This window comes from Hylaeus volcanicus, chromosome 2 (assembly GCF_026283585.1).
Source record: "Hylaeus volcanicus isolate JK05 chromosome 2, UHH_iyHylVolc1.0_haploid, whole genome shotgun sequence".
NCBI lineage: Eukaryota > Metazoa > Arthropoda > Insecta > Hymenoptera > Colletidae > Hylaeus > Hylaeus volcanicus.
Genome location: NC_071977.1, coordinates 20,584,363 through 20,656,451, shown reverse-complemented (window position 1 = coordinate 20,656,451; position 72,089 = coordinate 20,584,363). Strand labels below are relative to the sequence as shown.

The following is a 72,089-nucleotide window of genomic DNA, read 5'->3' as shown; positions in this document are numbered from 1 at the left end:
TAATTTGTTGCGATTCGTGAGTTTCGATGGTGGAGTGAAAATCCTGTTTACAGTTTCTTGTCTTCATGAGGTATTAACAGGGTCTTTTACTATAGTGATAAATTTAGTTGTTATTTCATGCTTAATTCCTTGAGGAATATGTCATCAATCCGTGAGAGAGTGCCGTCAAAGACATTTTTAACATTCACTTATATTAATGAAACTAAACTGCTTATTGATGAATCAACCGATCCTATCACTGAGTTTCAAGTACATACGCTAAAACCTAACTCTTTTAAATATTAATAATTACATTTATGAAATAAATTAAAAGTGCCTATGACTCAGCGTCATGGCTAATGACTCTTACGTAAATATGTAAATATTAAATACTTGATTAGTATTTTCTACAGTATTTAATACAAATTAATGTTAAAATGTCTTCGTCGGTATATTTCTATGTATTGGTACACCGATGTCGTTGTTCAAATTATCGAATGCATTAAGCTAAAAATAGATCTCTTAAAACTTACTAAATATACTGAATAATTATTTGGTACGAAGTATCGGCAATTATAAAACGCTAATTAGAGACAGCATTGCTATTGATCCCCTAAAACAGAAAAATCTGTTTCCTTCAGAGACTTCAATAATATAATCGACGACTACAGAAAAAAGAATCCAAGAAATTTATTAGCTCAAATAATCTCTCCAAAAATCTGTCTCATATTTCTAAACTCTTACATCTCGCCATAATTATTGTCCAGATTTTTATTCATAACACGGTGTAGTCACGGAAGGATCCAATTTCCTCAAAAATTCTAAAAAACTACTACCACCCACGCGATTCAAAGAAAGTACAAAACATACATAATATCCGGCAATCGAATTCTGTGTTCGTTGACTAACCGTGTTGACTCATCTTCAACGAGCACCATATGCTTCCAGCCACTTAAACCCCTTTTTCGCGCAATATCCAGCACAGTCTCCTCCTCCGTCAGTTATTCCACGGTAAATAATATCAATTCCATTGTTTGCCCGGCAATTCAAAATCCCGATACGAGACCATAAAAACCGAGAGAGAAGAGAGAAAAAAGGGAGGACCATCCCGTTCTCCAGGCAGGATGAAAAAGTGTATTTACACAGCCGTGGCTTCGAATACCCCGTAGCCTTTCGTACGCTGTTTAACGCTATCGGGTTCCCTCTTCCCTGTACCCCCCTACCCAGGCCGTCTTCTCTATCTGTCGGTCTAGGATCCACCGGCATTAGATTATACGTCGGGGAAGTCGACTTCGAGGATCTTTGGCCACGCAGGACGAGTTTCCAAGGGCCAGTTTCGTTGTTGCCCGATCACGCCAGGCCGAAAGAAGGGCATTCGTGTCTCTACCGCGTGTAGGCATGCCCCGTGGAATCAGTGGAGAAAAAAGGATCGGGCGCCTCGTGGCCACAGGGTGCAGGTCAGTTTCGTGTCAGCTGCGTTACGCTCTCGGTGACGGTGCACGTGTGATCCTCTTGATGCAACGTGGCCTGAATCTTCATCCACAGTGAGTCTCAGTAACCTTGAAGACTTAACTTTCTGTTTGTTCTAACAGAACCGGTTCTAATAGACCGGTTAACTATTGTTTTTGAAGTTAATTCTGGTTGGACGTAAAGGGTTTTCCAAAAAAGGCGTTAGGATTTTGGGTTTTAATTGAACAAGTGCGACATGGAATGTGTTCGATGCTTGTCATTGATATATTATGTTATAATATTCATATACAGTGGGTGTAGAATGTATTCGTGCACCGATCAATTTCCCAAAAAAGTTTTGTGTGAAATTGTAGCTTCTTAGCTTCCTTTTTTATAATCAATAATATTTTACATATTCTCGGAAGTCTCTAAGATAGATATAGTCCAAACAACATTTACTAGTTAATGTAATTTGTGAAATTAACAAAAAAATGCGAAAAGAAGGCAAAAGTATAGAAACAATAAGTATTTGTACGATTCTTATGACGAACCATTTACAGCAGAATTTGTAACGTAAACATATTAGTTTATTGCCCGTGCGAATTAGAAAACATGAAATTTCCAGGAAAGTACTTTTAAACAATTGTGTGTATACTTATTGCTTCTATCGATTAATTGTTTTTTTCTTGTTAATTTCGCAACTTACATAACTAGCTATTTTTGTTGTAATCTATCTATTCTAGAGATTTCCTAGAACATGTAGAATGTCATTGTTTATAAAAATGAGTTAATAAATTACAATTTTACACAGTTTTTTTAGAAATTGATCGGTGTACGAATACTTTCTACACCCACTGTATACTATAAGTATTCGTACCTTTTATGTTCATTGAAAAAGTCTGTCTATATTAAATGATAGATGTGATGTTTTCAAATAAATGTTTCATTGGAAATATATACATGTGTAGGATTTATTCATGTACATATTTATAATGAAACATTAATTGGAAAACATCAAGTCTATTAAGTTAGACAAATTTCTTGAATAAGTATAGAGGGTACGAATATTTATGGGACTGACTGTACGTATATTACAGTATTAATATATGTCACTTTTATACGTACATATTTATATTTACATGCACACCTACGATAATAAGTATATTTTGATGTTACAAAGCATAATTTTAAAGTTCCTTTTGGAGAACCCTTTATTTCCATTGAGATAATATCTGTTCTTGTGGTACTTTTATGTAGAAAATAACTTTCGTCTTAAGAATCTCTTAAAAATTGTTCTCGTATAGCAGATGATTTAGAACTCTTGTAGTAAAAGTCCCATAGCAACAGTTATTTCAGAACTTTTATTGGAAGTTTCATACAATAAATGAAACTCGATATACATATACATATAGTTGAGTATATTACTGTATAGTAACTGAAGGAGAGTCGTAATGACAGGCAGATACATAATTAAGAAATTTGTTGAATATATTAGAACGGTGAAATGGTACAGGAAGATTTGGACATAGTCTGGTAATTCAACGTATAGATATAATACTTTCAAAGTAAATGTATCTTGATCACATTAGGACTACAGGAGTAACTGTTTCTTAATTAAAACAAAAAACTGTTTCGCTTCCATCATTTTTCAATATTTTTCTTTAAACTACCATCAAACATTGTGAACAGTTTTTCTTCGTTGTAATTACAATCTATGCTTACATATAGAACATATACAATATTATGTTCTCAGGAATCGATAGAATTAAAAAATTCCAGACATTAAACGCAAGACTTTCTCCTTCATCAAAGAAAAATCTTTCACGTTCGCCGCCATAGGAGTTACGTCATAATAAATAGTGTAACATTAAAACCGCGTAAATTATCGCAATGATACCTAGTTTGAATGAATTTTTAAACATGCAGGGGCATATTTTTGACAAGAACAGTTCCTCATCTCACGTTTGAATAATTAATTAAGATCTAACGTATCGATCCAGTCGCGAGTACGGTACCCTCTGCGCGGTAAACCCGAACTGGGTGTTACGGCGTGACGGCAATGGTAGTAACGATACTAGGCGACTGATTAACATTTCAAAACAACGCAGAACCCAACGAGTAACGCGTTCACCAACAGAAACCGAAGATGGTATCGTCAGCGACAAACGACTGTTACCGCTAACGAATCCAAAGTTTATGCACAAGAGCCGCGATACTACGCTAGCTGAAAACAATTTACAGGCGTTTCGCGTGCGGTGTACGATAGGTGCACCGATAAGGATCTCGCGACGGCGTTATTATTCAACGCTTTTAATGGTATTATCCCCGTAAAAGTAGCTGGGAAACGCTAATGATTAATCCACCGTCGAGTCTCGGGCTCGGCATCGGGAGATGAACAGATACAACGTGTATTCTCACAGTGGATACAATTAAAGCCTCTGTTAGAGCGTAACTGCACACGTTCCACGGTCTGATGTAATTCGTGTGGTAATCATCGCTATTATTAACCAATAACGTGTAATTAGGTAGATGCCTGGTTGCGCGCTGGCAGGAGACAAATGGACGCCCGTTACGCGCTTTATGGCCGGTGTTCGTGTGTCCCGGGCGGGCATGACGGATGGAATACGTATTAATTATCGGCGTTCCTCGTCAAATGCCGCCGCGGGTAGCCTGTTTACGGGACAAAACAGGATTTCGATGGTAAACAAATTCTTTCCCCGACGCTCAACGCGGCTGCATCGACCCGGCTCGTAACCGATGAGAATTTTAACTCGATATGGCGAGTCGGTCGCTCAACCAAGCCATTCTCTCTCCTTTTACCGGCGTTCCCTTTTGTCCAACCGATCGATGCTGTATCGTGGTTGAGAAAAATCAACGGCCATTTTCGCATCAAATATAAATATAATAATGTAGGTAGTCGTAATGGATATTCCAAAATTTTAGTCAGGGTTTCAATATTCTTGACTGAGTTTTCTCAGGCTTATTTTTTATACATATATTGATGATATCAGACTGATTTCTTGTTTATATTTTACTATTTCCTTTTGTTAAGGTTAATGCAATTGTGTTATTAACGTTTTATGTAAGCATGCTTTAGGTAGGACGTGTTTTACACGAAGATATTCTATGCGAAGGTGGAAATTGAATGGATGCTTGAATTAGCATGAAAAGAAACCATATTTTAATTTTTCTCTCAAGTAATTGAGTATTATTAAGAATGTATGCGGGGGATTTGCATGTGGATGTACTTGCACTTTATAGACTCTATCCGGAAGAGGAGTGAGTATCATAGTTCAAACGTAATATTGAAAATATTAAATGGTGTCATATTCAATTGTCCAAGGAGTTCTGAACGTGAATGAATTGATCGAAACGATGGACTACTCATAGTTATTAATAATTCCAAAGGTTTCAATATTTTAGGTATTGGAGATCATACTTGTTTCCCTGAAACTTTACTTTATTAGCCAGTAGTTATTGAGAAAAGAAAATCGATATTTTGTTATATATTTTCCATACAAACCTAATACTGGTTAACAAGTTTCATATGTCATCGAATATTATATTATATTTTTCAAACTCAAATTACATAGAAGTATTGTTGAAGAAGCTTAAATTAGATATCGAAACATTGGAGAAACATTAAAATTTGTAAAGGAGATCTTACTAAATAGAAATATGTATACTGCTAGGAAAATACAGAAATTTCTTCTGAGAAATTTAATTAAATACGTCCACAGAGCAACAATCAAATCTCGTATTCCATTAATCATATGTTAGCCTAACTCTTGTAGCACATAATACCTAAACATAGATCAGAAACTGCATAGTGAGCCACACCTCTCCAGCTCAAAGCCAAAAGAAGTCCACGCTTCGAAATTCCAATTTTTCAACTAATTATTTAACTTCTATCGTTGAGTGTGCAAGCACCAAACATTAATTGCTCTGAAAACAATAATTTTAGCGAATACACAGTCCTTTCTCCCAACGATTCTGGATTTTGAGCGTTTCCATTATTCGGGGTATTAAGGGATCTCGATTTTCAACCCCTTCAGCCTAATTTCGATCAGAGCGATTTTCGGAACTGCCGCGAGATGATGTTCCGACTACTTCTCGAAATCACCCCCATAAACGGGATCGTTAGATGCACAATAGACCACGAAGAAACTACTGGTTCGCAGGCTCGACTTCTCGATGAACACTCACCGAGACGCAGGTTGCAGGTAGAGCCACGAGGGTCCAGGTATTTGGAAAACGGTCCTGAACACACACACACAAATACACACACTGGTAATCGAGCCGTGGAAACTTCACGGAGACCACGCGACGTGGGGATACAGGTGGACGGCTCGAGACGAGGAAAAAACCACTCGAAATCCCATAATCCCAGAAAGAGGTGATCTCACGTGCCACAAAAAATGCCACGAGACGTGGCTGATCCGTTCAGCAGGTTGATTTTTCGAATTAGGGGTTGGTTAGGGATACGTCTGTAAAAACAAACAATTGCTTCCATAGCTGTTCAAAGCTTAATGCACCTGTTTCACGATCGTTCTAAGGGAAGATGTTCGTTTTTTATTTTTAGTTTTTCTTGGATTATACTTTGTGTTGCAGGACGTATTTAATTATTGTATCGGGAATGTACTATTTACATAATTTATTAATATACATGTTTCCTTCCTTTTACTGTATCATTTGTATGAATACGTATCTTGAATTGAATATTATAGAAATATTTGTAGAGTTTCTAAAACAGTCTTTCTTGAAGTTTTCTTAAAAATTACTATAATATTTCTACTAATTTTTGTCTACAAATGATTTGTTCAATCGAAAAGAGTAATTAAGCCTAATTTAAACAGTACTAAAGAGTTACTCTTTTATTTTTATAATGTTTACGTTGGCTTAGTGTATATTGATGTGTTGTCCAATTAATCAAATATATAAATTTCGTAATCAACGTAATCAACGTTTTTATGTACCTGTACACATTCTTCCACCATGTATTCAATCGTTTCATACTCGTTAAAAGCATTCTTTCCCACAAAACGTCAACAAGCGATTAATTGACCTTTAACCACCTTCCAAGCTGAAAAAAAGCGTGTAATTTCACGCTTATCTCGAAGCAGCTCTATAAATTCAAAAGCAATCGATAGAATCGATTGAGTCTCTTCAACGGATATTTTCTTGAAACTGTAGGCGATGAAAGTATGTTTCTAAATCATTAGATTAAAATTGTAAAAATTATAAATTGATAAATTACTTAAGCAATAACATTGGATAAATGTCGTTCGTCCTGCGGTATCAGTGATAGAGTGCAAGGAATGTTACACTGAGGAAACTCGTAGCACTTGCTTAAAGAGCAAACATAAAGGTGACTCGGTTCAATCTTTGGTATTCTTGTCGCAATATCATTGAACTGAGCACAAAATATCAGTAACAAGCTTATTTAGGGTTACTTGGGTATAGGGTTACTTGCATATAAATGCAAGAATTTTCCAAATAACGGTTCACCGAAATAATTCCTAATTTAGAAAGATATCTTACGAGACCTCATCGGATAAACGTGTCATATTTCACTTTAGGTAATTTTTCCTAAGAAGCACGGGTATCATAAAATCATTCCCTTTCTTTCGCAATATCGGTCCAGGCTCCAAGGAGAAGTACCGTTGGAAAGTTCATAGATACCCGGCGTGAACTGCGACACGTTGGTCATAAACAACGCAGAACGCGTACAACGTTCGTTAAACAAAGAGACAGAAAATCTATGGTCACGCAACGCGGATTAAACACGGTAGGAGTGACGTAATCAAAGGGTAGCGGAATTGTTCGTACGCGACTCTTACGAGTTCGTAACTAATTCCCCCGTTAAAAGAAGTTAGCCGAGAACTGCGTGCACGCGTTGCATTGCGTGCATGCATATCACGTGGGCGGTCCCGTACCTAAGAGCTATCGTGTGTTGTATATCAGCCATAAAGACGGGGTCTTCTAGTTCAGATCGCTAAAAAGAAACCTTTACATAATACTATAAATAACCAAGAAATAATTTCTCCTTCGCGCAATAAGTTCTCAACACAACCATTCGATCATAAAAATTATATATTTCGATCCTTCACGTTCCCTACGATCTTCTACTAAATGCAATCATCGTGATCGCAGGTATTAAAGCCAACTCAAAGCCAACAAAAGCCAAAGAATTCCAATAAATTCTGTTCGAATAGTACTACAAATAGTACTACAAATTGTCTTCCTACGGTTTTCCTTTCAAGAAATATATTTCCAAATAGTTGTTCCGCAATGCCACGGTCGATGTCACCGTGAAAATCGAGCCAGAGTGTATCGAGTTCGATTTTTTGTTAGCAAACGATGACTCCGCTGGCTCATAGCGTCTAGGTGCACCGTTTAAACGAAATCAATTACGAGCGGCGACAGGACTCCCAGCGTAATCCGTCGGCTGCTACACGGCTGATTCCGTGTGACGTCGCCACAGCGGGGTGCCAGCATCCAATGGGCTTCCAGGTATTGCGAAACGCCGTTGGCATCCAATCAGGCCGTCGGATCGTACCTCTAAGCCCTCGTCATTACGCCGAATTAGTCTTCCGGGCTTCCGTGGGCCGTGGTCCGTCCGACGGCTATCCATAATCCGTCGTGCGCGGCGTCGAATGGCAGCGTCATCGCTCGATATTACGATAGTGTTCTCCAGGGGAAACGTTTAGAGCCATTAACCAGCAAAACGCTAAGCTTCGATGCTTTGACTGCGACTGGCGACGAATGGAATCCGCTCTCGAACGAGTAAGTTGCTAGGTTTCATTTTTACTCGTATACCGAGCAAAGGAGAAGTGACATGTCTTTGGAATTTCTTAACGCAATTACTGGACGAGATATTGTTTTGAAACTTTTTATTGTTGTTTCGAGATAACTTGAGATCCTATGTGAATTTTTTTAGGATTGTGTGAGCACATGGAGTGGATTTGTTTTAGAGGGCACGAAGAAGTATTTTAATTAAATTAATTTTTAGTTATTTCAACCCATAGATATCAAAATATAGACAAATTTCCCACAATTAATGTATATCAATGAATACTTATTCTAAATCGTGATTGTTATTAATGTTTAATTGAATACTGAATGTTACTGTATGTATCATAAATGTTTAATTAGGTCGGAGATATTAAGTTTTAATTATCCCAATCAATAGGTATGAAAATACAGAAAAATAATGTTCGAAAATATCACTTTCTCGATAAACATTGGTATAATAATCTGAAGCTTTAAAATGCATTAAGTATGTACATCTCCAAATTAATTAAATATTATAATCCATATAGCGACATTCAGTCTTCGATTAAATATTAATAACAATAATGTTCCAGAATAAGTATTCATTGAACACAGTCTGTAACAGTTTAGCTGCCTCACCCTCTATATAAAAATTAGATGAAATTCCTATTTTCTGAGGTAGCCTTGTAGAGCATCCGTAGACGTTTCTTTGACAATCGGTGGAGATTTCACGGGTTTAATTACAGTTCAAGAACAAGAAACGTTAAACAGAGTAGGTGCAAACAGCGAGGAATTCCACGAAAGGCTAAATTGCTACTAATTTCACGCTCAGAAGCGAGGAGTGTTGCAAAAAAGGGGCTCGTTACATGGTAACCGTGCTGTCGACAGTAAACACACTAGCGATCAATGATCAAGATATAAAAGGTAGCAGTGTTCGTGTTTCTTTGACAAATTTGCGTTGTCATTTCGACGCGCTAAATAATTTCAATACTTTTCTCGAGAATTTTCGAGTTGAATGTTAGAGTGGTTTATTATTGTTATTCTGGTTATAATCACCAGGATTGTATGCAATTAAAAACTAGATGAAGGTTGGCATATATGCACATTTTTGAAAATATTAAATTATTTAAGAATGACAAGATCTTTAGAAAATAAAATATAATAACCAGTACCGCATGAAATCGACAATTAGCAAAGTTTTCTATACAAAATAATAGCAATACAACGATTCATAGCTACAACAATAGCAACATTCATTTGGCTTCTCTAGCTTTACTTATTTCTGATTATAACACCATGAAGACTCTCTATATTTTCTAACTTCACTAATATAATTTTCTGAATTTTGCCATAAATATGACCAAAAGTATGTACTTTTAATACAAACAGAGAACATTTATATCAAGCACTCTGTACCACTAGAAAAAAATTCCACTGCGACAATATGACTTCTTGCCCAAAAGAAGACATCTCCTCATAAAGAAAATAATATGAACTGGACACGTAATTTAGAAGTGCGTAAGGTCAGCAGAGACCCTAATTGTCTTCCTGGGGTTAACATCGATTCCCACGAGACCGCGAGTGCCGTTTTATGCATGTACAAAGCCGCATCGAAGCGTTCACCGTCACTCAAGCGATTCTTTTGTCGGCGCGCGCGCGTTGTTGCATTCTTCGTTACCGGAAACGCCACCGTCGTGGCCCCCTTTTCCTTTTTCTTCCGAGTGGTAATGGCCGCGGCGGTCCCACCACGCATAATTATCCTGGACAAACCAGAAGATCCTTATCGGTAGCAGCGTCATAATTATCACCGTGCCGATGGTCATTTACGCGTTACACGGCCACGCGCATACCACGCATTGCGTCCTCTCGAATTCCGACAGATGCGCGTAAGGCCACTCTCTCACCAAAACAGGCTATTCAATAAGACACGGTTGTATAAAAAATTCTGCAATTATCGTAGAACATGATTTTGGAAGTAAAGAATTGAAGGATATTGTCTATCTTGAATAAATCGATATAAAACTCATAATGATCCGAGATAGGAAAGAGTTCCAATACAGAGTTTATAAGTTTTACACTTTTATATGAAACAAATATTATTTCAAAACGATTATTTAAAACGTGACATTTAAAACATGTTATGCATTATGAATTTTCGAATTCCGCACAATTCAGCACAACTCAAACGCTGTGTTTTAATTATATTCGGGTAATCCGTATCTAAGATACGTTATCGTGCATTCAGATTTCTCAAATAGTGATAGAATTTTAGTGCAATAACACTAGACAGATTGCGAAAGTAGCGCATGTCGAGGAAAAAGAAAAGGCGCGGCCAGTAATGCGTTGAGTAGTGAGCGCGTCAAGTAGATTCAGACGGTTATGGTCAGACAACGCGGACGACTCCCTACGAATGCTCACTGGTTTGATTAGTAATCGGAAATGGAGTAACTTTTGTTGGATATTGATAATAAATAAAACGCAATATATAACAAACTTGTAATAAATAGTAGCTGGAAGATTTGCTAACATATAAAATTATATTTTAAATAAATCTAGTATCTACAAGCAAAATCTTACAGGAATCGTAATAATAACATGATACCATTGCAATTATATTTATCAAGTGGTTTCGACCAACTGTACTTTTTGGTCCACTTGCATGCAAAGTATAAATGGACTAAACTCCCTTATTGAAAATGCTTCAAAAGATGTTTTACACCGAGAACCATTGAATTTTAAATCATACTAACGTTTTCGTACTTCATAATTCAAATTTAATTAATTTTCTACAAGTAATGAACAAACACTCGTTTATCTTGTTTCCTTTGTTTTTTGAAAGAATAACTTTTAAACTCAAAAGCTGTTACGTTTAATGCATAATTTTGTTTGCAATCTAAACTCCCATCAAAAGAAGAAAATTAGTTCTCGAAGTTTGATTTCTAATTCGTTTTTTGTTCTTTCGCGCATTTTCCAGGTCGAATTCGTACAAACTGTAGCTACAAACGCCATCGGGGGTTGCATCAAATTACGAGTTTATCGGTAGAAGACCTCGGTAGGCAGTTGCCTGTTTTACCGAAACACCGAGAAAGTACAGAACACTGTACCGACGGGGAATACCACCCCTACGTAAGGTGGTTGTCAACTTGAAAGCTTACTTTCTTAAGTTGCAACTTCCCTTGTGTTACTAGCAAGTGAAAATTTGAAACTGCAACCGAAATTGTAATATCAACATATTCAAGCAGTTTCTAAACATATAAACTAAATCGACACGCAAGAGTAAATTATTAAATTCTGAATTTTTTCATTTTCCTTAAATTAATCCCTTAAAAACCCCACTTACAGAAGTATTAATAAGTTAAATATATGTACAGTTTGTACGATGTTTAATCGAAGCACAATTTATTAAATTAGAAGGAGGGGAACATCTCTAAGGGTAGTTTTCATATCGATCATCCTGCCGAGAGATGCCGCCAACGTTCAGTCTAGTAACTTTTTAAAACACGATCGATACGTAGATTCAAGGCAGCCCTTCCCTACCGGCCGCAGTCACAGTAGGAACCATCGAAGATATACCTAACTTTCAATTATTTCCATTCCTTCTACAATCGCCAATATACATGGAACCTCCATTAACCGAACATCCCAAGTCGAAAACAATATTCAACTTTAACAATGTTTCCAACAATAATATTTCAAGCTTTCGAGTCATTCTATTATATATAGACTTACGCTTTCCCCATTCATATATCCACCTACATACAACCAACTCCTCAAAAGCGAAAAGAAAAATAGCAACAAAGTATTGCTGAAAATCCCATGCAACCCATACGCCGACAGATGTCAGCAGAATGTCCCGAGGCAGCGCTAACTGGCGGTATCCGACGTCACCATCTCCCGCCTCTCGCGAAACCGAGTCGAGGGCCATGGTTCCCTAGGAAAATCTCTCCGGAAAAGCACCGTTGGGGAATCCGTCGCGAGAGGGGGCGGGGCCACGGCGTGCAGCGTGTTTGCATCGCCCCGAAGAAGTGGGAAAAAGGCCGAGTGGCTCGCGCCTGCTCAGCTTTTTTCCTCTCTGTTGCTCCCCGACGGCGAGACGCGCCGCTAGGCGGGGTTTAAAAAAAGATTTTGCGCCCGTCGAGGGGAAAGGTGGAGCCACGAACGCGCGGAATTCCGGAATTCCGCGGAGACATAACGGGGGAGGAAGACGTGGGAGAGGACGGTGTATCGCGACTGCTTAGGAAGGGATGAAGGGGAAAATACGGTGTATCGTCGCTGGCAAGTTTCGGCAAGACGGGGCGGGCGCGGAACAGGGGGTGGGGGTTTTTGGGGTGCGGGGAGGGTCTTCCGCGCAGGGAAAGTGGCGAAGGGGAAACTTGGCTGCTTCGGGCGGACCGATCGAGCTCGACAACAGTCAGTTCAACGCGTGCCAACCCTCTCTCGAGATACCGTCTTCTCGCGTCGGGTGAGAGCTCGAGGTGTCCGTTTTTCGTCGTCCATTGACGCTTCCAAACGGTGATCGCTGGCGAAGACGTCCCTGACGGTAGCAAAAGTGTGTAACGTGACGTTCCGAAGTGGTCAGTGCAGGGGGTGGGTTAGTCTGTTTGCGATCGTGACGATGATTATCGTTTCGCGATCGGACGATCTGGAAAACTATGTCGAAGGAGGAGTTAGCGCTTAGGAGACGTTTGGAACGGCTCGTTGCGCTCAGGATCTCGTTCGATGTTCCCTGGTTCGTATAATTATATCTGTCATGCACCCATCAGAGTGCTGTGAGAGAGGATACGTAGGGACAAACGGCTCTGAACGGGTTTGCTCCGATTAACTTTCGCCGCGTACGTCGAATCACGTGGGCCGAGTGACGGGAATACAGGTCAATTAACGACTCGACGTTCGTCGACGATTGGACCCTTCCCGCGGTTTCGACGTAATAAACGGTTGCGATAACTCCAACGCGATGGTTTAGATTGAAATTGTTCACCAAAGTTTACGACGCAAGACGAAGTAGACACCGGCTTTAAAGGGAATGGAACGAGGCTTCGGATCGTCAGCAAATCCGCGAAACGGTCATGGGTGCGAATAGCTTCGCTCCCTCGAAACCAGTTTACTTTCATCAAGACGACCGCGTTATCGTCACCGCGGCGTAGAGTGGCCGTGTGTACTCTCCGAGAGCCAGAAGTGATAACCGCGTTGTTAGCTATAAATAGATCGCGCGACAAACATCCAGCGCGAAGCATGATCCGATGACGTTTCCTTCGAGTTTACCTCTATGAGTAGGACATTTGGAGTGTAGAGGTATTCATCGTACGCGATAGCTCTGGTCAAACTCCAACGATTCCGCAACATTGAAACCTAAGCTATTCTCACTTTCTCCAAAATTCCAGCACTCGTTCCAAAATTCAAAAAAGCCTTCCAAAGCAAATTAGGATCGATTTCTCTCCAAGCGGTTAAGATACCGATCTCGAATCGGTGACAATACGTTTTCAACAAAATCGGCAGGCTTTTCACCGCGGAACTGCCATAGCCGCAGCGTGGAGAGCGCGTGACGCGTGCTGGCAACATTACGCTCTTCTGCTCCCCACCATTCGACTCACACCCCCGCCACGACTCCGTCACCCCTACCACGATCCCTGGCACGCAGCAAACGGAGACAAAGACGAAGCGAGTGGCGTTCACGCAGGCTCGAGCGGAACGGAACACGTGCCGCGCCGGTGGGGGTGGAGGTGGAGCGATAAAGATGGAGGGGAATGCGGCGGCACGACGAGAGGGGAAATCGACGACTCACACCCGTAGTTACCACTCCTCTTCCACCAACCAGTGGAGCGCGTTCTCTCCCACATAACGCCGCTAACCGACGGGATCTTTGTTGCCCGCCACGCTCGAACGGCGTCCCGCTCGAGAGTTTGGACGCTGGTGCCGCCCAACGGCGAGCACAGGAACTTTTCATGCGTCGCGGTGGGGGGGTCCGCGACTGGAGTGGGGGAAGCAAACGCAAGGGTGGGGAGCGAGCGAAAAGGATTCGGTGGGGGTGAATGCAGAGAACGGAACGGAGCACCAGGACGGGGGCACGCTGCTCTCAGGACGCGCAGAACGTCAGAGTGGGTCGAAAAGGACGGGTGTTTCTCGATCTCTTTCGCTCCTACGGCCGACCCTCTCTCGTTTCTTTCGATCGTTCGTCTCTCTCGCTCACACCCTCGCGGAGAGGTAGAGAAAGAGAGGCCGATGGCGGGGCGAGAGTCGGCTTACTACGCGGTGAAACGCTACCACGGCGTTCAGTCGTCAGCGATCAGACCGCCGGGCAGTGTGAACCTTCCTGGGCAGTCTCTTCATCTAGTCTACCATCGGCCGTCCCTTCTCGGACACGGCGCAATAATCGGCATCTGGGAAAGCCGGAGAATCGCTTTCGAGATGGATTTGCCTAATCGTCCCCGATGATCCTGGACCACCGCGGTCCGAGGAAACCGTCCATCGTCGAGACTTTATCACAAGATATCGCGGGACGACTCGAGTTCAGGGGCAGCGATCGAAACGATTATCACCGATTTTCGGGGAAAATACTTCGAGCCTCCGCCGCTATCGAATTTCATCATCTGCCACGAGACCTGCCGCGATCGACGATGAACGCGGGCTTGCGGGAACACGGAACCCGCTCCAACCGATCCCCGGTTCTGGCTAACAGATGTTCGGGGAGATCTCGGGGAGCGAACGGTGCTCGAGGTTGGAATATCCGCGGGCCAATCGCTGCGATAGCACTTTCAATCGCACAGAATTCGAGAGGAAATTGGATACGGAGAAGTTGCCTCGACACCCGAAGATGATCTCGAGGATCGTTCGAGGCGGACTTGGCCGATCAGAATTCACTGACTTTGGGTGAATCCGTCTCGCTGATCGAATTTCACCAGTGAATTATCACGTCACAGTGAGACCAATGGACGTCGACGATCGTTCGAACGGTTTGTGCGACGTCGTGTCGAGTCACGTGGTGCTCCGAAACGCGTGAACCGATCTTCCTCAGTCCTAGCACGTACGGTTTCTCTTGCGCGAGATCGCGAGCAGATCGGTGAAAAAAATGGAGCGTGGTCCCGCCACGCGTCGCCGAAGAGCCAGCTCGATGCTTGTTTGACCGTTTCTCTTCGAGTACGCGTTGCTGTTCGATCGTTACGTAACGAAAACCAACCGATCACACCTCTCGTGGAAACGAACGAATTCTTATAGTCGTTGCGAGTGCGGGCAAGTGTAAAGCGATGTACGAAAGAGAAACAGATGAAATGAAAACGAAAAATGTGTGCTAAATAGTGGGGGAAAAAAGCTGCGAGATATTTTGTACGATGATCGCCGAGAGACACGATGAACCGAAGAATATGTTACGTTTGGACATGTTAGCAGCCGACGGGCACTTTCGCCACCAGATCTCAACCAATCGCCAACGAGCAAACGAGGTAAGGGATTGCTTTAATAAACTCGACGAGAGAACAAACCGTACTCTGTTTTACACGAAAATGCTGAAATTTCAACTTGTTATCCGTGTTTAGAAAGTCTCCTCTGAATCTCCTTTACTTGCTCCGATTCTGAGGTGCGTTCGTAGGATAATTAGAAAGAAGCGTGTACTATGGGAAATTGGAGCCGTGTGATTTTTCCTGTGTTTCTTGTTTCTCTGGGAGTCTGGACTTCTCAGGATCTCACTTAGGAATTTTAAACAATTTTTATTTTATTTGAATTTGTTACTTTATTTCAAGTTCCTTTGAATCTTGACGAATCTTTCATCGAACCATTTGGGTTTGCTACAGTATCTCTTCGACCCACTATGCATTTCTATGGCTATAACGATTTTTGGTACGATAATCTGTATAATTATCTAAACGGTAATTGTAAAATCTTAGACAGCTGTACCTACCATTCGATGTAGTCGTAGTGAAATTTGTTTTCACTCCAAAATAATTCGTTACCTCTATCGGTGCTACCAGTCTCTAGACTACACGAATCTTGATTACGGAGTAGCGAAGTTCCCGAGTTCTTCGATATACTATGTATTTTCACAGATATAACAATTTTTTACACGATAATCTGTGTAATAATTAATCGTAAAGTGTGGAGGGCTGTTGTACCCGTCATTCAATATAGTCCTAGAGGAATATTTTTTCACTCAGAAAGAGTTCGTTACCTCCATCGCTAACTATCACTCTCTAGATTACAATTCTCAACAATTCTTCAAAAAAATATACTCCGAAATTACGCGATGACTTCTCGCTCAGCGGACATAACTCGAGCAGCTCCTTCTCAGTTCTCAACTACCCAGTCGCTCGAAGTGTAAACCATCGTTCCCAGAACCAAGGTTCATGCAAATTCGTCGAGATGAACGCGGATCGGTTTGAAGTCTCGGGAGGACTTTGGCGTCTCTTCGAGGACGGACACTGCAAACAGTTTACCGTGTAATCGTCGCCAGTGGAATAGATCCACCTGTTAGGCAAACAGGCTGACCGCAAATCTCTGTCCCAAAGCGCTGGCTGAGAAGAGAGTCCACCTGTAGAGCGGTTGAGGTGTCTCGCGTGTCGAGCTCGAAAAATTTCCTCGTATCGAACAAAAAGGGAAGCACGTGCTGGTGGCGTTCAGGTAAAGGCGCCCTCGGGGTCGCATTGTATCGTGGAAATGGCGACAGACAGGCGTGGACGCACTCTTCTCGGCCTCTTAATCCTGTTTGGGAGAAATCGGGAAGTCAAGTGCTCCATTCAGCTTCCGACTGGGGAAAATCGTGCTGGGCGTTTCGCTTTGCACGCGTGCCTCTTACCTGTTCAGGGATTCGGCAAACCGCGATCTCAAGATTCGATTAGATGGAGTAAGAGAAATATCTGTTTCATGAAATGCTAGATTGAGGAAAGAATTTCAGAAGGAGAAGCATCCGTTGACGAAGCAACAAGGAGTAGAAGTTGGAAGTTTATCAAAAAACAGTAAAGGGATATTTCTTGTAGGGATATCTATTAGCTCTTCAAGTTACTCACAATTTCCTTGGTTTCCTTTTGATAGCCGTGTCAATCACTCCTGGTGCTTAATTTGTTCGAATATTAACTTGTTCCTGAATTCCTATAGCACCTACAGTTCATTTAGAGTATTAATCGGTGGAGTTGTAAATAACCAAGAAATAATTTCTCTTTTAATCGTGTCGCCACGTAGAATCACTCGATGGAACAAATGATTCTATCACCCTTTCCCGGAGGGGTACAATAAACCAAGAACTTAGTTGGATAATATAAGATGCCTTTTTTTTATATAAATCTTTTTCCAAAACATAAAATAGAATTACCCAAGACACTTACCGTGTCCGCAAGCCCAGTTTTCGTTTTAGTAGTGACTCCGAAATCGGTTACTCCAAAAGAAGTCTTATCAAAGCGAAGAAGTTGACGACCGCGTGGATCGCGTCGATGAGAACTATCTGTAAGGGTATTAATCACAGGCGATAAAGTCGTTGGAGACGGATATCGGTGTAATATTTTACGCGGTCGAGGTTCCCCGTCAGCGTCGCGCAACGTAGCTCCTATTTTTTATCACCTGGACGAGACGCCATCTTCCATAATTAATCGCCAGACCGTTTCGAAATCGGACGCAACGCGATTCGTGCGTAAATCATGCTCGATCAGACCGAGGAAGAAATCTAAAGGAATTTCGAATGGTCAACGTTTGAATAAATCAGGTTACAGATGCTCTCTCGGAGGACGTTGGTCGTTCGTTGTCCGACGGACGCTCGACGCGTTGGAAGTTTGGCTGCGCCGCTCGACGTCCAATTTACGATCTCTGGATAGGAATGTGAATCAAACCGTGAATATACGAGCAAAGTAAAAGCAAACGACATCTGTGCACTAAAAAATAACGTAGTGGATGGTGGTGATTCCGATCCGGCGGACTTCGGTGCTGCAACTTGGCAGGTCTAGCTTTCAACTCTGGAGTGCTCTATGTTGAAGTATGACGTTTATTTGTATTGTTGGCAAGTTTTTATCGCGGGAATTTGGAAAAAGTGAACGTGTCGTATTTTTACGAGAATAGTTGGGTAATAGATGCTTTCGAACGTGTCTTCACCGATATTAGACGCGAAATAATGAGGATGATGAAGTTGAAAATGTTAGAGTACATACGAACACGTATTTCTGGAAGAAGGGAATTGTAATGGTTGAGAATATGGAGGAATAATAGTTTTGAATTTAATTGTTTGATGATTGGCAGGTAAGATGAAGAAGCTCCTTTTTCTGTTTATTTTTCTTTTCATTAAATAATTGGAATTTGTACGATATCTTTCCAAAAAATTAATCACTGCAGTGGACTTTGTAGTGTGACGATTGATATAAACCTAAGTCTGACTTTTACGGTACTTTGTCATTAAGAGTCATTCGCTTCCGACTTAATAAAATATTTTATACAACTCTTCCCGTCACTTCACGTCGTAGCTCAATCGTTACCCTTGAAATTTTCATTGTAAATCAGGCATTATTTAGAAATTACTATTGAAATGTATTATATCACCCATCCATCATTAATTTAGGAATTTCTTGCCTCGAACAAAATTTTGGGGACCTGGCAGAGAGACAGAGAGTAGAATATATGTGAACTATTCACAATTATTAGACAACTTACTCACTTTTCTCACAGAAAACCTTAATTTTCAAAATTCTTCTATATTAAAAAAAATCCAGTTGAAAGCTATGTTTAACCATAGGTGAGAGAATTACGAAAAATCAAACCAAGTCCTGTATTAGAGATCTGATGACTTCTTTGAAGAAATAAAAACAATTTGCAACAATTCTTAAATATGTTAGGAAAAAAGAGTGAATGACAAAATAACATGAGCTTCCAACGTATGACCTGTTCATTGGACAAATCCATTAACTTCATAAAACAAAAAGTTGAGAAATGCGATCAAAATGCCTCTGAAATAAACTAATTATCATCCAATGACCAACAAAATTTTGTCGATTAATGGTGTTAACCTTTATTATTTAAGAAAGTTATTATGAATATAAAAAGTTATGACTATACCAAGTGCTTTGACACATAAATTTGAGACGTTTCAAGAAGTGAAGTTATTCGATTTGTGCAGTGAACGGCTCATATCTACCTCAACCGATTTCATCCAGGCAACCAGTGAACACCTACCACCCTTCCCGATTTAAAAGTCCCCAGGTTTAAGCACTCAATCCGACGTCACCGTTGGTATCGGATAGCGCTACGAATGAAATCGACGCGATCGATTCGTTATTCAGCCCTTGAGTAATGCGTTCGTGGAATTGGAACAATGTGTCTTGACCAAAATAAAGGCCAAGCCGAGAAGACAATCGCGGGCCAGGCGGGGTTCGAAGCGCGCACGACGATTCCACCGCTACGAAAGCTGCGGTTCGGTAGATACCCTCGAAGTTCTGGCTCCTCGGGGCCTCATAGGGGCCATTATCCGGTCGTGGAATTCGAGATCTGGCCCTTTCAGCCGCGCGTCAAATTATCCCTGAGCACAATGCGCCCGTTGATTGATATCTTCAGTCGTTGCTGCTGTAACGTAGCCTGGGCCTGGTTCGTTCGCCTCCTTTTGCCATCTCTCCTCTCCGTCCTGCTCCGTTTGGGTCTCGTCCCGTCCTCCTTCGGGGCCTGGGCCCCTCTCCGTTGCTCGTTTTTCCTCTTCCTTTGGGGCCGTCCCATGCAGCGGCCTCGTTCAAAGCGAGCGCCGAATATTTCTAGCCGTGGTTCTCTCGGGGCCTTTCTACTTGATTTATTCTAAACCCCGTGGCTTTCTTTGGCCTCGGCCACGGGGACTCGCCTTCTCCATCGCCCCAGCGCTCGGTGAAAAAAATCGTCTTACGAAACTTTTCGATTACGACTCGGTTGCCTCGTTCCTCGCGGGCTCCTTCCCGTTTCGGAGCCGGTACCGACTCTGATTTCTGCGTTCGACGACCGACCAAGGTCGGGGCTCCGGATTTTTAGCGGTAGTTCGAACGACGGGGGATTAATATTTTGCCACTGGTCAGCCTTGGGACACTTGTCGTTGAAGAGGAAATCTTTTCTGGCGGATGATTACTCAGGTAGGAATTGAGAACTGAAATTTAACCAGGAGTTATCCAGGAGTTAATGGCTGGAAGTAGCAGTGCAAGTTAGAATCGTTTAGAAATAGTTGATAAAATCATTGATTTACTGCTAGGGCGCCTGGGACATCAAAATCAGTATCTGTGTCTAAAGAAGTCAGAGTTGGATGTTAGTAATCGTTTTTGTTGAACATTTGGTCGATAGTTTTACCAGATTGTTGTTACGCTCATGGTAGAACAAGATAGATGAGCCTTATTTTAGATGAGTTGGAGCAGCAGATAACTAAAATGAGTCGATTTAGAAGAGATAATACTCTTCTGTAATACTGTGAGATAATTCTGTGGGAAATAACCCTCGCGATAGATCTAGTTAAAAAACACTTCCAAAAATTAGTTAATATTTTAATTTCCATACTAGTCGCATCGAGATACCTCGTAAGGAGCAGCAACCGAACAATTGGTCTTGATTGTTGGCTTTCCAGCGGTTGGTCAGCGATGATGTTCGCGTTATCCTCTTTAACTCCAGAAATCCAAGTTCCGTTTCAAACGCTCGGACAAGTCGAATTGAAACTCCGTCAAACAGTAAAGGCGCTTCAAGTGTTTCCCCGTGTGCATCGAGAGTTGAATAGCCTGTGTCTCAAATGTTGAGCGTGTTCGAGTATGAGAGGTTAGTCATTTGGACCTCGGGCAGGCAGAAGGATTTCGCTCGAAATGGACACTCGGTTCGTGAGACGGGCATTAGCAACGGTACGAAGGTGCCCGTATCACCTGCTTCAGAAATGTCCCGAAACCGACACTCTAATCGCTAATAATTACGCGTGGCCGAATCAGGTAATTACCTCGGGCGCAGGGGCAATCCGTTTGGATCTTCGCTTAGCGCGTTTTAGCTTGAAGTGGTACGATTAGGTGGAGTCGACTCGTTTCGTTGCAGGTTACAATGGGAAATTATCTTTCCGCTGAATGAGGTCCACTTTACGCCATTTTTGCCTTATGTATCTTTCCTTCTAATCTATCTCTCTGGGTATTCAATTTGATCTTTTTTGGAATGTGATATTGTGTTAGTTGTGTATAATACATGATACTTTTAAATGAATAATTTTGTGATGGATATTGCATATTTATGGCACGTTGTTTCATACGACAGCGATATTTTCTGGTATATTGTACAATTTAAATAAAGTTCAAGAAAAATTGTCTGCTGAAATAGATATCAACGAAGAGTGGAATAGAAATTGAACATTCACGAAACTGACAAGTAGAAATATGGTTGTAAAACAGGAATAGGATAGGAAAATAAAAAACACTATTAGTAGCATTGGAATAGCCATGTTAAGTCGTTGCAGAAAAATTCAATTACTCCTAGAACGATGGTCCAGAACCATGGATCATCAATAATATTATGGTGTAGGTAATAGCATTAATAAATTAAGGACTTGAAATATATCACACATCAATAGATCAAACAATAGTTCGCAATAAAGAGAATAACCTGTCAGCAAAATTTGATGGAAACCGACTTAGGATCTAGGTCAGAAGGAATTGAGCGGTCTTCGATTCGAGAGATTGGTTTCCTCCTTGACTCTATAACTCTTCGCAAAGTGCAGAGTCGCATTTGCAGCGATTCAAACACTTTATCAGAACGCGAGTTCATCGTCGTTTCAGATGGGAACGATCGAAAACGTCGGAGTTAGGAAATGACGCTCATACTGAGGAAGCCATCGAAAATTCTGCGAAATTCCTTCTTTTAAGCTTCAATCCCACAGATTCTCTCACAATTGACTTCTATTTTTGATTTGTATCTCAAGATTGATTTATCAAAAAGTCAGGAAAATTGGTATGGCGAGTTTCCTATGTGGAGCACTGGAAAAATTAAATATCTGAAAACATTTTTGGTGTACACTATATCAGGTTCTGTTTTGCTTTATATTTTAGTAGTGGTTTAAAGAAGTTATGAAGTTTAATATGGTGACAGTCGTTTATAAAAAAAGGAATAAATGCACAGAAAGTATTACTATTAAATAAAAGCTGTTTTGAAACACTTCTTCTCTATATCATTCTACATAGATGTATTTTTTAAATACCAGTCACTCAGAGATGTTCCTAATTCATCACATTTCTGTAGTCAAACATGAATTTCACGTAGCCAAACTTTGCAAGCACTCGTCCGTTTTCCTCTGTATTCTTCAAATTGTTCGTCGTTAAAATCACGCAGCATTTTGACGTAATACAATTTTTTTGTAACATCGCCAAATTTTCCAACATTTTTCTCAGCGGAGCGCGGGCGCGATTCGCGTGTTTTTTTGCACAGGAGGGGCGCGCATCAACGGCTCCAGTCGTATTTCAAACGGTCGAAGGGACGTCGAACGACCGGAAGCGAGTTTTCCGCGCCGTCGCCGCCGCCAGCGTCGTCGCTGCAGGCTGGCTTCGAGTGGATTTTTCTCGCTTTTCCACTGGCTGGCGGCGTAACGAGGTTACGCCTTAAGTATTTGCTCGTCGATTTCGCGACGATGGGGATTCCTTCTTCCTCTGTGCCGGGGTCCTCTCACCCTCTTCGCGGAGCTTCGAGGGCTTCGAAAAATTCACCACCCGGAAAAAGTTCTACGTGACTTTTCCTCTGAGATCAGTCCGCTCTGCCTCTCCACGTCTTCGCAGTTCTTTTCATCACGACGGATTTCGAGGCTAACTTTCAGTAAACCCGCCTTCTTTCATCCCAATCCAACGATAGGCGAAATTCTTACCTAGATAGAGATCTCGAGTAACGAGTAATAGATGAACAATTTTCTGTTAGTTTCAGTGTTGAGAACGGATTGAAATTTGAATTATCATAGTGTTAATAGCGTGCTCTTATTGTAGGAAGATTGTACACATTAAAAACTGAGTACTCGTTGCAGGGAAAATTAACCCTTTGCGTAGAAAGTGTCGTATTAGTTAAATGAAGAAAAATCTTTTATGAAAATGTCCAAGAATCTCTTAGCATTCAAGTCAGTTTCTCAAGACTTTTATATTCAATTCAACAATGTCCTTTACCTACTAGCTACATACACTCACTTAATATATACACTTAGACTCTCCAAAAGAACCCTTGATATCATAAATTCTCTAAACTATCAATTTAAAAGAAAATCCTTCTACACTATTAAAAAGTACACTTTTTCAAGCTAAGTAAAGGTTATCAAAAGTCCTGAAAAGTAAAGAAACTGCAGTCTAGGTTTACAAGGTTTTTCTCGCTTTCGCTAATGATCAAACGTGACCAGAACGTCAATTCATTAGACAAACATATATCATTCTGTCGCTCATATATTTTTAAAAAAGTGGCACATACCCAGCCGTATCTTGTACACCCACTGAAGCGAAACAACTGCGCGATTTATACAATTTTTGGACGGTATGTTTCGTTTCGTGTCACGAACGAAAGAGCGAACGCTGTCGTGCATGACCAGTGACGGGTATTGGTCGAGAGTAACGGCGCTGCACTTTATTGGATAATTTAGTGGCGATCCAGAGAACGATTTGAGGAGCTAATGGGATCGTTATTGCGTGGGTAGACCGACGGAAAAGTGATTTTTGCGTTGCGAAGTGGATAAAGAGCGGGACGGTAGGCGTGAGCGAGATGCGTTCGGTTAGGCCCACTGCCATAGCTTGTTGTCGTCGATTTTTAACACAGTGGTTCTTCATATTTTTAAACTTAGGGCATCGTTTCATTTCTACCAGAGACAGTTCTTGATCTTTGATAATTGTAGGAAGAACAATTAAATAATATGTTGCTCGTAGAGTATAAATCCAGGAAGGGAACAAATTTAGTTTGAAGTGAGCAGCAGTTTAAATGTAAATATAAAGTCCTCTGTGATAAGAAATAATCAAACAAAAAAATAGAGTTGAAGATTTAGTTAGTAAAAAGACATATATTAAATAACTTAATTTAAACGAAACATTTCCTATGAATATGTCATAGGTGGAGAAAGTACAATAACACATTTTCTTAGGCTCAATTGCCAGTCTGTTAATACTGAATTTAACACTCACCGTGTGTTACACTAAGGTACACTGTAATAATACATTTAAAATACTTAATTCTATAACAGAAACCGTAGTTATAAAGTTCATTCATCTTGAGTATTTTCCTCGCTACATAGTATGTTCCTTGGATCGGTTAGTCACACCTTAATGGCCAAAGATTAACGACAATTTTACTGCCATGTGCAAAGTGTCAACGTTTGCACAGTCACATTTTGAAATAGGAACCGATATCGTGATACTTGAGACTGTATGCTCGTCAAACTGAACTATCGATGGTCGAAGGATTGGATCGTTTACAGGTGTGTCGTAGTAGCATCATCTATTCTCCCTTTTCACCCCTTTCGACCTGAGATAGGTCGATATACCTATGCCTGAATTTCACGAGGGACACCGTTTCAGGTCATGCGTGGCGTATAAATATTGTATATAAATAAGGACGGCCCGAACGCGTATATTTATGGGAATTTTATGAAAATTCGATGCCGGAGGGGTTGGAAATCGGGACAGTGCGAGCATCGAAACCGTTAGCTATCGTTCACCATGCAAAATTTCCAATGGAAACTTTCACGTATACTCATATAAAGTACAAGATACATAATACATTTATTGGTAGTTTCTTAAAAAGTACCGAACAGTCAAATGTACATCTCGCGAAAAATTGTCCAATAATCACGTTTATCAAAAATGATGGAATAACATAAATATCAGTCCCTCTTTGCTCATAATTATTCTTCAAGATAATTTACAAATTACCCACGCAGCATCCTCCATGCATCACAGAGCAATGCTTGAATTCAATTATTACAGAATGTAAAGCATTCGAGTGGGACAGAAAACGGAAAACAAAGTTCACGACTCCTCGAGGATTCGTATATCGGGTAGCGTAAACGTCGCAGGTAGCGTGAGAAACGAAAGGATCATCGCCTTATGCTAATGAGCGAAGGAAAAACACCCTTAGGGAGTTTTCTCACGGGATCTCGCTGTCTAAGGAATATTAATAGGCTCCCCCCTTCCCGTCGTTCTTCGACACGAGGCCGAGCAAATTTCTCCGTCGAAGGGGTAAGGGGCTATGCTGGACCATCTGTGTACCTTCGAACTCCTGTTCTCGCCGCTGACGAACCTTCGTGTTCTCGGATTCCATTAGTATGCCCTCGCCATTATAATATAATACGCGGTGGATCCGTCCTGGGTAATATTTATTCTAAGGGGAACAGGTAAAGGGTTGATGCTGCTGGAATTTATGAAAACTGCCGACGGTTTGTCGCGAATGCTCGACCGACTTATAATCCTGGCCTGGATTATTTTATGTTTGCCCTACAGAAAGTCGGACCGATGGAAATACGTGTTTGCGTATTCATGAGACTTCAGCTCGAGAATTAAATTTTTATTAAAGCGTTTCGCGTCACGGGAAGGGTTCTGGTACTCGAGGATTACGATATTTGAGATTTTGATTTCAGAGAAATGGTTTTATTTGTTTCCTTTTAATAGGAGTTGCGATATTCTTGTTCCAAATGCAAAGTACACGGCTCGGGGTGAATATTGTTGCTGGGAGGATTAAAGAGAACGCAATATACATATATAAGAACATTTTATCGCACAATTTTATTTCTTTATAACGTCGCAATCATTTCGTGTCATATTTCAAGGAATAATTATAAAGTACACGGTATCCTGACGTGAGTTAGACAGCCATGGGCGATTCTAGGCAACAAAATAAATTGAAGATGTGTGAAGATATTCTCTCGTATTTAATTAAATCGATTGCAAAACTATTTGTCTTTCTCTAAAATTGTCTGTCTGTTGCAGCAATACTATTATTAAGACTGCTACAATTTTATATAAAATGAAAATAGTAATTAAGACGCCTTAGTAATTCAAAACGAGGAGCAAACTAACTCATAAAACAAATGGCGGGGGTGCAAAACAAATACTGAAAATCAAAATCTCGTGGAGGATCGGCGTAAACGTGACTTTGGTTGAAACTAAGCATGTCGTTGCGCATCGCGGGATGAAATTCCATCGAGGAATCCGCGGCCAGTGCCCTTTTACTTTGGCCGGGCCATGGCTGCCCTCCCTCACGACATCATCCTTCTCGTCTTGATGCGATTATAATGAACGCTCGGTTTACCGATAAACTAACTCCGGAGGAAGAAACTGGGATCGGGCCTGGGACGAAAATAAAATGAAAAATAAAGCAAAAAACGGATACGAAACAAAAAAATAAAAAGTAAAAATAAAAAAGCACAGAGTCGAGCAATAATACCAGGGGGTCGGGGCGAGGCTGGAATACGTAATGCGCTAAGAGCGAAGCCCGAGCGCGTCTTGAACGGAGCATAAAATTGGATTTTCGGTCGGAATCGATTTGCAACAACGAGGAAAAAAAAACACGAATAAAAGAACGTGGAAAATAAAGATCTCGTTGGTGGTTGGTACCGCGATGGGGGAGAGATAGAATTATGCCTGCCGGACTCCACCGTGAACGGTTTAACTCTGTTGCTAATTTGAATTCATTTCGTGCGCAGTATCATGCGCATCGCGTTGAGGACCGAGAAAATTGCTACCCTCAGTCCGTTGCTTCGGTCGTGCTTTCACGCACGAGACGAAAGTCCTTTTGCTCTTGGTGGTCGTAAACGGGATCCTCAAAAGTGTCGTGTATCGTGTTCCAGGTCTTTGGAGAAAAAGAATCGCGAAATGTTAATTCATGACGTCATCTAGGGGTCGAGAAGGTGTCAATTTTTATTTGGGTATTTTCGTGAAGATTTTAGAAATGGCAAAATCTATAAATAGAGTTAGAATTCCAGTAGATTTATTTATTATATTTTATATTGCTTCTATTTCCTGAATCTAAATTTGCATTGATACGCTCTTCTAACGTAATACCTTCTATATGAACCGTTCATTGCACAAATCGATTAACTCCACGAAACAAAAACTTGAAAAATGCGATGAAATAATGAACATTGTTTTTTTAAAATTCCCTCTATAACATAAATTCAAATGAATATTGTAGAATTCATAAATATAGATTTAGCTTTCATCTAACGGTATCAAAAATTAATGATGAAGAATAGGCAAAAAATAATCGTCAGTAATGTTACAATTTTTATGTGACTGGTGGCGTTAATCGATTTGTGCAATGAACGTGTGCATAAATTGTGAAATTGCGTAGACAGGAATTTATTTATTTTCAACGTTTCAGTTCTCTTCCTTGTATTTAAATACAATTCAAACATAAAGTAAGGCACTATTTCGCTAAAAGTAAGTAAAAGTTACCATGAAAGAATAGCACTCGTTACTTATACCATCGTTTTAACTACCGATTTACTTTACACGAATAGAGGCCATAGACCCGACGATTTATTCTTCACTTACTCGCAACGATACCGATAGCACTATCACTGTCAAACCGCCATGCATCACTTACGCGACAGGTTGCACTCCATATTTTACACTAATCGTTCGACCAGTATCGACAGCAGTCGGCATAATTACTGCACAAAAGGTCATTACGAAATGCGGCCCCTGTCATGATCCTAACTCGCCTCGAAATATGAATCCGGTATTCGCGAATATTACACGTCCTGTCTAATTTGCCTCGATATCGATTACGTTCAGTAACGAGACTCGAAGGGGCCCAAGGCGTGTAATTTTTGCAGGCGTCGTTAGCGATCGAATTGCGCGCACGTCCATAAACGACATCCGCGGGTTTTTTAAATCGTTCCCCGTCGGAGGCGAGTTTTCACTTCAAGTACACGTTGTCTCTGTGATTCGCTAAAGTTGAGTCAGGAAATCGTCATGATTGATACCCGGGCTCGGAATAACAATAATTATTATTATTAAGCGGGAGCGCACGGCGAAACCGCACGCTCATTTCCTGCGCCTCGGGAACGAGGGGACCGAATTATTGCTTCGGCTGACACAGAACGACAAGCAACGGGAAAAAGTTTCACGAGCCTTCGACAAAAAGTACCGAAAATTCATCCCACGATTTCACTGGTCAGTTGGTCCACTTTTCGTTCGTTTGCAAAACGATTCATGGTTCATTTGTAGCAGATTGTCCTAAGGTTTATCGTATGTACTTGGATGAGAGAGGATTTGTAGGTGTAGAGCTGGACACAATTAATGTGGTTTCATTATTTAGTAGATTATTGTAATGTTTACTGTACGTTCTTGGATGAGAAAGGGCTGGTAGAACCACAAATGGGTAAAATTGAAATAGTTTAATTATTTAGTGGAACACGTGAAATTATAGAGTGTAATACTATAATTTTCTGAGAGATCGCTAATATGTGTAATCAATACGAATACATTATACCAAGAAAAATAAAATTGCATGACAATCATTGTAATAAACCAATCGTTCTATTGTTTTAAAGACATCAGGTTTAGTATTTAATACATATAACGCAGTTGGTTCATTATGTTGCAAAAATTGATCTTAATGTAGAAGAAGCTCTCTGTTTGTTTAATAAAATATTCATAGGAATCCGGGCGAAAAAATCGTCGAAAATTCGTGATACAATTTCACTGGTCGGTTGGCCAACTTGACGCGTGTTTGCCAGCCGCTCGTTGTTTTTTTTATTTTTCATCCTAATTATTTTTTTGCCAGCTCGGTATCGAGTGCGCTCGTAATACGAGAAATTCGCTGACTGAGCGTTTGAATGCCGTTTCGCGGTGAAAATGGGGGAGAACGCGTAACGAATTCCTCCCCGTTTTATTTTTTCGTTTCGTGCAAAAATATTTACTCGATGAAATAAAACGGACACTCATACTGATCCAAGTTTTTTTCTTTGTTTGTTACAGGTGCGAAGCTCGATAGGAAGTGTGCGTGTTTCTTAGTGGCGATCCGGTAAGAAATTCCGCGAGACGGACCGAAAATCACATTTCCAGGTGGAGTAAAGTGATTGGGTAAATTAAAAACTATTTTCCTTAAACGTATAGATAGATGGAAACGGAAGTATGACTTCGTTAGAAGGTGACTCGAGTAATAATTGGATAAATAAGCGAAGCTAGGTAACTGAAACAATAGTGATTAGCATAGTAGCGGGATTATAATTGTTCGAGTTAGGTATTCCTTTAGAATCGTTTGAATCGCAAGAGTAAACTAGTATTTGAATTGGAGAGTTAAGAAATGGTTGAAACAAATCAGTTTACTCGTGACTGATCGACAATGTGTTAAACAATGAATTATAAAATACCATAGAACTACTTCGGCCTTATCTAAATAAAAGAAATCTAAAATCGTAAACTGTTTTCTTCGAAGCATAAACCGAATGCTCGGAGTCTTCGTCACGACACTCGCCTCCTGCATCATCTTCGGAGTCCCCGGCGATCCTCTCGAATTCGGTTGTTCGCCGCGAAGGTATTAGCACGGGTCGTAAAAAGAAAGGCTAAAAGAAAGTTCGAGGGAAGACAAGAACCCAGCGAAGAGAAGAGATTTTCGCGTCGAACGGCCACGGGGGTGATGGGGTGGGTTACGTCATCGAGTAGATTCGAGGCGCCGAAGAATTCAGCAAGACGATACGGCCCTGCCCTCGGTGGGCAGATAGGGTATAATCATGGCGAGTTTCGTATCTCGAAAGGGGCACACGGGAAGATGGTCCAACATCTGCCGCTGCAGGGAATCTCTGCCCACATGCTGGCCGATCCGTACACGCACGTACGCACGCACACGCGCAAAAAGTGACATAGCTACACGCTGGGACGTCATGTAAATTCATTCGAAACACATGGCAGGGACGAGCGGCGTTCCTCTCTTTCTCTCTCTCATGCTCGAAAAAGGGTTCTTCGATGGAGGAATCCGAGGAACTGCGGGCACGCGGGGCGGGCCGGGGGGTCGGGGTAAAAAAGGCAGATGATAACTTTGACTTACAAGCTAGACTTCGACTTCTCTTCGTACGGGTTCGAGGGACGTAGGACCGGACCACCGGCTCGAATAGCACTCTTGGTTACTCTACCGATTCTTTCTTTCTTCCAGATAACGCTGAGGCTTCTTTTCTGGGCTTTAAAATCATTTCTCAGATGGGAAAGATTCGATGACGATAGGGAATGCCTAAAATTGCCCTTCTGGGAAGGCAGGAGGTTGGAATACCTGATATAGTGACGACTTCGTTAATTGGTTGATTGTTTCTAAAATGATACTTTTTCTATAGCAACTGCTGGTAATTGTTTCATATCCATTGCAGTCGAGTGATACAAACTGCTTTTTTGTAATGATATATAATTTTTGTAGATACAATTACGGTGTACAGTTAGCTGAATGATATTTATACTCTTTGCAAATACCTGATTTCTATTGTAATTTGCACTTTGGCTAATATTAGTATTTAATATTGAATTTGGGTCTGATATTCAAGGAACTATAATATATATTGAACATATTAATATATTATATAAAAGTATATGAATGTAGTTTCAAAGTACTATCAAGATACATGTACCAACAAAGAACTTGAAGAATGTTATTTAAAAATAGTTTGATTAAAAATTCAAGCTTTTAGTCTATGTCAAATATCTCTGTTATCGTTGATAATGTAAAAAAGTTTGTACAAGAAACGTTATTGCTAATTATGTTTCGAAACGTTTTTGTTGGGTTTACATTTTCGATAGAATCGATATTATTTGAGATACCAATCAAATTACACCTACGTTAATAATCTATAAGGTTCGGTAGCAACACGAAAAAAAAGCGAACACAGTGAAACAACTTAGGTACATGAGGTAGTATAACATAAAACCAGCACATTTGATTACCGTTTTGGTATATTGCTCTATGCTGACGTCAAGGATTATATCAGTGCTAGATTTCATAAGATAATCACCGTGTACAGTGCCCACGGTTTTTCCCTTTGCGTGTACACTTTGATGTGTCTGTCATTTTCGAACAATCGTTTCTGTACTTTTATGTTACGTGTCATATTAACAGTATTCTTTAAGGTTGTTTGAATGTCTAAATTATTGACCACTCAAATTATCTATAATAAAAGGAAGAACCACTCAAGTATAACTCGACGTTGTAAGGTAATGGCTTAAACAAAGATATAAGGAATGATCATCATCATCGTTCCACTTTTTGCATTTTTTTCACCACTGATTAGTTTCGATGCACTCTCCACCGATTGTTAGAGACGTTCGACTGAAAATTCTCTACTAGGCAAACCCAAGAATGCGTTACACGTTAATCAGAACCAAGTTCAGTCGGATTCAGCTCATTAACGAATTACAGTTATAAAACTAGCGGCACTCGATGCTATTTTCTTCGTTAGGGGCGATCGTTAGATTGTGGAGGACTACAGTTACTCTCCAATCTGACGAAAGAGAAATTTATTATCGTTGCCTTGCGGAATTTCTGAAATTATCGGCACGGATCACGAGAACAATCTTCTACGAGAATCTGTGGGTTCGTTCCGATTTCGTTAATTGGTTGATTATTTCTAAAATGATACTTTTTCTCTAGCAGCTGCTTGTAATTGTTTCATATCCTTTGCAGTCGAATGATACAAATTGCCATTCGTAATGATATGATATGATGAATTTTTTAGATACAATTACGTTGTACAGTTAACCGAATGATATTTATACTCTTTGCAAATACCTGATTTTTATCGTAGCTTGCACTTTGGCTAATATTAGTATTTAATATTGAATTTGGGTCTGATATTCAAGGAACTATAATATTAGGTTGTCCCAAAAGTTCCTTTCGTAATTTGCACTCCATTATTTTGTTGTAGCAGTGTTTATATAAATAGACAATCTAACTTCTTAGATGTTGATGTTGTAACAGTAATGGAGCAAAATGAATCGTACACAATTCAATAATGTAACATTAGACATAAAATATTGTGTATGTATTACTTATTAATAAAACGAAAGAAACTTTTCGGACAACCTAATATATATTGAACATATTAACATATTATATAAAAGTATATGAATGTACTTTTAAAGTGCTATCAAGATACATGCACCAACAAAGAACTTGAAGAACGTTATTCAAAAGTAATTTGGTTAGAAATTCAAGCTTTTAGTCTATGCCAAATGTCTAGCATCCTTCTGATAGGTAGAATAATGTGCTCAGAAATAAAATTTGTTTATAACTTCGATACATTGTTTATCGTTCTTCAGCACATTTGAAGTTCAAATTAAACTTTCATTAATGTGTCCTCGACAAATTATAATTCAAACGATAAACATGTTTTAACCAGCTTCGCTCTTCCTGTCAAAAGATTGATTCACATTCGAAATTATTATTATTCGTCCCTTCTCAGAATAAGTTTGGCGACCCCTCGTAGACGAGGAATGCTAAGTAGTGGTAAGATTAGGCGTCCGTAAATAGCAGTGGGCTCGGGTAACGAGACGTTCCTGCGTAACGAGGGTTTCCGAAGAAATCATTAACAGTGCAATTCCCGCGCTTCGCGAGTAATTACACACCCAACCATAGAATTCCAACTATCCCTGATTCATTATGCTGACATCGCGGCAATAGATCGCTTTTTGTCTTCAATTCGTCAAATCCACGCGACTGTGTCCGATCCTCCGATTTGATAAGCAGAAATGTTTAATGCAGTTTCAGATACTGGATGAGATAGACAAAGTTTTTATCGAGGTAAAAGGTTTCGTATAACAAGTGAAAGATAAATAAAAGAAAGTTCTACGTGGGAACTTTTGGAGCACTCTGTATATTTATAATTATAGAGGCGTAGTTTACAATTTTTATTTTCGTATTATTGGGAGTTAACTCGGAAAACTAATAATATTATATTTTCAACAATTTAAACAATTGCGTGCATAGAATAAGCCAAAATTACATTCAATAGAAAGCACAACATTACGTTAATTTAAATTAAAATCACAATCTGAATAAATCACAATCTTCATTTGACTAAACATTGCGAATATATAGGTTCGCGTACAGCACTCGGTTACATAGATTTATTCGCAAAGTCCACGAATTTAAATTGTTCATACTTCCAACCCGTCTAATTACTCCAGAAAGAACAAACAATATTATTCTCCTCAATTGATTGAAAGATATCGTCTTGAATTATGTCGTTTAATTGTTCGTGACTGTCGTGCGGAGACCATGTTAGGCATCCGTTATTCGAATCAAATTCTACCCATCTCTGTTCCGAACCGAGAGAAAATATGTGCGAGAGGGCCTCGCGTACGCGAGGATAAAACCAGAAAAAGGAATGGGAAAAAAAGTCAGAAAAATAGTAGCGCTCGCTGGCAGCGCGGAATTGCAGAACTGCCTTTAATTAAAGCCATCAAGCTAGTTGAACAATTATCATTAATTACGGACGTTGGTTGGTCGCTCACACGAGCCATCGTCAGCGCAGAGCTGCCCTAGAACGTTTGGTTTCTCTCGCGTGCACGAAGACGGTTTAAAAAGACGCGGACCGCAATAAAAAGAAGGAATCCGACGCATAGGAAGGGAGAACGAAACACGATGGTGTATTTTCATCGACGTCCGCCTTCCTCACGGTCGGGACATCCAATTTGAATTCTTAAGCGAAACGATTTTCACCGCTGTTTGAAGAAGTGCTAATTAAAAAAGCGAGCACCTGGTATCATGTTCAAATCCTCTCTCGATCGTCTGTAAATCGTTGGATCGTTAACCGTCCGGTTATTAGCGGACGGGAACAGTCTAACAGGAACTATTCTGAAACGATAGAGATTTCTCTGATCTCGAGGAACGTCGACGATCTTAGTTTTCTATTCTTCGCGATTTCTTAATAGTTTTTTTTCAGAGCAATACAAAATTCTTTGCCCTGAAACTGTGACCTTTCGATTCAGAGTTTTCTGGGGTCTCTTTAGGAAACTTCAAAATTAATATTAATTCAGATTGCGTGTTATTAATTCAGAAACGTGTAAACGAATGATTGTTTGCAGTGAAAGGGTTTTCACAGAACTTCAAGCACAAGTTTTTTACTTTATATGTTATTTTGTATTTGTTTGGCAACTTATGTTTTCAAGACACAAGACAAATATTCAGTAAAAAGGAATACAAGGAAAATGTGAAGAACGCAAGTCTAATTACAGAAATCTACCCTCGATCGCTGAAAGTTTCAACCTGAAAACTAACCAACACTTAAAATAGAAAAGAAATAGAGCACAAAGCAGAAAGATACCAAGCTCGCGTATTTTCTTTCGGAAGAATGTTGGATAAAGGATCTGGATAGACAGAGCCTCGAAGAGTCTGAAACGTTGAAGTTTGAACGCACTTGGCGTACGTTTTCCTAATGTACGCCGATCCAAATTTTACGTTTCGGGGAGTGCCACGAAGCGTTTGAAGCGGTAACAGTGCTCTCGGAGATTAGGGTCAAGGAACTCCCCGCGTCGGTGGGTTCATCTTCGGGGGACAACAATTTCGAAAGGCCAGCGGACGCATCGCTCAAAGAGATCCGTGCTACAATAAAGAGGACAATTTACGTTCAACATTGTGGTCGTAAAACCGGGGCCAATGACTCGATGAGCCGGCCCGAGAGTCTCAATGTCATGATTTACGCTCACCGAATAATTCCCCCTGGACGGCGAAACGGTGGACGTACGATCGAGGAAAACGCGTTAATCCGACATTTCCGAGTGCTTACTTTCGAGCGTGTCCCGTTACAATCCTGATAAAACGCTATGTATAGACCCCGAGTTTTCAGTATTGTCATTAACTTCTGCAGTTTATCTTTCGTTTCCCTCTTAGAAAATTAGTATTCTAGGATAGGATTAAACGTACGGAGATAAACCATGCTTAGGTAAATTAGTAGCAGGGTAAACGACTCTGTTGAAAATCATAGTTTAGTACCAGTTCTTAGCTGAAATTATAATAATCTAAATATACTCGCGCTTGAGTTGCGCCAAGTGGATTTGTTGTGCTCTCTGGTAAATGATTTTTAAAGTTCTAATATACATTCAGTCGATCTTCTTTCAGTTATTTAACTTTCTGATTTTGAAAGTAGAATGAAATTGAAAATAATTTCGCGTCCTGAAACACGCGATAAAAACCGAAGTATTAATATATTATAAGCAAGAACAATGAATAAACGTTCAATACCGAATTTATAAACATTATTAAATATTACAATTTGAAGAGTAGATAAATAGAAACTGAGCAAAATTATATACTATCTTGGAAGGCGGGTATTTCTACATAATGATTGTACACGGCTATATTCTATCGGACACACAATACAATCATGCCTGTCACAGTATATATTCTTGTTATCGAAAAGACACACACATCATAATGCTTCTATTATCAAGAAAGGCATTATACCAATTAAATAAAATTGAGGAAAGCAAGCATCATCAGAGATAAACTAAATTATCATTTTCATTTTCATGCAATCATACTTGTCATAGTATATATTCTTGTTATCGAAAAGACACAGACATCATAATGCTTCTATTATCAAGAAAGGCAGTATATCAACTAAGTAAAATTGCGCATGACAATAAATTGCGCGTTATCCGAGGCTGGTCTCGATTATGGTGTCTTAACGGGACAATGGCGATCGTGGACGATAATGGGGCCCGATAGCCGGGCCCTTATTAGGAAAAATTTAAGGTTCGGGTCGCGTATTTATGGGGCGTGCGGACCTCACGCAAGAACGGGCCATATTTCTCCGTGAAATTTAACGAACCTCCGCGCGATGGGACACCATTAAAAAATTCCTGGGCGTCATGTGGCACCGGCGCATGCAACGGCGATAAACGCCGCCGGGGCGGACTAAGCGCGAACGACGCGAGGGAAACGACGAGGAATGATAATATTACGGGACGTTTCATGCAGGTCCCGGTGCAAAAGTGTCATTTGGCGAAGAAATTGATTTATTAGCTGCAAGGAATAATTGCACCCACCGCGAAGCTTGGTTTATGAGCCGCGATGCTCTCGACGGGTACACCGCGCGATGGAGCGCACGCGTTGAACTCTCTGGGCGAAAAGAACCTTTTGCGTTCTTTATTTCTGCTCGCAAGATAGAGTTATTCGTGATACTTTGACGAGTACTGAGCACTAGATGCCTTAGAATTATAATTAGGCAGGTCTAGTATCAGGAATTTAATTGTCAGGGCAGTTATGTAGGGGATGTTTATGAGAATTCATTTTGTTATTATGAAATTTAGGTGCAAGGAGCCTCAGAATTTGAGTTAGGCGAGCCTACGTTGAAGAATGTAACTGTCAAAGCACTCATCTAGTTAGACCTCTAGGAAAGTCTCTGAATAGGAAGACTTGAAAGGAGAACCATTTCTCAAATTACACTTACATACATGAAGATTAAGAATTATAATCAGGAAGACCCAGCCTGTTTTAAAAAAACAGTTCGAATGATGTCTGTGTTTAAAAAGTGTTCATACATTAATTTCTCTACACAAAAATAATATTTATACTTTTTCTTTTTTACTACAAATGATTTCACATATTGAAAGTACTTACAACAAGTCGAGAGATTAGTATAAAGCGTGCCTAGTCTAATTTTTCCAGCAACATTCAATTACATTTTAAAGTCTCGATCGTCGACACGTACGCATCGACGCAACGTCACCAGACGGACGTTTTAATTATTTAGGCTGACAAGAAGCGCGTTCGGACGAAAAAGTTCGGAGCCGTGGGAAACTCGGAAGTGCATTTCGTGCACGTAACGAACTTAAAAAGGCGGATCGTGTGCATCGGTTGCCCGGCGACTATTATCAGATCAATATTTGCCAAGGAGGGCCGAACTTGCCTAACTTTGAGCCGCGTTCTAGGCTAATTCGCGTCTGCCGAGGGTGGCTTCTTGGGAGGTAGAAAGAAATTCGTTGCACGCTGGCAAACGCGAGAGGGAAAATTCGTGGCGACGTGTAATTCGATTACAATAGCAAGAAATTTGTTAAAAGAACGTGTCCAACTAATTCTCTGGTTACAGAGATATTTAGATCAAGCACGGATTCTCCAAGTCCAAGTTCCAGTGAAATTCTAAAGAATTAACGTAGCAACAAAAATATAAAGCTTTATTTTTAGAAAAATAAAAATCTAGAAAAAATACTACATTGTCAAGACACTTTTTCAGCTCTAAATATTTTCTCTCGAAGATTGTTCAAGACTGAAACGTTTCGATGTGCCAGGCAGAGAACGTTCCACGCGAAGGGTGCATCGAAAGGGCACAAAAGAATAGGGAACCCTTCCTCGCAACCGTGAAAGAGTTGTGAAACCACGAGGTTCTTTTACCTTCGCGACCAGAAAGAATCGACGGCGTTTCGCGCATAATTAACCAGTTCTTGCGAGCGTATTTCATCCCCCCGGTGACGTCTCTATCCAAGCGCTTCGCTCATATCGCCGCGTTTACTCGGATTTACATCGCGCATACATATGTATGGAAGAAACTACGATTTGTATCGTCACGTTGGCCAATTAAGGTGCCGGTGTCGTTAACGAAGAGAATAATTAGAAAGCGCGGCTCGGGGGACGGTTCCTCGTACGTTGTGGCCACGTTTCTTTTTTCATTTTTTTTTTTACTTTCTCGGCTGCCTCGGAGGCAAAAAGCGTCCAGGGTGCGCCCTTTAGGTGGTGGAAAGACGCCAAGAATTAATATGTACGTAGGACGTATTTGCATTCGAAATGCCTGCATATGAAACGAACGTGACGACCCATAGAATGCCCGTGAAACGGACAATTAATGGGAGGCAATTAGATAGATTCTCACGGGACCACCCAGTATATATATGTGTGTGTGTGTGTGACTGTCTGGGTTTCTTTTATATTTTTTTATGTTCTTCAAATTGTCTCTAATTTTATTTAATTTTATCTTCTTGGAAGAAAATATCGTCTAGAAATGTTGGAACAAAATTTCTTCGATAAAGTTTTCGAAATAATTTTTAAAAACATTTAAGTATTCTGTAATTTTTTCTGTTTTTAACTCTTGTAGAGGAACATTATGAGGGAATAAGAAACAGAAGGTGCACATCTTTCGAAAAAGTTTCTGAAGTAACTGTTTGGAATAACAAAATGTTCAGGAAGGTTATTAAGTGCTGCTGGTTTGAAAACTGAACTTATCGACCAGGGCTATTAGTAGAAACACGAACGGTAACTGTCATTGTTTATTCATGTACGATGATTTCAAGATAAGATGTTATCGAGCACGGTGTCCACCAGCGGCGAGTGTAGCTAGTGTCAGTTGTTAACGTGAGCATCAAACATTTAAAGCGAATATTGACACGATAGAATTTAGAAATTTTTAGTAATATGTACACAAGGATATAGTATCTTTGAAGATTTTATATTCTGCTAATTAAACATTGACTACATTGATATATCGTTCTTTTTTATGATATTGCAATCGTTATTTAAAATCTCGAAATGGATTATATAAAATAATTAAGTACATAACGTTAAGAGGAATGAGAAATAGCACAAGTTGGAAGCAGATTCGAGAGTAATTAATAAAAATTGTCTCTAAATTTCAAACACAATCAACACTTTTACGTCAATGGTTCCAATTACATGTGCAATATAATCTAAAAATGATCTCTGACTATGCATATTAGCTACAAAAAAAACCAATCACCCATTTATTTATTTAACATGTGATTTAATTACGTAATTCCTTCTGCTTAGTTCTGCTTAGAAATTTCAACATTTTACCCTGCATTACTTGCTAAAATAATTATTCCTTCTTATTCCTTTCACGCATTTCTTTTTGCGATGTCAAAATTGTAATTAACCCTGCCTCCAGCCACGGAATTAAGCTGGAGTAATTAGTCACGCATCGATTTGTCGTGCGCGATTCCCATTCGGAAAAATGGCTCGTACTTAAGTAGCGTTCGATGAATTTCGAGTAACTTGAGCGAGTTCTAGCTACCATGCGACGGGATCGAGAAGAAAAAATAAGAAGATATCGTCGCATGAATAATAAACAGGTCGTCGTTTCAGTATCGCGCGGAGCGCAACCGTGGCACGATTCGCTTTGCACCCGCGCGACCGCGAGCGGCCGAGCTCCGAGTACACCGTGCTAAACACATGATTCCATGTTTACGGTGATCGGTTACGATCAGTAATCAATTATAACGGGGATCGAGGCTCTTATCATCGATCACGGAAAATTACCCGCCATTAATTCTCACCTTGAATTCGCGTTCCCCCTCGCCGCGCGGACTAAAACCACAAAATTATCGGTTTCTCGCTTCTGGAGTCTCAACTGCAATCCGGAGGAACGATATCGATCATGTTCTCGCAACCATGTTCCCAGTGGATCGCGAATTCGTGCTATTAGATGGATATTTTGAGCTCTGGTCGTGGAAAAACTAGGGCACTTCTGCAATTGTATTTAAAATTTAAGGTATTGGTTTGGAAAGGTATCAAGGGGTTGATTGAAAGAAGAAAGGATTGTTTCGGATTGGATTTCATTTTTGACGTGAAAAATATATATATTTTTTATATTAATTCTACTGAAGAGAACTGTTCTATGTGCTTTGGAGACGTTGCGTAACGGAGACAATTATTGTATTAACATAATAAAAATTGGAAATAAATATATGAAGGATGTGGATGTTATGAAATGAAGGTTATATTCAGGTTTCGGTCAACCATTGTCCTTGTTTAGGGTTAATAGTGTAAAAGTAGATGAATAATGTGAATATTAATAGAATAAATTATATCGATACAAGAATAATTGTTGGAACTAAAGGGAACCAAAAGTGTGATGGATTATATGTGAAAAGGAAATAAACCTCGGATGACGTATACAGTATTGAAATAAAATATAGGTATTAAACTTCAGATAATAGATACAATAATACCAAAAGCAACTGAATATATACAAAGATATTATCAGAAATAATAAAGTAACTAAATACCCTACAGAAAATAATAAAATACAAAAACTAACATGCACATACAGTACATGTACGACATCCATTGTTTCAAAATTAATAAAACATTCCTATCGCGAATGTGCTTCAAACTGGAATAAATGTTAGAAGAATGATTCCCATTTATTCCAATAGAACAGAAAAATAACACGAATCATTACATATCAATCCATGGAATCCAATCGCAACAAAAATTGAACACAGAGTTTCATCGTTAAAACGGAAAAAGATGCTTCCCAATAGCGAGTTACCGATGATATCGAAACCGTTGCGACTCGACGCTCGATTCGCGAACGTCGGATCGAAATTGTTTTTTCCCCCCTCCGGGCAGGTCACTGTTTTTTCCTCCCCGTGACACGAAATTAATGGGACTCGAGCGAGGGGGAAAATTTGATAAACCGTTCGCAGCTTTTCCCCTCCCTCCAACGGCTCGTCGATGCAGTCGATGTTTACCGCGAAAATCGTTTCGCTGATCGGGCAAACAAAAACCCAGCGGGCGCGAATCCCGCGAAAAGATATTCCGTTCGATCGAACGCGTGCTTTTTTCCATCGGCAGTCAAAAAATTTCATCGCGATAAAGCAAAGAGAGCCGATCGCGCGGAGAGGGGAGCGGAGGGGAGAAAAAGGTACGCGGACGCGATTTTCGGAGGCTGTAAAAAACACATGTTTGCACCAGGAGCCGCTATAGCAGAGCCCCGATCAGATGGTTACGGGGCCGATTTGCATGCGACCTTTGCCTCCAGGTGTTTCAGAATTTGCATACGAAAGGGTGGCGCTCACAGATTTCCCCTCCCGTTCCTTCTGCTCTCCTCTCGTTTCGTTTTCCCCGGTGCGCTCCGCTGTCTTCCTCTTTCTCTCTGGACCGCGCAACCCCCGGCGTACGCATTTATAGGTTACTGGCTCAGCGTGTCGCGTCGTTAACTCGCCGTTAAATTTTCGTTAACGTCGCTCTTTAACCGGCGCGGCTTCGCCAGCTGAACGGAAATTACGATCGACTCGAATTAGTTCGCGAGCTGTTGCGAGAACTGTTTCAAGGGAGTGATTCCCTTTTTTTCTCCGGCTTGGGAAACGAACATTATTCGAGAATTTATTTGAAGTATACGGCACGAGCGACACGTTCGAGGTGTTCTCCATTCGTTCGAGGTGTATTTACAAGGTAAAATATATTTATTTCGTGTGGAAAATATAAGTACTGCAGGAGGGTATTGGTAACTCGCTGTGACGGAGAAAAGAGGGATAGAAGAGTGGACGTCTTCCTTTGGAAGTGAATTGGAATAATTGTTTTGGAAGGTTTTTGGGAATGAAGCGTGGGGAAGATTAATTTGTTGTTGTTAGAGACAAAATTACTTCTCCGAATTAGTAAACAAAAATTAAGTAGATAAATAACAGTGTTGATATTGGTTCTCGTATACTGATCGAAAGCTCTGGTTTTAATAAATATCATTCAATATACTATATACGATTATTATTTATAAAACTGAGTTCACGTTTTACTAACACAACAATAGAGCAAATTGTATCAACTTCATTTATAATGTCTTATATATCAGCAGACAAACTATTTGTAGATGGCCTGATAACGACACAAATAAATAGATATGGAAAATGCAAAAATATATAGGTCCTTATTTTAGTAATTTATTATCAGGGGAAAATTTATCAGTATTTGCATGGAAATAGAGATATAGATTAGTCCAACAAGACTCCAAGCGTTTATCAGCATTACGCAAAATATCTTTAATTACAAATATTAATGAATCACAAAAATTGCGAAATAAGGATAAATGCCGTCCATTTAAATATTTCCACCGTATTATGTTTTGATCTTCTTAAATAATATGTATAATTCTAGTCTTACATAAAATATAAATAAAATAGTAAAATAATACAAAGCTCGAGAATTTAGAAAATGAAAAATATCAATTAAATAATGATGTACGTGATAAAATATTGTCACATGATCTTGACCATACAATTTCACTTACACAATAATTTATCCGATACTTTTTAGTCAAGGTCCCCCAGACCATCGTTATTTTACCATTACACAATACAATTTAAATAAACCCCACTTAAATAACGTTTCTTCCGCCGCTTTTACGATCAAGATTTGCCGCGACAATGAAAGTAAAAGCGCCAGAGTACAAATTTCACGGACCAGTCGTAAATAATCCGCCACGGTGAACAAAATCAACGTGTCCTGTAGGAGAGGCTGTAAAAGTCGGGCTCCGTCGTCGCATAATTGCGATAATTTATTCGTAAAAATCACGGCTCGGTTACGATCGCAATCAAAAGAGCCACATGACGCGTTAAAAATTCCGACGCGAGAAATAAGCGACGTTTTGCTGGCTGGAAATTTTAACGAGTTACTCTCGAAAGCGCGGAACGGTCTCCGCGGAGGGTTCGGTGAATCAAAGCCTATTATAAATTCAATCACGCGCACGGCCAGCCAGAAACGAGCAAACTGAAAAGAGTCCCATGCCATTACTTCTGATTACCGATCGGTATCGCGCGCGATGAAGGCTACTGCAAATATCGTTTGCGCGCAACGAGAGTTTCCACGCAAACCATTGATTTATGTATTGCGAAACGCAGACAAGGATCGTGTTTATCGAGCGAGATTATCCGCCTATCGACGGGAGCAGAAACGATTTCATACGAATCGTTGTCGGACACGGCAGAACCTCCCATTATCCAGACACGCTGGAACGGTATTCACTCTCTGATAAAAATTTCTATCTTCCTCTTCCAATCAAAGCTTTTAATAGATTTATATAAATTTAGATGTACATATTTTTTGGCGCTTAGCAAATACGCCTATTTATAACATATTTAAATTCACAGTGTATAAGTGTTGTTCTACACTATTCTACAGCATTGAATTTCACTAATAATGCAAATTTCATAAAAATGTACGTGATAGTGATACTGATTAATGATGAGATAGTATTTCATTTCATTGTAATAGAAATTCACTTGAATAAAATAATATTTTATATGGCTGTGTAAACAAAAGCTTGAATACTATAATAATTTACTTGAATGTAAAGATGAATGCTTGTTAAAACTAATATTTTATACGGTTGGAAGAAAAAGAAAGTACCATAAAATATTAATGCTTTACAATATTGTATATAATAAATATTATAACATTTTATATTAAAAAGAACACAAGTGTGAGTAAAATAATTCGCTTACATCTGTTCTGTTCCCACCACCGCACGAAATATTGTTTCACCCAAAAACGCGCAGTTCTCCCAACGAATTAGCAATTGCTGTTAACATCTGACGGTCGATCGTAGTGAAAAAATGCTCCACTTTTTCACGATAGTTACAAGTGATGGAGGATTCTCGTCCACTCTGCGGATCACGCGTTCCAATGGATGCTCTCAAAAAAATTTTATCGACATGTTACATCGCTCTCCATCAGTCTTCGTTACTTTTTTTTTTCTTGCACCCAATTATTCTCGAGGTTAAAGAATCAATAATCAACTCGACAAAAAATCGAGATTCCCCAGTGGATTTGAAATACTTTCGAAACTCCCCGAGGCGAAGCGTGTCTGTCGAAGCGTTCCTACGCGCCGTGTCTGACAATGATTGAAGGCTGACTTATACTACTTCCTCCGCAGTCACCTCGAAAGTCGCTAACGCAGACTCCGCGCTACTTGCCATTGAGTTCTAACCATGCGTGATCTTGAGAATGATATCAATTATGCAGCTCGTAATAGTAGAAAAAGATTTAATGGGTCGTAGAGTGAATAAATAAATGCACGATTCTCATTAGTCTTGACGAAACCGATTTTTAAATTGCTCTGTTTGTTGCAACGCTATATTTAGTTGAACAATTGTCTTTATCTTGTTGATCGTGTTTTATAATCTATGAATTAAAAAACAAATCTGTCACCAACATTTATCCTGTATACTTTATGTACCCCCTCGCCAGGGTTGCAATTAACGGCTAATGTACATATTAAAGCAACAATTATCTCTGCATAACGATCGTTAGATCACTGGAGAATACCTTGAAAGTTACAATTACAGGTTGAGCCTAACCTTGCTGTCTCTTTATGTTATCTATCCTTTTGTAAATTATGAAGTGTCTAAAATGGTCTTTCTCGGGCACGGTGGATAATATACTATTAATCAATGGTATTAATTTTGTTGGTGTCCTATATTTGAGTAAGACTGTTCATACTTCATAATCACATCTTGCACCTCGTAATTTTAAAAACTTCTCCGAATTCTCTACAATTCTTCACAAATAGAAAGCACATTCGAATTGAATATTTTTATTAAAATTCGCGATTAAACATTCTTTTCCATTGCAGTGCGCATTAAATCGTTATAATTAAAAGAAGGTATATAAACTTACCACTAAAGAACGAACTGCCTTGACCTTTCTTCAAGAACAATTTCGGATCGTAGTACGATACCAATATTTGATCCACAGATCATCAATTTTGTTAACAAATTCGATAAATGTAAGGTATTTAACATCTACAAAATCCGTTTCATGTATCGTAGAAGCATCGCATAATCATCATCCGTGGTTTCCATCTTCGCAGATGTTTAGGCTACCTCCCAGCATCCCTTAGATAAAAAAAATTCGTACTCGCGCCTCATATTTGTCCAACATTTAATCTTCTTCGGCGCTGATCGCTTAATCCGCTCCGGAACCTCCGCGGTGTCGCGGCATCTACGCGCGCCTAACCGCGTGCGTGTGCGTGGTTCCGCGATGATATGGAGAGGCCGGTTGGCAGCCATCTTGGCTGACGTCAGCTCATGCCGAGCACGCAACCGATAGCGCCTTACTTTTTATTCCTCCCTCTCCTCCCTTCGCGCTTCTCTCGCTCTCTCTCTTTCCCTCTGTATGCGCTTCCCTCTCGTTGGTTCCTTATACGCCTCCTCTCACCCCTCTCTGTACACACGGTGTGTGTACATAAATACATGTTTAGGCTGCGAAACGAACCGAGACACCCCTCCCGCGTTAACTAAAATGGCGGAACTTAATGGACAAACGCTCGACCGCTATTCGCCGCTCGCTATGAAAATTAAGGTAGGCGGTGGCGGTAGCATGATCCTTATCGCAGCTGTTCGGTTTCCTCGTCGCGGAAGCGGTGAGAAAATCGCGCTCGCCCCCTCCCCGTTCCATCGTCGTGATCCATCGGATGTCGTTGGAAAGAAGAACGACGTCGATCTCGAGCTAAGAAAACTCGAGACGCTGCGTCGATGATTCAAAGCTGTTGGCACTTGCAATGACGCAAAATTAGTTCCAACAGACATTGCGTAATTGGCGAATTAATTTGTCTGCGCTAAAACGCGTCGTCTTTTCGGGACCAGGTGCTAAAAGTTCTTTCGAAATTAGAAATTGATCGTTTTAGAAGTTGAATATTTATTGGGAGCGAGATTCTGTGGTTGACTTGGACGTCTTAAAGATCATTTCGCCCGGGGATCTTGATGTCGACGGATGCTGTGTCACTTGATTTTTTCATGGAAGAATTCTTATCCTGTTTACATGCTCAAATATGTAGCTGTAACATCTGATGGATGCGTTTCCAATTCTATTTGATTTATTCGTGAGCTTTTCTAACCCCTGTAAGGCGGATAGATCAACAAAGTCTTCAGGTTTCTATACTCAACTACCACTGATTAGGACAATGTTTCCTAATATGGACCAGGGATTTTCTTAATTTCCAGTATTCTACATACGAATGAGAAAGATAAAACTATCGTTCCTGCTCTTACAGACACAGATTGAAAATTCAAACTTGAATAGGAGTACAGTCAGTCCCATAAATATTCGTACCCTCTATGTCTATTGAAGAAATTTGTTTAAATTAAATGGTAGGTTTGATGCGTCCAAGTGTATGTCTGCATAAATATGTTGATGTATGTATAAATATGTACATGTACAAGCTTATTCACATACATATTTATAATGGAAAGTTCATTTGATAATATCAAAACTATTATTTAATTTAGTCAAACTTCTTCAATGGACATAGAGGGTACGAGTATTTATGAGACTGACAGTATGTCTTACCCACCAAGTATTGTACTATCTATTTCATTCTTCAAATTTTATATATTTCTACAGTACCCCGAAGACCTGTGAAAAGGTAATCGACCAGGCCCTCGACCTCTTCCTCCTCCATTTTATTTCTCGCCTTATCCTCCACATAAACTCGCGAAGTAAAACATAAAAGAAATAAATCCTCGAGAGGCCTTGGTAGCGCAATAACGTCCACACACACACACACGCGCACACCCCTCCCCTCCCTCGAGATGGACCGCTATCTCGCATCGAAATTTTCGGAACCTAAATAGCGTCGCGAAGCGTCGAACATCGCGTCTCAAGTGCCGAAATCTTGGCGCTCATTTGAAGCAATCTGAAAATAAAGATGCACGCCCGGGCGCCAAGATGCTCGAGGGTTAATGATGGTCCCTTTTACGATGTCACGCGATATCTGGCCATGCAACGCGGGTAATTTGAATTCGCGGAAGCCCATAATTCAAGAGACGTCGTGGTTTTATGTTATCGTCGAGTGTTCCTCGACTGAGGGCAGATAGAGGGGCGTTTCGTGACGCTGTAAAGAGTTCCGAAATACGCGAAAGAGATGAGAAAAGAAGGTAGGGGAGGGGGGCGTGTTGTAACGAAAAAGATAGGCGTTTAAATCAGACCTCTTCTTTATGGTTCCAATAAAGCACGCGGCATTCGACGAGGCTTCGATTAGTACCGCGGAGAACCTGTTTTGAAACGTAGGGGGCTGAAGGGGTGGACACGAGGAGGACGCACGGTGTAAAGCCGAAGGACTCCGCGGGCTATCGTTCACGTGCAATGGACATTTTTTCGCAGAAACATTACGATTTATTATGGCGCCTTCTGCTCGTCCGTGATCGGTTTACTGGAAAAACCAGTCCCCGGTAAAAACTCGATGAAAAACGAGATCGATATCTAACCGCGTCGCTAATCCGGAGCCAGCTCGCGTTTCGTTTTCTTCTCCGGACGAACACGATTCGTAGCTGGCCGGTTAGAACGAGAAACGGAACGGGTAAACTGTCGGTGGACGACTCTAAGCGTCGCTGAAGCGAATATTAATTTTTTGTCGAATCTCTGGCCGCGATTCAAACGTCCCGGCAACGGAACGGCGATCTCGAGGGTTTCGTTTCTTGCTCGCTCTGGAACCATTACCGCGATCACGTCTCCGGTCTTTTTTTCTTTTCAAATAAATTGCTTTCAGGAATCCGATTTTTTGCCCTCTGTTTACTCTGTGGAATAGTTCTTCAAAAGTAGACAATAATAAATGGAAATATTGGACGAGCGAAATAAAGTTTTTGGATAACGCAAAGAGAAAGGATATGCTGGATGAAAATTGCGTCGTAAGAAGAATAATTGTGAAAACTGTTTATTATTTTAAGAATTCATGTAGCAAATTCAACTCGAATAAAGATTAGATGGATGTAGTTGGTATGTCCCTGTCTCATAGTGCAAATACAGCAAACCGTTGGTTTTCATTTTCAAAATCTTATATGAAGCTGTTTTGAATCAATGTTCGTGCACTTTTATCTTACATTTGATATACAGTGAGAAAGTTAGGTAAATGTTGAAGCTCTGAATTGAGAAGCCGCTGTACTTAAAAATTGTAATAATATAATATAATATAAATAATATAACACGAATTAAATTTGAATACCGAACGAATCTTTGTTTAGAGTTTCGATTACAGTTCTACCCGCAATCTGCCAAAGAGATTACGGGTGCTGACAGTTACTTGTCTACTTTATTACTGACAGTACTGTCGTACACGCACTATAATATGCTAATAAGGGGACGCTAAACCTCCCCGTGTAATGACGGATCGTCGTATTCCGTTTATGCGAACACACCCCCGCGTCATCCCCTTTGCGTTCAGGAGATCGTTACGAGGATCTTAGAAAATGTCGTAGGAGAAACGACACGTGCGTTCGTGTGACTACGGGAACGATAATTACAGGGGTAAAATGTGAGGTAATGTTGACAATTACCAGTGAGCGAATGCTTAGAGTTGCATATGAAATGCTGACGGTAGGCGTTAGTGTCTTATTGACTTTAACTCCTCGATTAATAATTCTATCGAGTGTGGTTGACTCTAGTTTGTTAAACTGGCGGGTGCTAAAAGAGTATCGGTCATGGTTTTTCTAAACTTTCCTGTATTTATACGACACGTACTTCATACTATTCGTATAAAATTTGTTCAATCAACTGATTTTATGCATTTATGATGCAGACGAATATGAAAAATATATGCTACACGTAACCAAAAGGTGTATACACTTATGCAAAATGGAATATTAATATTACTGTATTAATTAACTGAATATATTCTACATAACCAATGAAAAGTATAAAAAATATCCGTCCATCCATCCGTTACTTAATAAAAAAATAGAATTCCAACTGCAGAATGGAAAAACACGTAACGTTCAGCGAATTCAACTTTAACCATAAATGATAAATTACGACTATAACGTGTATTTATTCGTCTTTCATTATCGGATTTTGCCCATCCAGCGTGGACGATTGACCGTGAGGGGCTGGGTTGGGGCTTGATCGCGGGCGTGGTGCGCACGGTAAAAATGGCGCTACGGCGGCAGCGCGAGGGTGGCCCCCTTTTATTCTCGAATAAATTCCGCGTGTGTGATGCACCCTCAACAGACCGCCCCGGTTTACTCTGACGAAAAACACCGTTCATCCCTCCTTCGCATCTGGAACCCTCGAACCGTGCCACCCTGCACGTGATTGGGAGGCATGAGTTCCCGCTTAACCCTCGACCGGCTTATTATGCGGCAGTCGGATAGATGGATGGCACGGGGATGGTTTCACGATCGTCGAAGGGCACGTCGACGACAGATCAGAAAGATTTTCGAGGGTTTCCGTTGGTACTTCGCGCGTCGCTCGCGAGGGACTTCCTTTGTCGACGTGGATCGAGTTTTGGCGACGACTTCGATAGACGTTCTCGAGGATCGTGCCCCCTTGAGAACCACCCCCGCTTCGTGTATCGTCAGAGATTGACAGACGCTGCGTGTAGGGTTGGTGGAGTGTTTGGATTGGCATTTTGTTAGTAGTTGATAAGATTGTTCGGTGATAGGAACGAATTTTGTTGTAATTTGATTGGAAGTACTATGTTCCTTACAATTTCTTCGTACTATGTTGGATACAGTTGGAGGATTATTTTATTTTTTGGTGTATGCACTTATGCAAAATGGAATATTAATATTACCATATTAATTAATAGAATATATTCTACATAACTAATACAAAATACAAAAAATATCCGCCCATACATCCATTTCTTAATAAAAAATAAAAATTCCAACTGCAGAATGGACAAACCTATTTTTATAGAAATGTGTCAATGTTATAGGGTTGTTATAATTACTCATTACATCTTAACACATTCTCTCACGTATGTATTCAAATTTGTCTCACAATTGGTGTACTATTATCAATTTGTGAATGTACAAATTTATATACCACTCACAATGTAGTTTACAAAGAGTTAAAAATTACTAAAATATGCATTAATAATAGTAACGATATTAGAATTTATAGAAAAAGGGAATTCTATATATTATTAGACTATTCTTGCCTCTAATAATATTATTGCCAAACATTTCAGCTAACACTGTTTATAGTAAACTCATATATCGGAGGCACAACCAAAATTCTCTGTAGCGAAACGCAAACGCTCCCACACCGTGGTCCTCCACCAGTTAATGGCGCTCGGGCAAAGTAGCTTCAAATATTTACGCGAAATTATGAGGATCGGTACCTGCAGCGACGTCTAAAGGACGTTAACAGGTGAATCCCCGACGTTAATTGATAAAGAGATACGGGGAGGTTTGACTAGAACACGTCGTTCTCTTGATTACCGTTAGCTGACATTAGCAAAAGCTAATGACTCCAATGTGGCAAATGATAGAAGGTTTGAATTGGATTATACAAGGCCAGGTTATTAATATTGAAAGATTGCAGGGACGGTAACGAGCCACGTTATAATCCCACTCGCGGTTCCTGTGGCTGGGGTTAGGCTCTCTCGTTTCGAAGATCGCTCTTGAGGCTGTCATAACAATAAAGCGAGCAGGACATGCGTGGTGGGCGCAATCAATAATTAAATAAACAACGAAGGTCGTCCCGAAGCCCGACAGTTCATCGCGTGATGGGTCTAATGGACGAACGTTATGGGGTTTCGACGTTTCCTCGGGTGTCTGGGGATCGGAAGTTTTCGTTTCATTGCTAATGACCGAATGATAGTATTTTCACTGCAGTATTTTAACTAGAGCATGAATACTATAAATAGTTCGCTTGCTAGATTTTCCCCTGTAAATTAAATTACTCGTATGAGCGACTGGTTTTAGGTGTACTCGAGCTAGAATAATTGGATAATTGGATCCCTTAGCTAATTTCCTAGGCTTCGTTTTTCGACTTTTTAAGAAATTTCGTGTTTAATATTGTAACTACCAGGACAATAGAAACTTCATTGTACTTCAGAAGATAGGAAAGCCAGATGAAGGCAGTATGTATGATGTTAGCCTATCTACTCTTAATATTAACGTTCCAATCACGACATGAATAACAGTATATAATTTATTAGAACAATGGCTAAAATACACATATGAGGATATTTGAAATAAAAATTGTATGATGATTTAAGATCACGTGCATTAATCTTTGAACTCCCTGGAATTAACGAAGTACACATTTTTGTATGCACATATGTATATGTATATGTATATGTATATTTTGTATATATTCACATTGTTTTGTTTCTTTGCAATGGTCAACTAACTATCTCTAATAAATCCCTCTAACTATGCAAATAACTTTAAATTCTATTACCATACTCTTCTAAAATCTATCAAACACCCGTTGCAATAATTCTACTCTGTCATTTCAAACAATTTCCAGACACAACCTTTCCACTGGTGTCTTTTCATTTCATTTTCATTTCATTTAAATGTTTCACCTACTCACTCGGAAAATCTCTTCGACGATAGATGAACTCGGAATGCTACCACCATACGGTTACAAACAATTTGAAATTCACCCCTTCGACGGATTATAACTGCACCGTTGCAACGTGTCCGTTCGTTATAATCCACGAGGTGCTCCGAGGTCGTGTGGTCGGTTCGCGGGGGGAGAAAAGCAGTGTGATGAAAAAAAAAGAAGAAAAAAATGTGAGTTAGTTGACGAAGGGTGTATATCGCGTCCCTAACAATTCCATTTTCCGACGCGACAAAGCGTGCGATCGCGGTCGAGCAATAAACAGATCGAACCGGACGGTCCAGCGTGTATCGTGGCGATGTCATCCTGAAATCCGGATCGTTTCACGCATCCCTGGTTCATCCCTGGCTCATGCGAGCACGGTAGTCTCGATTGGGCTGCCCTTCGATGGTCTACGCGTTCCTGGCGATCGTTTGTCGCGCCCGCCAATTTCTAAACCAACTCGATTCCGATGGTGAACGATAAAGTCAGCTTCCAGCGATTAGTTAAAGAGAAAAACAATTGTCTGTTAAACGAACCAGAATGCAAAAGATGTTACGGTTTTCCGAGAAGGGATGTGGAATTTTACTTTTCTTGTGAAACATAATTGATGTGCAATACATCCAATTTATATATAATTTGTATGATATATTTACATTAATATGTTTGCTCATTAGATAGACGGATCTTCAAACTCCTTTTGTAAAATGGTTTACTGATTAAGGAGGGTTTTGTATACGTTGTTTTTATGTATGTTTCTATATAATTGTGGCACGTATGAAATTCGCAGTTTAAATTTATTATTAGAGTAGTTTTATGTCTGGGTGCGATTATAAGGTCCATTCATCCAGGTTTATTATTTTGTTCGTTAGGAAATTACCACCTAAGTAGTTGGAGTGATAAGAGAGATTACGTATGGCAGTTGAACTTGAATGTTTGTCGCCTCGAATCCGATAACCTCGCGTAACTCGAATTATTTTGGGAAAGAAACTACAGAGCAAATAATTTATTTATTCTCACCGTTTCACTTATTATCATCGTGTCTTGATACTCGAATAGTTTATTTGTGACTTCTAATCTTTGTAATTATCTTTCTTTTTCTGAAATTGTCTTCGGAATTAGCTTGTAAATCGAGTTCTATTTATCGCTTTAAAACTCAACAAATGTTTCCTTTTCCTTTAAATAATTATTTCCATGATTGTTGGTCTTGGAAATTCTTCATTTTTCTGTTACATACTCAATTTAACAAATTTAATAAGAAAATAATAGTTTTATTGATTGCCAAATCAAATCATGTACAAAATTATATTAATTATTTGCACAAAAAATGACTTGGGTGAAGGGGATTGAGAACGTCGCGCGAAGGAAATGCCTTCCTCGTCTTCATTTATCCAAAGTCAAACGTAAACACAAAATTCAAAGTTAAGTTAAGGAACAATATACGAAAAAAAAATTAAGAATTAAGTTAAATAGATGAATACACAAGAAAAATTGCAAGAACCATTAGCGTTACAGCAATACTTGGAGATTCGATTCCTGACGGCTTCGAACGTATCCAGAGCGCGTCCTTCGTGGTCACCGTGAAATCATCTTTATCCGCGTGAATCTCTGGCCACGGTACACGGTTATGCGATATTCATGTCGCGGTGGCAAGTGTCGCGCGATAAGTTAGTTACCCCGCGATAATTGTGACTCAAACGTTTGCCTGCGGAATATCAACGCGTCGAAAGAACGCGCTTTGCAATATGTAGGGAGGCGCAGGCCGTGCAACGATGCGTCGCGACGCGGGGTTTGGGGCTGTCGAGAAGGAGGGATGGTGGTGGGAGAGAGGGTCTGGCCTGGCGATGCAATTGCATCGAGCACATCGTCAGGTAGCTGCGTTTACGTGGATGTCGGGGGGTAGATACGTATAATGGCCGTGTGCGCATCGTCGATAGTTATTGCTTTGTTATTGGGCCGACTGACGCGCACCCAGCCAGCACCGAATGTTGGATTTCCCTTTATTGGAAATTTCCCGATCCCCGCTTCGGCGATTCCCCGATTTCCCGTCCGCAAATATAACGGGCGAACCGTCACGCGTGCGATTTCACCCTTCCGCGCTCGTTTTCGACCCCATTTTTTTGCTTTGCTTTTTTTTCTTTTTATTTGCTCTCTGTTTGTTTGGTTTTTTAACTACTGTTGCTCTTCCGTGTCTACGCGCCCGCGAGTGTCGTCGTTTCAATTCGTTTCGAGGACGATCGCTATAGAACGAATTCATGCACGGTGTGCGATTTAATAGCGGTTTTGCGAGCTTTGTCAAGCATTTTTACCGAGAACATATTTTCTGTCGTGTTACATTTGAGGAACACTCGTACTTCTTGGGTTACGAAAGGTGCATTTGTGTGGTTTGTTTTTAAAATGTTAAACGTGTAAATTATCCAAGTATGAACGTAAACATTTAGGCAGAATGATAATATGTAAATGAATCAATGTGGTTTTGTTTTGATTAGAAAGGATTGTATCTTTGTCTGAGATTTAATAATTAATACTATTATATACAATACTAGCTGAGTGTTCGATAAAAGCGATCTCAGCACCACCTAGGGGGTTTAACACAAACAAAAATAATCCGGAGCAGCACACGAACATATGGTATGAATATAAGGTGGATAGCTTCAGTGGTTTAGCCCGCGATGGTCAGACATACATACGCACCAACGTTTTTATATTTTAAGATAATTCTCTGTATTGCCCAGACACTAAACAAAATACGTTATTTCAAAATAACAATACACACCTACAGATTGCAAAACTAGTTGAAAATGAAAGCTGTATTCCACTTTTAAAAAGTTATGTGCATGCATGGCAGTGCGATATAAATTATGATAAATAAACGAAAGAAAAGTTGCACTACATTTTAAGTTCTCGATATACGTCATTATAAAATATGAAGCTCGCTTTGAATTGATCAAAATGCAATATACCACGGTCTGTTTAATTACTAACATGTACCTAAAGACATTTGTACCTGATTTGTATCATGTAGAATGAGTTCATTTGATTTTATATATTGAATTATTAATTACGGTCTTCCATGGAATACTTGTTGCAAGAAACACGGAGACCATTCGCTATCTTCAAGTTCCAAACCAGTTGCTGAGAAAATGTCACCAAACAGGATCACATCGTGCTTATTATGTATTTATGCACGAGAAAGAAAAAAATGGAAAGAAGGAAATGGTTGGTATATCCTTTTATTGAAAACAAGAGATACAACGATGACGAGAAATTTGAATCCTCGTACAGGATACCAGACGAGCTTATTACTGACTTTATCGTATAAATAAAATCATATGTTAGCCATCGTATCACTTACATTATTAATATAAACGGGATAGTAGCCGATAGCTTACAATATTTACATTTTCAGATATCCAATTTGACGTTCGACTAATAATGTTTACAAAATACAGTAACCTGGCAATGCTCGTGAAACTAAAGACTATCTTATCCAGAAGACTTATCAAAAAGCTTTAACCTTAAAAGTTTGCATAAAATATATATATACACGTGTCTACACGTCGAAATATCTTATTCAAAAGAACTCTCGGTTAGTATCAATCCATGAAGAACTAAATCGTTGAACCCTCAAGTATCTTATCAGCCATTCAGAACTATGTTTAACAAGCTGGAAAGAAAATTTGCATCGGAGCACGAATTATTAGCTGCAATGCACAGTCTTCTTATAGGATGAATTCTATATACTCTAACTCTTTCTCTAATTCCGTGAAAGTAGATTAGATGGGATGGTGTCCTCTGACCCGAACGACACGACGTCGATTTCGTCCATTTTGCGCGAACGTTTCGACCGATCCAATCATCGATGCAACGCAGAAGAGGGTGGGGTTGCACGTGGCTTAATTGATTTGATTTTCGAGGGGTTTTCATCCCACTTTCGCTGGGCACGACCCTGCAGCCCCGGCATTAACGTGGTTCGCCCCCCTCCCCCTACCCAACGGTGTTTCCCCCATGGTTTTGAAAAAGGTCGATCAGGGTTCGAACGTGCACGCACGTACGTCGGTTCGCGTGCATCACGATGGCCTCCATCTTGTCAGTGTTTCCACCTACATTCGGCTTAAAAATAAATTGCAAGCGACGATTAGGGAACTCCGTATTATCGCTAGCTGCTCCATTACGCTGTTTACGAATGGCTGCTATAAATCATATCGAGTTGTAACGACTCGTTATCATCTGCATAGTGTTCAAGATTCTCTTACTCGATTGTTTATTTTTCCGTGCATCGTGTTCGCTCTTTTGTTTTGTGCATAGAGAGTGCCCTGCGACGAGTGGTTCGACTAAAAAGGAAATAAGAGAGACATATGGAAGATGGTTTTAATTTGAAGCTATGGTCGAAAACTAGTGGAACGATTAGTATGTTGAGTGGTAAATGAAAAAGTACAAATTCTGATAAAAAATGAAATCAGATCGAGGTTAGCGAGATTCAATGTTAAGAGCTTGTTGCGTGTAAAATGAAGGGTAATAAGTGTGCTTGATATGTCGAGTATCATAATATTTAATAAATTCTTTAAATTAATGCTAAACTTATATGGAAACTACAAAATGCAGGACAAAATACATGTTTTCCTTATAATTTCCTATGGCAGTTGCAGTGTGTCAGTTTGACGGAAAGTATAATAATCTTGATGCCTAGCACTTGAGTACATTTTTTAAATAAATACACAAAAGGAAGTTCTCGAAACGTCAATAATAAAATAAATCTTCAATTTAAACTCTCCCCTTATTTCCACTTCATCAGAAAATTAATTGCTTATATAAACAACCTTCGTAAAGTCTAAAGAGTATCTCAACAAAAGCTGAATGATTAATTCCTTATTCTATTTTATCTCCGCGTTAATTCCTATTATTTGCACGTTTATACGATCCCTGGATCGTCCGAATCTGAAATGACTCACGCCAACCGGAAGCCGCGACGGAGATTCACCATATTCGTTGCTCACAAAATTAGCCACGTAGGCTTGGACGACAACGGCGCGAAAGCAACGTTTTGCGTCGGATTTTTCTTCCGTTGGGGCTCGGCAGAAATTATACCGACGGAAATATTCGATGACATCATCGCTAGCGTAATTTGTCGCTTCGATCGCGAAACGGTTCACCTCTATGAATGAAAATCGCGACGTTGCACGAGCCATTGCGCTCTAAATTTTGCCAGAACTCGCGTTACGCAACCCGCCATCTTGCGCAACGAGATCCTTGAGGAGAAGCATCGTTCCCTGACGTCTCGATCTTGAACCTCGCGCGACATTTCACGCTTGCATTATTCGCGATTCTTCACGGTATTTTTGTAGTATTTCACAGTCACTTATCGTTTTTCTGCAAATTGCTTCGGCGAGACGTTCCACGCTGCTTTCTACGAACTTTTTGAAACCGAAAATTAACGCGAAATCGTTTAGAAAATGAGTTACAGTTGGATGAAATAGGGAAAGTACGATTGTTGCTCTTCGCGGCTTTCTATGAGATTGAAAATAGAACTTTCAACCGTATAGATTTCATTTGATATGTTAGAGTTTTATTTGCAGGCATTGTTTACTCTGTTTCCAGAATAAGATGGGGTAAATGTTTTTATGCAAGATGAAATAATTATATTAACATATCAATTCATAAAGTATATTTTATATACACTGATAACTAGGCCCTTCTGACCCAAATGGCCGAAACAAAAATAATATTAATTATTTCAATAGTACCAGAAATAATCAAGGCGATTTACATTGATCATGCGGTATAAACACAAGGCGTGAATGAGTTAAAATATCAACTGAATCCACAAACGTATTCTTCATTAAGCTCCGAAGCTTTCCACAGGTCTTCTCGATCATTCGCCCCATTTCTCGCCGAAACAAACACAGAATCGTTCAGAAAGCAACCCTCTAGGCTCACGGTCACCAGAGACGGAAAAAAGCAGAGGTCCCAAGGCGACTAGAGATCAACGGAGTAATTTTCAATATCCACCTTATTAGCTCGGAATAATATCTTGCCCCAGGAGCTTCGAGCTCTCACCCCCGTGGATTACACCGTGCCTCCTCGTTTCCATCGTCGGCGTTGGCGGGTCTAATACCGCCCGCCACTCGAAACGAAATCTTATCCATATTTCGTGACTGGATGGAGGTACCCACGTCCCGGAAGAAGCTCGCAGAGGTTGCGGGGAAGCGAAGGTGGCAGTAACCACGCGAGGAATCCAGGAGGGTGAGCAGCTTCGTTTCATCCCTTCGACGCTATCCCCGTTTACGACCCACGTAGGCGTTTTTACGCGCCCGTCCTCGATTTCGTTCCGGTGGCGCGAGTACGCCACTCGGGTATTAAAGTTCTGTTTTACGCGTCGAGGAAACCACCCCCCGACCCTCGAAACTGTTCCTCTTTCAGCGTCCTCTGGCGTTCCTCGGCGCTGGCAGGCGAGTAATGACCAAGACTTTCGCGAAGAGTTTCATAATTTCGGCGAGGAGGAACCCTCCGTGTTCGGGGGGCACCCCGGTGGATGGGTTTGGGAGCACTCGACAAGTTTGATTGCCACGGAACACCGTGAAGTGTCGGCGGATGTCAGCATTCGGTCTGTTCGCCGGAGATGAACGAGCCCCGGTTGAAAAGTGATTCGAACAAGGGGCGTTTCGTTGCTCCCCTCTACTCGTGTCGCGTGGGGGGAGGGTTGTTCCGTTGGACTCGATGGTACACTGGTCGAACGGTCAAGGTAATAAATTGGAGGTCATTTTTTACACAAGTGGTGTCAACTGTTCACAGTACGGTAGAATCGTGGTTGTTTAATTCATTCACTGCCAATGAATTACAGATCTTTTTATTGAGGAGCTCAACAAATTATTTCATAATGCTAAACGTGAAGGAAAGCAAACGACGACTTGCCAATTACAGTTTATGGTTATCTGAAAATAAAATTTTGGCTGGGTATTTTAGTATAATAGGTACTGATCTAACAGTGAATATGTTGAATGAGTGTTACGAAGATGAAGCTAGAAAGTAGAATTGTAGTGACTTAATGGAAGAATTGACGAGTCTAGTTATAGAAACAAATTAAAAGAGATTTTTAGATCTACTCTAATCGTTATTTTAATTTCTTAAATAGAGTATATACCTCGTTTATTCTTATAATTTAACATAAATTTACTAGAAGATTTATCAGAAATCAGATTTTCCTAACGCATTCTGTCTTCATTATATCAATATATTAATTTGTATCAGAACTCATAAAGTCAATCATATGAAGGGTAATTTTGAGTTATTATAAAGCCCCCAAAAAATACCTGTCGGAGAAAGAATTAATTTTCATCCTACCTTTGCAAAGTCTGTGGTTCACAACTAGTTTCTACATTCATCTCAAAACACTATTGTAGTATCCACGCCTCCCATACCCAAGAATAAGGAGTCAAACGACATCACGAAACATAGGGTACGGGATTGGTCGTGTAGGTAAAGCGGTCGACTGTGGATTCGAGGATCGTGGGTTCGAATCTCCGTGCCTTGTTTCTCGTTTAGACTCCTACACTATCGATATCCAATTACATACAACTCAGAATTCCATGGATACCTAGTGCCTTCAAACACCTCTGTATCAATATTTCCACTCCTCGCCACCAATATTCCCAAAGTGTATCAAATGCAGCTGTCTCGTCGACTCTTCGCTGTCAAACGGAATGGTACGTAGGAATCCAGCCGCGCGATATCATCCGGCCAGATTCAATAACAAATCGCCCCCCCCGTTTTTTCGAACGGCCGATGGAAACAAATTCCGAGCCGCTTTTTTTCCAGCCCCGTTCCGTGATATTCCCGTCCCCCGAACGATACTTCCACCACGAGGGGCTCGTAACGCGGAGCAATTTCGACGGGCAAGCACCTTGCTATTCACCTTGAAACCGGTCCAGGAGATGCTCCTCTTCCTTGCCGGGACCCGATCGAATCGAATCTTCGCATACGATCTCTCGTTCACCCGCAAACGAGTTCCACCTCGTCCGCGGATGCGAGAATGATTCGCGAGTACCCGTGTTTACTTGACGAGTCATCTTCTAAATTGCAGCGTGTTACGACCGTGTGTCGATCGTGGATCGATATTGCGATAAAAAGAAGAGGGAGAAAAAAAACATGTTATTGCCCGGCAGCGGGCGTTCATCGCCGGGGCCCGTTCAAGTAGCCGCGAGCTCGCCATTCGACGCTCGCTGGCTTCGTTCGGTGGTGCAACGGCGCAACGTCCCGTCGTATCGTAAATTGGATTCTAATTAAGGCTGGGTCTGGATTCGTTTAAGCGACCTTCCGTGTCCTTTTCGTGTGAAGGCCCTTGAAACTGCCGGGAACCGATGTTCGCGCGCCATTTGGCAGCGCGCGGAACCTGGAAGATCAGCTCTGGGAGGAATGCGAACTCGTTGGAATTTTCAACGTCGATGACGCCTACGAGTGAGCGAGATCTGAAAGCTAAATTATCTATCAGTGGCTTGACTTGTGGCGGTACTTTCACAAGTAGGGGGTCAGGCATACCTATTAGGAAGGAGCTGTAAAGATTCCACCGTGAGTGATTTGAATTTGAATTTATTTTTGTTGGGTAGAAGGGAACCCTTTGGTAGACTGAGACATACGTATTTGGTTTTTCTATCGAGGTACCCTCGTGGGTCTTTGTAAACTATTATTATGTATTGGACTGCTGCTTTCCTTAAATGGATCTTAACAAAATAAGATGTAAAATTATTCTGTAGCAACTATAAGCTTGTTATTCATAATATTATAGTATTTCCTCTATATCCTAGCAAAATGTAGCATTTAACCAAATTAACCCTTTGCCTTACGATTTAATTTTCAATATTGCGTCCTATAAACAATAACAAGGCCGGTCACACGTTGGGATATTCGCGGTTTGGCTGAGCGTTTGAAGTTGTGCAAATCGCAGACGTCCAATGATTTGTATATACGTGTATGATACAATTAACTTTACATCGCGAAATGTCTAATAAATAATTACGATCAATTGATTATTGAAGAAAACTGATTTATTGTCCCAAAGTAAACAATACATTAATACCATTTTTATTTTTATTTCTAAATAAACAGATATTTAAGAATATCATTCTCTTAATGAAATTTACTTGTACAACATGTCCAAGACATTTTGTTTGCATTTGGCACTAAGTGGTTAATTGTCTTGAACCTATGAAGGTCTACCGAGGGCTCTGTTTTGAGCTTTCTAGCTTTGGTAAGTCTTTGGTTCAAGACAATTAACCACTTAGTGCCAAATGCAAACAAAATGTCTTGGAGATGTTGTACAAGTAAATTTAGACCTTCGCATATCTTCATAGACAATGCCTTCTTGGTCCGTTGAAAAGTTATCATCAAATACACATAAAAAGTAATGAATCTGTAGCAACCGTCAGCTCGTCCTTCCCAAGTACAGTAACGAGTATAGTAACTCCACTACGTCCTAGCAGAAGCAAGCAGAATTTATTAGTAGACCTGCCAAGGCACCAGTCCGTCGATCGTCCATCACGCCTCTACACCGTCCAAGCCTCGTCTATTCATTTCCGACCAATTTCAATTAATTCCCCAGAACGTTCACGGTTTCGACCGAACGCGCAGTCCTCGGATCGCGCGATTCGCGGGCGTAAATCGCGCGGGCAAAGATTGCAAGTTATCGCAGTGTCGCTGGACGAAGTAGCCAAGAGGTGGAGAGTAGGAATCTTTATCATCCGTTTCGTAGCCGGTGTGCAGCCGCAAATTGGCCGCTCGATCCGCGCCCGTCACGCTATCATTTAACGTCGCTGTACATTACGCTAAAGCGCGCGCGTCCCCTTTCCGTTCTCCTGGACAGTCAGGCACGAAAAGTTTCGCTCGGTCCACGGTCTGGACGAGGCTGAAAGAGGGAGAGACCCAAGAGGGAACGCTCCGAGAGGGAGATCGCTCGGTCGCGATATATAATGCCGCTGGCATGACAAGGCGAGAGCAATTAGATGTCGCCGGATGCAGCTGCAGGCGATTGCGTCATCGGAGTTACTTTGCAACCTTGATCTCTCTCGTAGGGGTCTCCGCTTTCCTGCCTGCCGCCGCTGCCCTCCTGCCTGCCGCCACCCGCAGGCTTCTTCCTCGCCAGCCCCTTCCGAAGCGCGTCCTCGCGTTTCGAAAGACCGTCGACTGCGGAAAAAGAGGTGGCCGACGGCTCGGGACAATTTTCACAGTGTATATCAGGTTATTAGTTGAGATTCTGCAAATTTTGCAGCGAAAACTTTCGAATCGAGTCGCTGTTAGTTAGAATCTAGCATACCAATAGCAATGTTTAGCTGAAGTTTAAGATTGTCGATACTTTAAGATGAGAAGCGTGGTTTAAGACTTTTTTCATTAGGAGCTAATCAAAATCAGCCTTGTGAAGAAATGGGGTATATTACCAAGCCTTGATCCTTTGCGATCCTATATAGAGTGAGGCTCGGCAAAAATGTACTGAATTCAGAAATTCCGGGGTGCAAAGGGTTAAAGCCCTAGTTTAGTTACCTGAAACGTAATCGTACCAGATGTCTGTAAAAGACTCCAACCCAAACCCACACGCCCATATTTACTTTCCTCTGGCACATCAATTAAAAATGATGACTGCTTGCTCTCTAAGCGTCATTCCTCAACTCTTGGTGGTTACCAGAAATGATAACTTTCTCCCATCGACGCAAGAATCACCATCTCGTCCCACGTTCAGCTCGATCGAAGGAAACATAAAGAGCGATCAGGATGACATCCGATCCTCGCGACGAACGTTATCGACACCCGAGACACTCCGTCTATTACGAGAATCCGTGACAGTAAAAAAGAAAAGGAAGCGGAGTAGGAGTCGCGAGCGGATCACGGTCGTGGAATTAATTAGCTCGGAACGTTAATACGAAACGGGCGATCCTAGATTCGCGTTAGTTCCGCGTATTGAGGCAGAAACACGCTATGGAAATCCGACGCGGATCCGTGGCGGCGATACCGGCGCAGAGATCGCTCACACGAGGAAAAGTCACGGGAGGAGGGTTTCACCGTTACCACCGTTTGCTTATTTACATTCAATCAAGGTAGTCAGAAAACAGCGGGGCCCTGGATTCGATGAAACAGGCCGGGGGAACTGATATTAAACGGCGATCCGACGACAGGGCTCCCATTCTATCCGGGAGAAATCGCGATCTTCGCGTGTATTCGTCGGAAACGCCGCGCATAAAATAGAATTATCCTGTAAATCAACCGGTTTCGCGGCGTACCCCGGAAGCGAGTAGCCAGCCCGTGTAATTTAGACGCCGATTAAGCTAAGAGTCGTTAAAGACCTCGGGAGGAGCGCAGTGGGAACAGGTGCGATCTCGCGATATCGCGGGCGGTGTGACGCGTTCCCCTCTCGCCACCGCCGCCGACTTCTGGTTTTGGTTTTTCATCTCGACCGGGTGAAACACACGCGGGCAAAAACGCGCGACGAAACGAACGAGCCGCTAGTTTTTGCCACCGTTGAGTCCTCCGTGTCGTGATCCCCGCGGCGGAATCGTGGGACTCGTTAAACCGTGCCTTCGCTCAGGTTAATTATCCTCCACCCGGTGGGAGCCTGTATTTACCCTACCTTAGGGTTTTTCTTGCACGGCCGAGAGCGGAAAAAATGGAGGATCGTTCGTATCCTAGACTATCTTACTCCTATCGGAGACACGAACGGTAGCATCTTGGACGATAGGAAGAGAAAGACTCGAGAATGCGTTGTTGTTGATCGTTCTTGAGATCGGGGAGTAGGTGTTTCTGATCGTTCGTAGTCGAGGTTGCAGGATATTTTCTTCTTGTGGATTCAGCTGAACTTTATGGGCTGCAAACTGTAGACGCGATGAGTAAATTCTGTAATTACGGGAGGGAAGAGTTATTGCTGCCAGGAGTGCATCTGTGGAGTGTGTGATGTTCTCAAGGTCCTAGTGGTAGACATGCAGGATAGAAGTCATTGATGCAATATAGTGCATTTTAAGCGATACGTGATATTTAACTTACAATTAGAGCACTCTCGGAATTAAATTTCATAATTTTGAGCCTGTTTAACAGTAATTTTGTATAGGAGTAATTTATTTAATCTTTAAAAGTGTCATAAGATGACTTTTAAAGACCTAAAATTTGTCTGCATCTGAGTTTACATTGAGGTTAGCTGTTACGGCAAGCCCACAAACTGTCGAATCGAAAATGTGTCCATACGAGATATCCAACCAAAGATCTAGCCACAAAATATCTAACTAAAGTCATGTCCCAAAATATCTACCCAAAGACGTGTCCATAAAATGCCTCCTTACAAACACGTCTTCAAGACGTCCAATCAAGCACATTCCCACAAAACACCTGTCCAAAGACAAACCTAATCACCGACATAAAATTTCGGAGCAACATCAACGTCCCTTCCCATAAAAGTCTACACGAGCGCCAAGTCGGTGATTAATTCCACTCCCGAAGCTGCAGCCCATATCATAAAATGTAACAGCACATTTGTAGAAGGCTCCCTTTTACTACCAATCTCGAGGGCGGGCACGATGGTTTCTTTAGTGATTTCGTGGCATCGTCTCGGCGTTAATTCCGTCGGCGTAACTTCGTGACGGGAGAGACAGATCAGGATCGAATCGTGTGGATGCGGGCGTGCAGCAGCAGTCTTTTCGGAAGAAAAAATAGTTCCCACGAGTCCGTGGAGAACTGCGGAAGCGGGACGTTGTATGGGAGCACGTGTAGCGTGGCTGCGACAACTCGGAGTCAATTCACACATGGCCCGTTTTCGTGGTTCCTCCCGTTTCGGATACGGCGCTCGTTACGCGTGTTCCTTCGGTATGCGAGTACGACTGCTAAACATCTGTCTGACGTGTTTGTTGGGGCGAGCCACGCGGCCTTTCGAGGAGAGAGGGCTCCCCCGAAGATGAAACAGAGTCCTCTGGTTCTGCTCGAGCGTCTCCCAGAAAGGAATAGTTTCTTTAACGGGCTTGGCGTTGTCAATCCTCTGTCAAAACTGGCTCGTCAAGTCTCTTTTTTTCGAAATTGTTTCCAACTGTCTGTATTTGTTCGAAATAGTAGAATTAGGTTCGAGCGAAGGATGTTTGTTCTGGATTAACCTTTGTCTGATTGAATTTTCATTGAAATGGTTGTGTAATGGTACACGAGATCTATGGGATGATCGAGAAATTCGATTTGTATTAAATATTTTGTTAGCTTGACGTGTTACTTCTTCGAGCATAAGCATTTATGGAATTGTTATGATTTTTGTTGTTTGAATTTTAAGTTATTGATATGTTTGGAGATTGTGAATTCAGTGACTATCTCTCCTTCTTAGTTTCCAGATTACGCTCAACTTGACATCCTTGCGTTAACCATTGTTATGAAAACACGATCAATAATTTTGAATAATTAACTGTGTTCCGAAATCAGTTGAATAGAAAATCTAGAAAATTCTTTTACGAAGAATACGCGAGCTCATTTTATTAATCATCCTCTAACTTTAAGATACTGAGCCTTACTGGCACTACCTTATTTTTCCATAATCGAATAAGCTACCTCCTTCCGCGTTTTCTGTCTCCGTTTCTTAATTTCCCGACACCAATTCCGTCGAACAGGTGACACAAGCAATCTACGTTTGATTTACAGTAACCATCACTCCTGCGTTGGCAATTTTCGCGAGGCCATCGTTAAAAAGGCTGCAGGCGGCGCGCGTGACCGTCGCGGCGTGGGCTCGCGTTCGACGAAACTGTTTTATGTAAATCCTAATCGCGCAACAATGATATCATTCGACTGACTCAGTGGCGGTCACGTTGATCGGGCTAATGCATTTAAGTGCGACCAACCGACGGCCTGGTGCTATTAATCGTCCGGTAATCGAATCGTTCAATTGACTCGACTTTCCTTTGAACGTCGGATCGACTATTGTACGTGGCCTCCTCTTTCTCGGGTTCATCGAAGGTGCGTCTCGCAGATCAATCTCGAGATTTATCTCTCAGCAACGATGCAACGTTGCGAGGATGTCTATTGTTTGAAAAGCTGCGAGCTGTCAAGACTCGAAGTTTTGTGGGTCTTTAAGACTTTTTAACGAAGTATTGTAGTTTCACTTTACGTGGGTGTGATAAGACATTCTTTTGGAGTAAACAGTGTTTTTGATCGGTTTCTTTTTTACGATGAATTGGTGAAAGTGTGGATTTTTTATGTGCTACATCTTCGACGATACTTGTGACTCTTGGTTGAGTCTGTGTTAATTCTCAAATTCAAAACCTTGAGATACTAACAAAGTATCTGTCGGGCGGAAACAATCCTATTAAAAAATTCACGTCCAAACCTATACACTTATCGCAATTCCAAAAACGACCATGTGTACTCCAATTGCTACATTTGCTCCGAAATTCACTGATTTTTATCGAATCTGCCTAAGTCCTACCTAAATCTAAAAACCCCAAACTCAAAAGGGTGAAGGATACTTCTTCAGAAGTATTCTTCATCCTGCCACCAACCACAACCATCAATCGAATCAACAAAACAATGTCATTAAAGATATCCTATTGAAAACCTCTGCACCTATTTCCACACCAAAAACGATCACCGACACTCGCAACAGTTGTAACAGCTACGTACATCTCCGACGGAACTCATTGGTCTCCGCCCAGCGAATCATCGTCCTCGACGCATCCAATTTCCGCGACGGGAAGCGGAGCAAATATCGATCGATTTTTCCTCCGGCGGACAGGCGGGCCTCGATCGCGCGCGCAATCCCGATCGAGATCCACGGGCGGCGATCCTCTCCTTCCTGTCCCGTCTCCCTTTCCTCGACGTCTTCTTCGTCTTCTTCCTCTTGGTCGTCGTGTCATTCTTCACCGCCAGGGGCGTCGGTGTCGCCAGCGGACTCGAACGAAGGTGGGGAACTCGGAGGGCCGTGTGTGTCTTCGTCATGTGTGTTTCTAGCCGGTGCCCCTCGAGACTCTTCAGTTCTCCACGGGCCTCCGTGCGAGTAGGTTTCGCGAAATCGTTCCAAGTCCTCGCGTCGAAGTGTTTCCCCTTCCTTCTTCAGCTCCGAGTGAGCCTCCAGGCTTCCGTGAAGCGGACCATACACGGTCCAGCCTCGCTGGAGGCTTGCCTACAGGTTTTCGTCTACTGTCTTCCTCTTTGGGAAAAAAAAGACCATCGCGAAACACGGTCGACCAGACCTACCGATCCTCTGGGCGCATCGGGTACCCTAACGGAGCCAAATTCGCGGGCGATCGTGTCCACTGGATGCACTGTTACCAAGGACCAGGACCAGCTCGAGCCTCTCATAAAATCGTCGCGACTTCTTCTGTTTACGAGTGGGGAATTACACGTTTTCGTGGGAACATCGGACGGTAGAGACGGGAAACATGTTTATAGAAGGCTGTGCGAGTTTCGGGCTCCATTTTGATTGCTGGGATTTTTCATTGGTATATCTTTTGGTGGATGATAAATTCGTAGTGGAAAGGCTGGAAGGTTTTTGTGATGTTGCTCCTCTGCCGTGAAATATAATTTTGATTTATAGTTGGGAGGCAATGATGGATCAAGATGTGATTCTTTTTTATTCGCTATTTGAAAAGTGCGTCTTGGTGAAGAATTTGTTCATCTTCGTTGATTAGTGGCGATCGGACACCGGTGCTTGAAACGGTTTTCTCCAGGGGACCGTTTCCTCTTCCTCGTCGCGCCAAGTGATGTGGCGTCGAATCACGTGATTCAACTCTAAAAACTAAAACGAATTTCGTCAAAATACTTCGATATCATTTTCGGAGTGAAACGCGTTAGAAGTGGATAAAAATGTCCAGTATCGAATAAAAAAGAAACGAAATTAATTTCTGTTCGAATAAAAATCAGAATTCGAGTTAAAATTTAATTTCATAGTGATTGATCAAGAATTTCTCCGTATTACTGAAAAAGTCTTGAAATATAAATATTGTGGGCTCCAAGTACAACAAATTCAACTTATAAAGTATATTTAAAAAAAAAAAACAATATACTACTTTTTTTTTTAATTGAATAAGTCACCGTACGGTGTTTTCGCTTGTAAAATGTTGCTGGTGAGTGGGCGAGAGTCAGTGCGCGTAAAAGTGTCGGCCAAGAATGGAAGAAAGAAGATGGAAGAGCCCACCGGGAGAGAAGAGAGAATCGAGGGATGATTCAATGAGTATGTTCATATATGGTAGAGATCCAGCAGCGAGGTATAGAGTTCCTACGTAGCGTTCAGAAAGTAGGAACTTCATACCGTGCTCTTGGACTTGCCGAAAGATCGTCGAGAGCGGTGGTGTCTAGTGAAAGGAATTAAACGAACGATGCGCGGAATCGGTAATGGAAAAGTACTCCGACGGACGCAGCCAGACCGATAAGCGCGGGATTTATCAGCGATCGGTGTCTGGACGACCAGGATGTCGGTTTTGTGAAAGTAAGTCGCTAGCGAGACGGTTGTTTTCCGAGATTTCCACGCGGAACGCTCATCTTTTCAGCGAACAATTGGCCCCTATGATCGGTCGCGTGATTCGGGACATTGTGATTTTGCTAGGATCGAACAGGGATTGGTAATAAATTTAGTTGAAATATTGTCGTGGTGAATGATAGACGGATCAATAGTTTATACGAAATTATGGGATGGTGATTTTGGAGCGTTGAGCTAGGAGTATTTTATTTATGCTTTTATAATTTGTTTTGGAGTCATTTTTTGACATTGTAAATGTTATAGGTGGAATTGTTTAATTAATATGTGACGGGAAGTTGAAACATATGAATGGAGGTGTAGATTGGTGGTTGAGTCTAAGAAACTATTCAATTTTGAAAATACTTATGTGTATACTTTTCTAATCAACATATTTGGTCGAGTACTGGCTATCTGCAAGAACGGCGCTACGATTAGAACAATTTTTATTTTTATATGCTTTAGGTCTAGTAAAATAAAATGATACGAAACTGTAAAAGAATAATTGAAAGTAACATTGTAAATACAATACTGAAATTAGAATTTGAATTATAGAGAGAAGTAGTAGAGATTTTTGGAACGGAGCGCTACTTACTAGAGAATTATTCAGTAGAGTGTTATTTTATAATTGTCAAATAGAAATTTTCTTCTTGAATTGAATAAACTACTATGCATCATTTGTATTCGTTATTCCAATAAAATTTGACCAGTTAAAAACTGTAATGAATTTTATTGGATTTCTTTAGATGGAAGCGTACTTTTGAAAAGTCAAAATTTTCACTGAAAATAGAACAGGCAACGAATTGTGGCACCTTCCGCACGCGATAAAAGAAAGTGGGGGAACAAGCGGAATTGGCAATACATCCAAAAGTAGTGTGCAAGAATTTCTCGGTTGCCAACCGGATGTGTATGATTTGAAACTTCTATAGCAGAGGAAAGGTGTCGTGAATCTTATGAATGACGTCGACGGAAGCAGCGAATTTTGAGTCGAAAATTATGTGGGTAAAGAGGCAAGTGATTTAGTGCCAGAAGACTTTTGAACTCTCCACTTACGCTTTCCTGTCGTCGGGTTCCGTAGGAAAGTTCTGTCATTAGTATTATTTGTTTGAATAGCACATTTCAAAGTTTGATCTATCTCTATGATCTATGTATCTCTAGGTTATCGAGTATCGCGTATCAATGTTTTTGTCGATTAATTCTCAACTATAAATTTTCAGATTATTTTTGGAAAATTAACACAACACGTATACAGTAATTGTTTTGTGCAAGTAAAGAAAATTCGGTGAAATGCTTATTAGATTGCTGGCGAGAATGAGCAAGACGATAGCTGTCTGGTCGAGCATATTTCTGATATATTTCTGAACCTTTCGATATAAAATCTTTTCGTGAAAATCGACACTCTACTCCCCATTTACCTATCATTTATGAGGAAGAATCGACACTTGACCCGCCAACTATTTTCATCGAATCGTTCGATACAAACGAGGGATCCGTCCAGAGACAAAACCGTTCGCGATTAATAATTAGCGATTAATTATCGATTCGTCGCGACTCCTGGCTGTACAGCACATGACCGTGCACGTTTGCACGAGCGACGATAAGTCGACGTTAACGCGCACCTCGTGCTGGACGTTTCGTTTCGCTTTCCAATGTTTCAATAGTGGCACTCTTCATCTCTATCTAATGACACTGTGTATTTGTTTATTTATTTCTAAGAACAACCTATAATATGAGAAAAATTAATACGTGATTAATAGTGCAGAAGAAAAACAATATCAGTCACTGATATATTTTTGGAGCACCGTCGGTTAGATTGCTAATAGAGAAGCCAAAATTTGATTTATGCTTGTTGAATAATTAAATTGACAGGAATAGAATCATATTAAGCATATCTATATTATAACGTTGATAACGAAATATAATATATTTTCTTTAGTATGTTTTTAAAAACATCCTATTATTGTACTCTCAGAAACGTCGTGAGGATGCAAAGAAAATCATTATTTTTGTGTAAATTTGTTCAGACAGTGTGTTTCGTAGAAAAGCTATAAAAGAAAGCTCGTTATTTATAAAAATATCGACTCCAAGTTATCTCGTAATCGCTATCCAGCACCGACGTGCGCCACGGATGCAGACAATATTTCAGAAAATAATACACCACAATGAAATTTAATCTACATAAGTGTTTTGTATCATCCTTTGTATGCTCACGTTTGTCACGTGTTGGACACAATTCGCAGCCTAATAAAAAACGAATGCGAGCGATTAATATGCCTTATCGTTCGCCCAAGATTCGTAACGAAGCAAGAGCTTCCATAAAAGAAATTTAAGGTAGATCTTTCGTCGAAGATAGACGAACTTCCACCGTACTCCCAGCCCAAAAAAAAAGAAAAATGCTACTTCAAAGGTAGCAAAGACTCGCATACTCGGCAAAAAAAGTTGCAGACACGCAACAACAGGCAAAAATAAATTGTCGCAAAATCAATATTCCTGTACGAAGAGCTGCCAGCAGATAAACGCTATTGACAATTCACGCGTCCCCGATAAGCCGATATTTTTCTCCGGTTAACGATAACAACATTGCTCCACGCCCCTCCCATTCCTCGCGGCGTGAACTTATCGCGTTGGTGTTCCAACATTTACGCACGCCAGATATAATAGAGTCGAGCGGTTTTGAACCGAGACTTGGGACTACTTGTCGAATTTTTCTGTGCTTGAATATTTCCAGTCGAATATTCCACGAATGTGGCTCGAATATTATACTAAGGCTTCATTACTCAAACATATTCATAATTGTAATATTCATATTATGTTGATATTAATAATAAAGATTATACTGTTATGATATCAATAATAATATTTGTATAATCAGTGGCCATAAACAATTTTTTTTAAATATCTACCTACTAAGGTTCCTTCAATATTCATAGTAGTGATGTATGTACTAATGCTCGATTATTCAAACATGCTAATAATTCTAATATATATATATTGTTATATCAATCATGGTATCCATTTTATTATTTCACCAACAGTAATACTCTCATTATTATGGTATTAATAATAATGTCTGCCTAATCTCCATAAACTATTTTTTAACAATCTATTACGTTATTCTGCGATGACACGGTTCATCTAAATTTTTATTGAACTGAATGAAAAAGAATTTTAAAGGAAAGTTATGATCGTATATTTTTAATTCAAAAGTATACTGACTTGCACCAACTGCGAAAATTATATAGACAATTCTAATTAAGGTTATTATCATCATTTATTAAAACTTTCGTATATCGATGATTCAAATCTCACTATGTCATATAATTTTCATTTTGAATTAGCTAAATTTGATTCTACAAATGTCTCAGACAAAATTTCATAAATACCCTATAATACATTTCTTTAAGCTCCAATGCATATTTCCTGAAGAAGACCTGGAATAAAACTTGAATATAAATAAAGAGAATGTACATCACATCTCCAAGACATGAAAACACGAAGATCCCAGAGCTTTCAAACAACATTACCGCTCGCAGAGTAGAACAGGAAACTTAATTCCACATTTTCCAGCCAAATTATTCGAATAGTTCGCGAGCTCAATTTCGAGCACCGTCACAGAACACGCTCCCATCGATTAGGTTCGTAGTTCAAACGGACGAGAATCCTACCTCCCAGGTCCTCGGTCTGCTTGTATCTGGTCTGCTCGCTTCGGGTAGGGGTCGTCGATAGACCAGGGCCGATATTGGTCCCGATCGATGTTTGCATGCGGTGACGGGATTATGTTTGACTCACCGAATCAGTGCCACGGCCATTTGTCACCTCGAGATTAAATAGAGAGCCCAACTGTCTTCGAGAAGCGAATGGGGCACGTTACAAGGGTGATTATTAGGCGTCCCTCCTTCGACGCCACCCCCGAATAGCTGCCTGTCTCCGTGTCTTTTTTTCTTCCGCTGGCGTCACCAACCCCTATGGAGATAAGACATTTCGCAGAGGATACTGGTCGTCGAATTAGCATGCGTTCGACGACGATGATATTTTTCACGGTTGAGCCATGTACCGCTACCTCGACAAATTGTATTCGTTTATGGGCTCCAGATGGATATTTGCACGAGGGGTGAGGTTCCACGACTTTCCCGCGCTTTTCTATGCGCGTCCCTCCATTGAAGTCTCCGTCGGTGATTGCTTTAGGCTTGTTTCCTGGGAACCATCTCGCAAGCCCTGACGTTTATGAATGGATCATTGGCAATGTAATTAGCAGAGTGTTTAATGGAGTATATTTTTATTTGTACTTTATGGTCGTGTTTATTTTTATTTTATTTTTATTTCACTTCCTCGTGACATAGGAGATATTTCTTTTATTTTTATATTCGCAACTATTGTTTGTGTTTTTTTCTCTCGTCTTTAAGCTACATCATGTAATGAATTTTGTAAACAAGTAGATTGTCTCCAATTAAATTTATTATTTCGAGTTTGTGTATATTTTGTGACTGGACTTCTTTTCCGTGAATGGGTA

The 72,089-nt window shown here is 40.7% G+C and overlaps 1 long non-coding RNA gene across 3 annotated transcripts; it reads left to right on the top strand.

The window, feature by feature from the left end:
* Positions 1–14,214: 14,214 nt before the first annotated feature.
* Positions 14,215–44,864, top strand: LOC128873039 (uncharacterized). Of its 3 annotated transcripts, none has more exons than XR_008456304.1 (4): positions 14,215–15,638; positions 29,073–29,282; positions 29,533–29,631; positions 30,247–44,864. It is a non-coding gene; the product is annotated as an uncharacterized LOC128873039 (long non-coding RNA). The 3 variants fall into 3 exon arrangements; XR_008456303.1 differs by having other exon boundaries at positions 29,533–30,430; positions 30,502–44,864; XR_008456302.1 differs by having other exon boundaries at positions 29,533–44,864.
* Positions 44,865–72,089: the final 27,225 nt, after the last annotated feature.